The 64,942-nt window shown below is 42.0% G+C and overlaps 2 protein-coding genes across 2 annotated transcripts; both read right to left on the bottom strand.

Moving 5' to 3' along the window:
• Nucleotides 1–7,809: 7,809 nt before the first annotated feature.
• Nucleotides 7,810–45,634, bottom strand: LOC129630735 (cationic amino acid transporter 3-like). Its single transcript, XM_055551231.1, is given in 17 exon segments — nucleotides 7,810–7,931; nucleotides 8,099–8,207; nucleotides 8,466–8,632; nucleotides 8,882–9,078; nucleotides 9,279–9,381; nucleotides 9,491–9,630; nucleotides 9,798–9,909; nucleotides 9,912–10,019; nucleotides 10,185–10,297; nucleotides 10,500–10,698; nucleotides 12,075–12,233; nucleotides 12,750–13,146; nucleotides 29,361–29,527; nucleotides 33,476–33,511; nucleotides 34,298–34,595; nucleotides 38,354–38,469; nucleotides 45,553–45,634. Coding segments are annotated over 17 exon segments (2,625 nt in total).
• A 1,520-nt stretch (nucleotides 45,635–47,154) lies between these two features.
• Nucleotides 47,155–51,891, bottom strand: LOC129631669 (cationic amino acid transporter 3-like). The gene is given in 11 exon segments (XM_055552831.1): nucleotides 47,155–47,243; nucleotides 47,424–47,532; nucleotides 47,802–47,968; nucleotides 48,166–48,353; nucleotides 48,534–48,636; nucleotides 48,741–48,880; nucleotides 49,049–49,271; nucleotides 49,448–49,560; nucleotides 49,787–49,964; nucleotides 50,789–50,947; nucleotides 51,522–51,891. Coding segments are annotated over 11 exon segments (1,839 nt in total).
• Between the last annotated feature and the right edge of the window lie 13,051 nt (nucleotides 51,892–64,942).

Below are 64,942 nucleotides of genomic sequence, written 5' to 3'. Positions count from 1 at the left end.
TAGTATTAAAATCTAATTTTCCACTCCAAGTAGTTTAACAATATTATTTTTCCCAATCAAATACTGTTGTTTCCCTTTAATAATTTTTGGTAAATAAACCTCCCCATCTTGGGTCATGTAAATTATTACATGTATGTATGATTCTTTTGTTATGTAGCTCAGCAAATATAACTGAGCACTTATTGTATTCCAGACACTGTTTTAGGTAGTCAAAAGTGTGATGGTTTTAGATAGTCAAAAGTGTGATGGGAGTGAATGTATCTCCCCACTTTCAAATTCATATATTGAAGTACTAAACCCTAGGACCTTGGAATATGACTGTATTTGGTGGTGAGAAGGTAAGAGGCAGGAAGGCCAAGGATCTCCAAACGTAGGAAATAGGTTGAAAGTGTCAGACATTTTTTATCTCTCCCTTAAGTGGCAGGAGGAAACAAACTACAAGTGTCAGATATTTTTTCCCTTCCCTATACAAATTTAAAAGGAGGTTTCTTTTAAAACTCTGCGTTGCCATGACGACACCTGATTCTACCTAAACTTAACTTTTCTCAAACCTTGAGCTAACCAATGTGTCTTTCTTATGGAAATATTTTTCTTAAGCTATGTTAATGAACTATGTATTTACCTTAAACTCTTTCTTCAAGTTGGTTCCAGTAAGTCTCAGAATTGATAATGGCTCAGCAAACCAGTATGTTTTACTCATACAATTGTTCTCCTAACCAATGTTAATAAAACTATATATTTGCTTGCAAATCTGCCTTTCTTCAAGATTCATGTCAATCGTTTTATGGCCCAGGATGACTCATATTGTGCCAATGTTATCTCGGAATGCATGTTGTGGGTGAGGGGCCTGGTGCCACTCTCTGAGTTTTGAGACATTTTATTTCTCTAATTAGCAGTCTGCTAGTAGCTATATAACTTCCTGCTGAAGACTAGCAGTGGGGTACTCTTTCTGCCCCCTTCTGATATCTATGTCAGAAGCTTTGTCTGTCTCTTTTATACTTTAATAAAACTTGATTACACAAAAGCTGTGAGCTATTAAGCCTTGTCACTGGCCCCTGATGGAATTCCTCTCCTCTGGAGACCAAAAATCCCCTCGTCTTCCACGGTTCAGCAACAACCTTTCAGGGATAGGGCCTTAAAGAGATAATGAAGATTCTATGAGGTCATCAGGCTGGTCCCTAAGTCATATAGAACATGACTATACTCCTTGTGTGTGTTAGTTGCTCAGTTGTGTCCGACTCATTGTGACCCCATGGACTGTAGCTTGTCAGGCTCCTCTGTCCATGAGATTCTCCAGGCAAGAATATTGGAGTGGGTTTATAATTCTTTCTCCAGGGTATCTTCCCAATTCAGGGATCCAATTGGGTCTCCTGCATTGCTGGCAGATTCTTCACCATCTGAGCCATCTGGGAAGCCCATACTCTTTATACCAAGACGATCTTAGATTAAATTACAAGATAATTAGATAGTCTATATTTAGCTCAACAATGGACCTAAACACATATATTTTAATACATATATCATATGTACATATCTTATGCATATTAATTATACACATACATATTTAAATATACATACATACACACACATGTACAGGCATATGTCATTTTATTGTGCTTCACAGATGCTGCAATTTTGCAAGTTGAAAGTTTGTGACAACCATGGGTTACAAATGATAATTTGCATTTTTAGCAATAAAGTACTTTTAAAGTATGTACTTTTTTTTTAAAGACAGAATGCTACAGCACACTGAATACCCTGAAGTGTAGTGTGAACATATGTTTACATGCACTGGGAAGCCAAAAAGTTGTGTGACTGTCCTTATTTCCAATTGTCTTTACTGTGGTGGTCTGAAATCAAACCAGCGATATCTCTGAGGCCTGCCTATAGGGTCATATCATTTAATTATTACAGAAAGTGCACTTCTCCCCCCACTCCCCCTCCCTGGAGAATTACCCACATTTTGGGTTTGGCTGATTGCATTTTCAGTTGAAATTGGAATCTATCTCTCATGTCTGCTGTAAATTAGCATTTGATCTAGAGGCTTGGTTATGTTCTGATTCAACTTTTTATCAAAACTATGGGCAGTGCTCTGTGTTGTCTGTTACAGCACACTGGGAAGCATGTGATATCTGGTTGGCCCCCAGCAGTAAGGGAGGAATAATAACCAAGTGATGTCAATCTTTTCATCAAAGTTTCACCTGATAGTTTCAGTCTCCATTAATTGTTTCCTAAGCCAGTAATTTCAGTAGAACTTGGAAGTTAGTGATATTTCTAATTCTGTTAATCCTCCTCCGTCTACTTTTTAATTCACCTAACAATTTTGCTATCCAGTTCCTTGACTGCCATAGCTCCTTCAGTCTATTTCCATTGTTGTTCCTAAGAAAGAACCCTATAACTCATTATTACCAACATCTTCAATGTCCATAATCTCCATTTCAATCATTCTGTTCTGAAGCAATAACTTTTTAATCTTGTCTCTGCAACTTAACTTTGTTTTAGTTCCACTCAATTGTAACCATTTATCAATCAACCATTACTTTTCATCTTATTCCCCTTCGACAGCAATGCAGGTGTTCTGTTTGTTTGTTTCAATTAAGAACTTTTCCTCATCAACTCTATCATGTAATTCTAAGGGTCTTTAAATTGATACTTTCAAAATTGATGCTTTTGAATTGTGGTGTTGGAGAAGACTCTTGAGAGTCCCTTGGACAGCAAGGAAATTGAACCTGTCAATCCTAAAGGAAATCAGTCCTGAATATTCATTGGAAGGACTGATGCTGAAGCTGAAACTCCAATATTTTGGCCACCTGATGCCAAGAGGTGACTCAATGGAAAAGACTCTGATGCTGGGAAAGATCAAAGGCAGGAGGAGAAGGGGAAGACAGAGGATGAGATGGTCGGATGGCATCACTGACTCGATGGACATGGGTTTGAGTAAGCTCCTGGAGTTGGTGATGGACAGGGAGGCCTGGCGTGCTGCAGTCCATGTGTCCCAAAGAGTTGGACACAACTAGCAACTGAACTGAACTGAAGGGTCTTTGATGGAAAAGTAATCATTTATATCTTCTTAAATGATATCTCAATTCTTGGAGAAAAGAATTAAAATGATCATTTCTCTTTATCATTATGAACTGATCCACTTCATCTGTTATTATTCTCTTTTTCTCAAAATCTACTTTGATATTAATATACCTACCCTAGCCTTTTTTCACTGTGCTACTGTTTGCACAATGTGTCTGTTCCCTTTCTTTTATTTCCAACATGTTGTTGTTCAGTCGCTCAGTCATGTTTGATTTTTTGCAACCCCATGGACTTCCCAGTCCCTCACTATCTCCCAGAGTTTGCTCAAACTCATGTCCAGTGAGTCAGTGATGCCATCCAGCCATCTTATCCTCTGCTGCCAACTTTTCCTCTTGCCCTCAGTCTTTTCTAGCATCAGAGTCTTTTCCAGTGACTTGATTGTTCACATCAGGTGGCCAAAGTATTGGAGCTTCAGTTTCAGCATAAGTCCTTCCAATGAATATTCAGGGTTGACTTCCTTTAGGATTGACTGGTTTGATCTCCTTGCTGTCCAAGGGACTCTCAAGAGTCTTCTCCAACACCACAGTTCAAAAGCATCAATTCTTCAGTGCTCAGCCTTCTTTATGGTCCAACTCTCACATCCAAACATGACTACTGGAAAAACCATAGCTTCGACTCTATGGATCTTTGTCAGCAAAGTAACATCTCTGCTTTATAATATGCGGTCTAGGTTTGTCATAGCTTTTCTTACAAGGAGCAAGTGTCTTTAATTTCATGGCCGCAGTCACCACCTGCAGTGATTTTGGAGCCCAAGAAAATAAAGTCTATCACCGTTTCCATTGTTTCCTCATCTATTTGCCATAAAGTTATGGGCCCAGATGCCATAATCTTCATTTGTTGAATGTTGACTTTAAGCCAGCTTTTCCAGTCTCCTCTTTCGCCTTCATCAAGAGCTCTTTAGTTCTTCTTCACTTTCTGCCATAAGGGTGGTGTCATCTGCACATCTGAGGTTACTGATATTTCTCCGGGCAATCTTGTGCTTCATCCAGCCTGGCATTTTGCATGATGTACGCTGCATAAAAGTTAAATAAGTACGGTGACAGTATACAGCCTTGACCTACTCCTTTCCCAATTTGGAACCAGTCCAGTGTTTCATGTCCGGTTCTAACAGTTGCTTCTTGACCTGCATCCAGGTTTTTCAGTAGGCAGGTAAGGTGGTCTGATATTTCCATCTCTTTAAGAATTTTCCAGTTTGTTGTGATCCACAGTCAAAGGCTTTAGCATAATCAATGAAGCAGAAGTAGATGTTATTCTGGAATTCTCTTGCTTTTTCTATGATCCAACAGATGTTGGCAATTCGCTTTCTGGTTCCTCTGCCTTTTCTAAATCCAGGTGGAACATCTGAGACTTCTTGGTTCACGTACTGTTGAAGCCTGGCTTGGAGAATTTTGAACATTACTTTGCTAGCATGTGAAATGAGTGCAATTGTGCAGTAGTTTGAATATTCTTTGGCATTGCCTTTCTTTGGGATTGGAATGAAAACTGACCTTTTCCAGTCCTATGGCCACTGCTGAATTTTCCAAATTTTCTGGCATATTGAGTGTAGCACTTTCACAGCATCATCTTTTAAGATTTGAAATAGCTCAACTGGAATTCCATCATCTCCACTAGCTTTGTTTGTAGTGATGCTTCCTAAGGCCCACTTGATTTCACACTCCAGGATGTCTGGGCTCTAGGTGAGTGATCATACCATCGTGGTTATCTGGGGTCATTAAGAACTCTTTTTTGTATAGTTCTGTGTATTCTTGCCACCTCTTCTTACTATCTTCTGCTTCTGTTAGGTCCATACTGTTTCTGTCCTTTAATGTGCCCATCTTTGCATGAAATATTCCCTTGGTATCTCTATGTTTTTTGAAGAGATCTTTAGTCTTTCCCATTCTATTGTCTTCCTCTATTTTTCTTTCTTCTTCTTCTTCTTCTTCTTTTTTTTTTTTTTTTTTTGCATTGATCACTGGGGAAGGCTTTCTTATTTCTCTGTTATTCTTTGGAACTCTGAATTCAATGGGTATATATTTCCTTTTCTCCTTTGTCTTTCACTTCTTTTCTTTTCTCAACTATTTGTAAGCCTTCCTCAGATAACCATTTTGCCTTTGTCCATTTCTTTTCCTTGGGGATGGTCTTGATCATTGCCTCCTGTACAGTGTTATGAACCTCCATCCATAGTTCATCAGGCACTCTGTCTATCAGATCTAATCCCTTAAATCTTTTGTCACTTCCACTGTATAATTGTAAGGGATTTGATTTAGGTCATACCTGAATGGCCTAGTGGTTTTCCCTACTTTCTTCAATTTAAGTCTGAATTTTGCAATTAAGAGTTCATGATCTGAGCCATAGTCAGTTCCCAGTCTTGTTTTTGCTGACTGTATAGAGCTTCTCCATCTTTGACTCCAAGGAATATAATCAGTCTGATTTTGGTATTGACCATATGGATATGTCCATGTGTAGAGTCATTCTTGTGTTGTTGGAAGTGGGTGTTTTCTATGGACAGTGCATTCTCTTGGCAAACTCTGTTAACCTTTGCCCTGCTTCATTTTGTACTCCAAGACCAAACTTGCTTATTACTCCAGGTTATCTCTTGACTTCCTACTTTGTACCCAGTTCTCTATGATGAAGAGGACATCTTTTATTTGGTGTTAGTTCTAGAAGATCTTGCAGGTCTTCATAAAACCGTTCAACTTCAGCTTCTACAGCGTTAGTGATTAGGGCATAGACTTGGATTGCCATGATATTGAACAGTTTGCTTTGGAAACAGACAGAGATCATTCTGTTGTTTTTGAGATTGTACCCAAGTACTGCATTTCAGACTCTTTTGTTGACTATGTGGGCTACTCCATTTCTTCTAAGAGATTCTTGCCTACAGTAGTAGATATAATAGTCATCTGAATTAAATCCACCCATTCCAGTCCATTTTAGTTCACTGATTCCTAAAATGTTGATGTTGCCATCTCCTGTTTGACCACATCCAACTTACCTTGATTCATGGACCTAACATTCCAGATTACTATGTAATATTGTTCTTATTATAGCATCAGACTTTACTTTCACCACCAGTCACATCCACAACTGGATCTTGTTTTTGCTTTGGTTCAGCCTCTTCATTCTTTCTGGAATTATTTCTCTGTTCTTCTCCAGTAGCATATGGGCACCTACTGACCTGGGGATTTCATCTTTCAGTGTCATATCATTTTGCCTTTTCATACTGTTCATGGGGTTCTCAAGGCACGAATGCTACAGTGGTTCACCATTCCCTTCTCCAGTGGACCACATTTTTCAGAACTCTCCATGACAACCCATCTGTCTTGGTGGCCCTACATGGCAGGTCTCATAGTTTCACTGAGTTAGTCAAGGCTGTGGTCCATGTGATCAGCTTGGTTAGTTTCCTGTGATTGTGAATTTCATTCTGTCTGTCCTTTGATGGATGGATGAAGATAGCAGGCTTGTGGAAGCTTCCTGATGGGAGGCACTGGCTATGGGAAAACTGAGTCTTGCTCTGGTGGGGATGCCATGCTCAGGACATCTTTCATCCAATTTTCTGCTTATGGGTGGGGCTGTGTTCTTTCCCCGTAGTTTGGCCTGAGGGCAAACTATTGTAGGGGTAATGGTGGTAATGGCGACCTCTTTCAAAAGGACTTATGCCAGCATCCAGGAGCTTCCAGAATATTTGTGTCCTAATATTTAAAGTGCAACTCTCAACATAATATACAGTTGCCTGTATATTATGGAAAAGAAAAACAACAGAATGATCTCTGTCTGTTTCCAAAGCAAACTGTTCAATATCATGGCAATCCAAGTCTATGCCCTAATCACTAATGCTGTAGAAGCTGAAGTTGAATGGTTTCCATCCAAAAGTGGCAAACTCTGTGTTTTCATTGGAAATAGACATAGGAAGTTGTTTCTCATGTGCCAGGTTAATATTTTATTTCTTCCTCTGGTTACTAGTTACACCGTTGTAATTTCTTTGTGAAAATTCATCTTGCTGCACACTTATGTTGTTGTTATTCTGTTGCTCAGTCATGTCCAACTCCTTGTGACCCCATGGACTACAGCATGCCAGGCTTCCGTCTTTCACTATCTCCCTCAGTTTGCTAAACCTAATGACTACTGAGTCAGTGGTGCCATCCAAATACTTCATCCTCTGTCACCCCCTTCTCTTTCCCTCAATCTTCCCCAGCGTCAGGGTATTTTTCAATGAGTCAGTTCCTTGCATCAGGTGGCCAAAATATTGGAGCTTCAGCTTCAGCATCAGTCCTCACAATGAATATTCAGGGTTGGTTTTCTTTAGGATTGATTGGTTAGATCTCCTTGCTGTCCAAGGGACATTCAAGAGTCTTCTCCAGCATCACAGTTTGAAAGCATCAATTCTTTGGCTCTCAGTCTTCTTTATGGTCCAAATGTCACATCCGTACATGACTACTGGAAAAATCATAGCTTTGACTATATGGACCTTTGTTGGCAAAAGATGTCTCTATTTTTAAATACACTGTCTAAGTTTGTCATAGCTTTTCTTCCAAGGAGCAAGCTTATGAAGCATGTACTTTTCTGTATATATAGCATAATTTGAACAATAACAATTATACAGCATAAAAATAATTTTGTCTGCTGGCAATGAATACCAGGCTTTAAATGCCTCCCACCTTCAAATTCCATAGAGGCTCACAGTGCCTCTTGAACCAGAAGGTACCTCCAGTGCATGAAGGGATTCCACACAGCATCTATTTCCTGTGGTTAAGCTGACTCAGCACCTGGGATGTTTTCATCAAGAGTCTGAGAGATGGAGGCTGGTGGCTGTTGCTCATTGTTCTCCTCCATACTGTGTCGAATCCCGTATCCAAAGTATATGACAGATCCTAGTAGGGAGATGAGATGATGAGAAGGGAAAGTCGGTGTTCTCATCACTTACAAATTCTCAGTAGGCCTCCTATTATGGCATCTGACATAGCTTAGGGGAAGAAGCAGTAGGAAGAGGATTGGGTTTATCACTCAAATATTCTCTTTATCCCAGAAAGTCACTTACCAATAGCCATCCAGATGCCAAATATGGCCCAGGTCCTAGAGGTCATCTGCATCATCAGGTAAATGCTCACAAAGATGTTCACCAGTGGAAGGACAGGCAGAGCAGGGACCTGTGGGCAGAGTCAGTTCATCCCTGACATCTGAAAGGAGACCCTACTCTCCTGTGGGCAGGAAGATTCCAGTGTTCAGGCTGTGTGTTCAGCACCTACTGAGGTTGTATATGTAAAGCACTGAGTGTGGATCAGGGAAGGGTCCATTGCTTTTAGCAACTCCCCTTCTTCCCTGGTCCAGCAAAGGGTGTTTAGGCCATGAAGCATGCAGGCTTCATTCAGTAAAGGTGGACAGTTTGGGCACATAAGGTCACCTACCCTGAACATAAGAGGAGAGAGGTCCTGGGGCTGCCTCCAGATGATGACCGTGACCCCAATGATGAGCAGCAGCAGCAGCACAGCCACTGTCGTGAGCATGGGGTCTCCAGAGAACACCTGGCTGGGCCACTGGGCCAGGATCAGGCTCAGGATGGTTAGCAGGAGAACTGCAGGAGTCAAGGTGAAGGAGAACAGGCTGGACCCAGAAGTCAAAGACGTCAGGACCTTGGGTCACACCCCTCCCCAGGCTGCCCAAATCAAGAAGGGCATCATATCTTTATTACTTCTTAACAACAAAAAACAAAAAAGCAAAAAAACCACACACACACACACACACACACACACACACACACACACATTTACACCCCATTCTCTCAATTTCAGAATACCACCAAAAGAGAAATCCCAATGCTCACCAAGCAGGGAAGCACATCCATAGACAATCTGGCCAGATTTCTGGGTGGGGCTGGTGCTGGTAGGGAACCACAGACTCTTCAGAATGTTCAAGATTCCAGCTTTAGGTACAGATTCCAAAGTAATTTCATCAAGGTCATGCATATCCATTTTCTCCTCTGTTTTCTCATTCTTGCTTAAATTCTGGTCTGGCTGGTACCTGAATTAGAGATATTAAGGCAATACTTAGCAGTCACTGCTCACCCAACACCATGTAGATGTTGGATCCAACAATCCATCTTCTTTCCTGCCTTAAGCAGAGCAAGATTTTTAGAAGACAGAATGAAGGCAGAAGATGATTACCTCGACACTAATCCTCAAGAGTCCAAGGCCCCAAGTCAAGGGGTAGTGGGGTCTTACCTGAGGACAAGGACAGAAAAAGCCACCAGCGAGTAAGCAAGCAGCGTCCCAATTGACACAAGGAACACAAGGTCAGTCAAGTCGAAGAGTAATGCCAAGATCGCTAGAAGGAGGGCACAACAAGGGGGAAAGAGAGAGCGTGAGAAACCACCAGAAATATTTAAGTTAAGAAATTGATCAAAGGAATCGGTTTGGTATTTTTTATTTTTTACCTGTAAGATTTCCAGCAGACATGATGGCCATGATGGGGGTGCCTGTGCAGGCAAAGATCCGGGTAAGTCCCCGGAAAAGGAGCCTGTCCTCTGCCATTGTGTAGATCAAAGGAGATATTCTGAACACGGCAGTATGGAGTCTGGAAGAGAAGATGGAAGTATCTAAGGACGTTGAGAAGCAGGACAGACTGGGTTTCTGCCCTCTCGTCTACAAGGGATAAGATGTCTTTCCTTCTTCTGTCTTATTCCTAAGGGTTGAGACAGCCAAGCATCTGACAGTAGACAGGGAGAAAACCATGACACTGACCTGGATGTAAGAGCACAGAGGGTGCCAACGGCCACGACATATTTGGCGGGGACCCACCAACCATTGAGATGAGCCTGTGGCAAAGGGTTTTCAGGCTGAATCTGGTAGTAGGCACCATGAGGGTGAGTGCCACTGAGACACCAAAATACACCAAAAAGCAGATCAAGAGTGAGATCATGATGCCCAAGGGGATGGCACGTCGAGGATTTACAGCTTCTTTCCCTGCAACAGTGGTGGAGTACTGGCTCAGAAAAACACACTGAGGTGAAAGCAAAACTCCCTCTCTTTCTTGCACCATCAAAAGCAGCTCAACCTCCCAACTTCTGTGCCCAAGGGCAGCCCAGTCTGTACCCATACCCTGGTTGGGACACATGATGACCATGTTACCTTTAATGACAATGCCATCAACACCAAAAAAAGTGTAGAAACATGTAGCTGCTCCCTGGAGAATTCCTTCAAAGCCAAAAGGTGCAAACCCTCCAGATCCCAGAAAGCCCAACCTATGGTGAGAGAAGGAATGAGGAAGAACATGGGGGAGGTGAGTGAGTTCAGCCATTTCTACTGGACTCCTTCCATCATACCACACACAGGTTCTGGGCTCCAGGGACCCTGCTACCTGGGTCCATCAGCCCAGGTTTCTTGTGTTACCACTACATTCCCAGCTCTGCACACCCTCTACTCATATGTTATGGCCTATATTACCCTCCTAAGCCATAGACATCTCTGGATCCAGATCTGGATCCAGTTGTGGCCAATGTGTAGTCCTGTTCCGTGAGCTTCCAATTGTGCAGGTCCCCTTTAATGAAGCCAATGATGATGATGAAGATGAAAACCAAAAGGCTGATTCCTACAGACACTTTGGTAACCAGGATTGACTCATGAGCTCCCAGAACCTGTAGACCTGTGGGAAGATGAAATAGGTGACATCCAAAATAATTAAATTAAAAGACACAGAAAGCAGACAGATCATTTCCCAGGGCTGTGGGTTGTTGGTGGTGAATACACAGACATTGACTGCTCAGCGGGTATAGGGAGCAGTTTTTCCTTTTGGGGTTATGAACATGTTTGGAAGTAGATGGAGGTGATAGTTGCACAACATTGTGAATGTACTAAATGCCATTGAGTGTACACTTTAAGATGGTTAATTATTGTGGCAACCGTCTCACAATATACACATCGAACACCTTAAACTTCTACAATTGTGTATGCTAATTATATCTCAATAAACTAGGAAAAATAAAATGCTTAATTATATGCTATCTGACTTTTCTCACTTAAAAAATCTTTGGTCTCAGTACAGAGGAAAACTTGTCAGTCTAAGTAAATGATTCTCAGCTGGGGGTAATTTGATTCACCAAGGGATATCAGCACTGTCTGGAGAAATTCCAATTATCACAGTTTGGACCTTGGACATCACAGGTATCTAGTGAGCAAAGGCCGGGGATGTAACTCAACACTCAAGAATGATTTTAACAAAAAACTAAAATGCTTGAGCTCCAAAATCATTGTGGATGATGACTGCAGCCACAAAATTAAAAGATGCTTGCTCCTTGGAAGAAAATCTATGACAAACCTAGACAGCATATTAAAAAGCAGAGACATCATTTTGCCAACAAAGGTCTGGATAGTCAAAGCTATGATTTTTCAAGTAGTCATCTATGATGTGAGAGTTGGACCATAAAGAAAGCTGAGCACCGAAAAACTGATGCTTTCAAACTATGATGCTGGAGAAGACTCTTGAGAGTCCCTTGGACAGCAAGGAGATCAATCCAGTCAATCTTAATGGAAATCAGTCCTGAATATTCACTTGAAGGACTGATACTGAAGCTGAAGCTCCAATACTTTGGCTGGAGAGCTTACTCATTGGAAAAGACCCTGATGCTGAAAACAATTGAAGACAAGAAGAGAAGGGGATGACAGAAGATGAATGGTTGGATGGCATCAGTAACTCAATGGGTGTGAGTTTGAGCAAACTGAGGTAGATAGTGAAGGACAGGGAAGCCTGGTGTGCTGTAGTCCATGGGGTTGCAAAGAGTCAGACACAACTTTGAGACTGAACAACAAAAATGCACAGGATAACCCCCACACCAAAGAAATCAGCATATCAGTAGTGCCATGGGTGGGAAATTATGGTCTATGTCTTGCCTTCCTGTCTCTCATATGGCAGACCCTTGTTTCCAGCTCTAATCCTCCAGCATTATTTCACCCCCAAGCTTACCCCCCCAACTCCTCCTCCACACCCCATGTTTTCCATGTTATCACTGACCCCTGTCTCACCTGTGAGCAGCAGAACCAGGCCCAGAGCAAAAAAGTCTACATATGTGGCCAGGAAGTGGGGCACATGCAGAGAAAGCATTCCCTGTAATGTCTGAGAGATGTAGTTCCCAATCAGGCTGTCAAAGACGTAGCTCAAGGCCCTGGCCAAACAGGCAGTTCCTATGGTGGTGGAAGAAGGAATGTTCATGGATAAATATAAATTGCTGTGCTGTGGGACGTAAAAACACAAATCAAATACCCGATCTCAAAGAGTTTCTTTTCATGACTTGGGGAGAACAGACCCAAATGATTCACCAAAATATCAACTGTTTTAATATGTTAGGAGGAGATCAATGTTATTTATGCAAGAAAGAAAAGCAGTAAGTGAGATTGGGAGGGCTAGGATGGGGAGAATATTTTAAGTCAAGTGGTAAAGGAAAGTCCCAGTAAGGTAAAAACTGAGCAAAGACTTCAATATGATGAGAGAATGTTGTCTTTCCTTCTGGGTTCATGGTCCATCATTTAAGGAAACAGGATAAAACTGAGTAGAATGAAGTTGTGGGGTTTTCCTGACACTATTACAAACTTCTCTCCACAAGCTTAATAATAAAGTGCTCATGAATGACTGAGAACCCAATCCTCCAGCATAGTTTCCCAATCTTAAACCCCACACCATTAGCTGGCCCATCATCTCACCAGTGACTAAGCGAAGTATAAGGTTCCAGCCAATGATGAAGGCATAGAGTTGACCCATGGTGACATAGCTGTAGAGATACACAGAACCAGAGAGCGGGCCCCGGGCCCCAAATTCAGCATAGCAGAAAGCAGACAACATAGAGAAGAGGGCAACCACCAAGAATGAAATGATGGTTCCTGGTCCAGCTATGTATTTGGCCACTGCACCAATCAGGATGTACACGCCAGCTTTCAACATCCTGCTCACACCCAAGATCACCAGGTTTAGGATGCTCAGATGAGACACAGGTCTCTCAGACTCCTCTACAGTTTTCAGTGGACGCTTGCGGACTAGCTTCTGACCAAATTGGCGAACTTTCTGACATAGTATCTGAGACATAATTGAGGACACTATGATCTGCTGAGAAAACAAGACAAAAAGGCATTAAGAATGTCCATCTACCCTTGACCATGGGAGTCCAGTTCTATGGAGCATAGAAGTGATGAGGGGCAGGTGGTAAAGGACACTTTTGGGCAAGTTCTCCATCTCTGAGCTTTGGTTTCTCAAACATACATGAAAGTGTCAGTCAGTCAGTCATGTCCACCTCTTTGCAACCCCATGGACTGTAGCCTGCTAGGCTCCTCTGTCCATGGGATTCTCCAGGCAAGAATACTAGAGTGGGTGGCCATTCCCTCCTCCAGGGAATCTTCCTGACCTAGGTATTGAACCTGGGTCTCTTGCACTGTAGGTGGATTCTGTACCATTTGAGTCACCAGGAAAGCCCATAAAGAAGACTCTTAATATGATTCAAAATTACTGGAAAGTTTGCTTGAAGGGAAGTGACATGAAGTGGATTGAAAAGTGAAAGTGAAAGTGAAGTCGCTCAGTCGTGTCCGACTCTGCGACCCCATGGACTGTAACCTACCTGGCTCCTCCCTCCATGGGATTCTGCAGGCAGGAGTACTGGAGTGGCTTGCCATTTCCTTGCTACTGCTAAATCACTTCAGTCGTGTCCGACTCTGTGTGACCCCACTGACGTCAGCCCACCAGGGTCTCCCGCCACTGGGATTCTCCAGGCAAGAACACTGGAATGGGTTGCCATTTCCTTCTCCAATGCATGAAAGTGAAAAGTGAAAGTGAAATTGTCCAGTTGTGTCCGACTCTTAGCAACTCCATGGACTGCAGCTTACCAGGCTCCTCCATCCATGGGATTTTCCAGGCAAGAGTACTGGAGTGGGGTGCCATTGCCTTCTCCGTGCCATTTCCTTATGTCTCCCCAAATGTGTCCCTTTGACGGGTTGACTGTTTTGAGCTGAAGACAGTTAAGACCCAGTAGACTCAGGAGAATCTCCTTGCCTCTCCCTTAACTGCTCAAAATAATGTAGATTATGGAGATCTATGTCAGGAAGAAAGCCATTGCCAGAGAGAACTTTTTATCTCAGAAAGACTTACCTGCCTGGAGCAGCAAACATTTGTTTCTCAAGCACTTGCTCTTCTCATTCTCCTGTGGGTTCTCTTCTTCTCATTTGAAGCCCCAGATCCCCACTCCTTTCTCCTTAGCTCAGGGGGGCATATAAGCCTCAATTGCCTGACTGTCTTTGAGCCTTCACGTTTTTTATGGGGCTCCTGTACATACCAAACTAACTTTGTTCATCTGTTTTATGGCAAATGAATTATTAGAGCAGTCAATAAATCTAGAAAGCCAAGTCTTCTGCCCCTACAGAGCAAAAGCTTTCACACAGCTGGCACACTGTAGGTGCTTAATTGGTATGAGTTGAACAGATAAGAATACTGATTTTTTAATTGAGATCTATCAGCTCTCCTTTTCTGATTTTCACAAACTGCATTCCATCTTTGTTCTCTGACCTGGGGCAGAATGAGATGACATGTGATGGAAGGCACACACTCTAGCCCAGCTCAGTCAAAGCATCAAACTACAGTGGCGTCCTAACTGCCTGGAGCTGGGGGTGGGGTGGGGTGGGGGACTAGCCTTCATTCTGAATCAGAAATGACAGGATTGTTGCCTGCTGCTTTGGGACATGAAATGTCTCCTGCATACATGGCTCTGCAGGGCTAGGCTGACCCACTGAATACGAGTTACTGCCATGGCTCTTCCATCCCTGATACTCCAAAGTCCAAGTTTACACTATAGTTAAGAGTAAGCATTCAAAGAGCCAGGGAACTGTGAATAAGATCTTGGTTCTGCCAACACTCTAGCACTCTTGAACAAGTCATATACTTCTCTGGACTGTGTTTTGTTCTTGCTCAAATGCTGCTGCTGAGCCCTTCTGCACTGTGAGTAGGAATGTAAAACAGGGCAGCAGCTATGGATGCAGTATGTGGTTCCTCAAAAATTAAAAATATACTTACCATATGATCCAGTAATGCCATTTCGGGTATATGCTCCAAAGAATTGAAAATATTTGTACACCTGTGTTCCTTAGCAGCATTATTCACAATAGCTGAAAGTTGGAAGCAACCCAGATGTCCATCCATGAAGGAATAGATAAATACAATGTGGTCTATACATGCAGTGGAATATTATTCAGCCTTGATTAGACAGGGAATTCTTTTTTTTTTTAATTTATTTTTAATTGGAGGATAATTGCTTTGCATTGTTGTGTTGGTTTCTGCCAAACACCAACATGAATCAGCCATAGGTATACATATGTCCCCTCCCTCTTGAACCTCTCTCCCGTCCCCCTACTCCATCCCACCCCTCTAGGTTGTCACAGAGCACCGGGTTGAGCTCTCTGCATCACACAGCAAATTCCAACCAGCTATCTGTTTTACATGTGGTAATGTATATATTTCAATGCTGCTCTTTGAATTCATCCCACGTTCTCCCTTCCCCTCTGTGTCCACAAGTCTGTTCTCTAAAAGAGACAGGAAATTCTGATGCATGCTATAGTGTGGAGGAACACTGAGGACATTATGCCAAGTGACAATCGCTCAGTCATGTCTAACTCTTTGCGATCAATTGGACTGTAGCCCACCAGGCTCCTCTGTCCATGGGATTCTCCAGGCAAGAATACTGGAGTGGGTTGCCATGTCCTTCTCCAAAGTGACATAAGCCAGTCACAAAAAAAGATGCTATGATTCCATGTCTATGAAGCATTGAGAAGAGTCAACTTCATAGAGACAATGCAGAATGGTGGTTTGCCAGGGGCTGGGATGAAGGATAAAGCTGGGAGTTATTGTTAAATGGAGACAGTTTCAGTTTTCTAAGATGAAAAGAGTTCTGGAGATTGATTGCACAACAATATAAATATACCTAACAGCCCTGAACTGTATACTTAAAAATGGTTAAGATGGCAAATTTTAAGCTATATTTACTTTACCACCAAATTTTAAAATTGCTGTCCATATCAAATAATAGAGCCAATTTCACGGAGTTGCCGGCTTAGCAAACCAATGGTGACTTAACACAAATCATCACACAGCCCTCCTCTGAGGACAGCAAAATCCATGGATGCTTATAGTTGCTTGGCTATCCACAGAGCAGAAACCTGCAGATACAGGGGTCAACACTACACAGGAGACTGACATCAGTGGTCCTCACAGCATAAACCCTGTTCAAGGGGAATCTTTGATATTGTTTGAGCACCAGTCAAGAAAATGAGCCTTGGAATCTCCAGGTAGTTATCCAAACCCTCTACCTCTTCTATGTAAACAAATCAGCTCCCAGATCCTGTCTTCATCTGGCAAGTGAGTCTTTCCACCCTCAGGCTGGAGCCGGGCTGACCCCATGCACTCTGGGATTGCAGAGGTCTCTTTGGGAGGATGTGGACTCAGTGCCCAGTCTCCTACAGAAGAGGGTGACCCGAGACTTACTGGATCCTTGGAGCAGAGCCTGGAGCACTGGGTCAGTCAGGGAGGCTGAGGTTAAGTCATGTGGGGCTGGAGCTGAGACATCTGCAAGAACTGAAGTGGGGAGTCCTGAGCACAGAAGACAGTTCTCACCCCTGGGTTTTTGGGGTGGAGATGGGGCTGGGCGGGTGGGGACCTTCTGCAGTGTAGCTATCAGCCTTGACTCTTCTGTTTACCCTCAGGGAGTGGTTCTGAGAGATTTTTTTTTTTAAATTTTATGTTATTACTCATAAAATTGAGCATTTTAACGATCTTTAAGTGTCCATTTCATTAGTATTAAGTACATTTGCATTTTTGGAACCAAACTCCAAAACTTTTTTCCCTTTGCAAAATATCAACTTTGTACCCATTCAACAACAATTCCTCCTTTCTCCTTTCTGAGTTCCTAGCGATTGCTCTTCTACTTTCTCTCTCTAAATCTGAACACTGCAGGTACCTCATTTCGGTGGAATCAAACATTTTTATCCCTTCCTGTCAGGCTTATTTTGCTTAGTAGAGTGTGTACTAGGTTCCTTCATGTTGTAGCATGGGTTATATTCCTCTCATTTTTAATGCTGAATAATACTCTAGTATATGCACATAGCACTTGGATTTAGCCATTCTTTGATCAGTGGGTACTTGGGTTGCTTGCATGTTTTAGCTATTGTGAATAATGCTCCTGTGAACAAGGATGTAGAAATATCTCTTCCCGTGTGTGCTTTCTATTCTTCTGCGTACATTCTTAGAGGCAGAATTGCTGGATCACATGGTTCTAATATTTTTATATCCTGTGATGGAGATGTTCACATATTGAGGAATGGGGATGTCATTTTGGCTTACCCATGGCTCAGCCTGAACTGTGTGTGAACTAAGACAGCCTGTCCAACTCTCAGAGCTCATCTGCTTTAACCACAGAGGTAAAGAACGTCTTTTTTGAAGATAAGAATGAATAACTCCCTTCTCATGGTGAATATGTTAACACTCCCTGGAAGATAAGGTTCTCTTTCCAGACACCAGGGAGCTGGTGTCTCGCTGTCCAGGCACTAAGTCTGTCTCTTTTGAAACCTTGAAGGAATGCACCCTGTTGCGTTGTGTGAGCTTTGTTTGGATGAGGTGTAAGACTGCTGGAAAACATGCTTCAGTGGAGCAGTTCCCCAGAGCTATCTGAGAAGTTTCCCCCAAGCTATAGCCCTCAGTTTGGGTCAAATGAAACTATTTCATTGCTATTGTGTTTCTTGATTATTTCCCTGGACAGTTGAATTCATTGATCAGCAAGGACACCGAAGTAGAAGGAGCGTAAAACTAGGGGATCCAGCTCACAACCCTCCTCCTTCCCAGTCTTCTTCTTCTTTTTTTAATCAGTTGATTTATTTTTGGTCACAGTAGGTCTTTATTGCTCTGTGCTGGCTTTCTCCAATCGCAGTCAGTGAGGGCTACTCTCTAGTTGCAGGCACGGGTTTCTCATTGTGGCAGCTTCTCTTGTGGACCACAGGATCTAGGGAGCACGAACTTCAGTAACTGCCACCTGAGGGCTTCAGTAACAAGCCACTTGTGGCTTGTGCTTAGTTGCCCCACATCATGTGGGATCATCCCAGACAGTTGTGTCCCCTGCCTGGGCAGGTGGATTCTTAACCACTGAACCACCAGGAAGGCCTTGTGGGAGAATTCTTAAGCTTTTCTGTCTCTCTGCTCTGACAACTCACCAGGCTGCCTCCTGGAAACCTGTCTCTGGATTTCCAGAAGGTGGCGCTTCCAGTCTGCGGGGGCCCTCACCCAGAGCGGGGCGGGGGCGGGGACGGTTGCTGAGGTTGCTCCTTGTCTACCCGAGCTCCCCTGGGTATGGCAGGGGAAGGGTTCCACAAGGAGCCCCCGGAGGGCGGGAGGAGGTGTGAGTCCAGCACTTGGGGCATTGAGGGTGTTTATGGACGCAGGAGTGAGATTCCTGGCTGTGAAACTCCCAGAGGCATGCAATTGGACTCTCTAAGAAAAGCAATCCTTTTCATGCCCTTTGAAATGTTTATCTGCGTCTTTCCAAATATTTTCCCTCTCCCTCCTCATGGGGTTCAGCTTCAGGTCTGCGGTGCTGCTGTCGAGAAACAGGTATCCTGCAGAACTAGGGTAGCTGAGCACTCACTCATCATTTCCCTTTTCTGTGGGGGGATGTTTCCTTGCAGGGGGAAGGGGAGAAATTCTGTTAACCTCTGAATCTCCCTGCAGGAAAGTGGACCTTCTGCAAATTCTCTCAGGCATGAGAATCTTCCCAGGTCACTACTCTTCAGGTTACACCACCACCATCACGACCACCCCAAGAGGGGTCTGGGCAGGTTCTGCAGCCCATAGTGAGGTCTGTCGCCCTGTGATCCATATGCACAAAAGGACAAGACTCCTCCAGGGCTCCTTGGGCACATGGAGCTTTGCCCCCCACCCCCACAAAGGTGCTTTTACTCCTGAATAGATGTCTAATTTATTGATTGCTGATTAAAGTATAGTTGATTTATAATATATTAATTTTAGGTGTACAGCATGGTAATTCAGTATTTTTACATGTATTGCTTATATATGAAATCTAAAAAATAATACAAACGAATGTATACAGCAAAAGAGAAACAAACTCAAAGATTCTGAAAACAAACAGATGGGTATCAGTAATGAGAGGGAAGTGGGAAGGATAAAATTAGGGATATAGGCTTCAGAGATATAAACTATTATACTGTGTACATAGTAGAAAAGCAAGAAGGATAGACTGTAGAGCACAGGAATTATAGCCCTTGTCTTGTAATAACTTTTGATGGAGTCTAATCTGTGAAAATACTAAAGCACTATGCTGTAAATCTGAAACTAACATAATATTGAAAAGCAACTATATTTCAGTTTTAAGAAATACTGATATAACAAATAGTTCACTCTTGTTTACTTCTTAGATCTCACTACAAATTAAGATTGAAGGGAGTGGTCGTAAGATGGTGGAGGAATAGAATGGGGAGACCACTCTCTTCCCCACAAATTCATCGAAAGATCATTTGAACGCTGAGCAAATTCTACTAAACAACTTCTGAACGCTGGCGGAGGACACCAGGCACCCAGAAAGACAGCTCATTCTCTTTGAAAGGAGGCCGCCTCTATCTCCTTCCTCCCCCTTCTGTTCTCTACCCTTCTGTTCTCTACCCAATCTGTGAAACTCTTTGGTTGTACTGGGCTGTGGAGAACACTTAGGAAATTGATTACTGGCTAGATATGTCTCTATCCTTTTGACTCCCCCTCTTCTCCTCCTGGTCACCTCTATCATCTTCCTCCCTCTTGTCTTCTCTAGGTAACTCCGTGAACCTCTCTGGGTGTTCCAGACTGTGGAGAGCACATAGGGAAGTGATTACTGGCTGGATTGCTCTCCCCACCTTTGATTCCCCCTCTTCTCCTCCTGGTCACCTCTATCTCCCTCCTCCCTCTTCCCTTCTCCATGTAACTCTGTGAACCTCTCTGGGTGTCCCTCACTGTGGAGAATCTTTTCACCATTAACCTAAATGGTTTATCATCAATGATATATGGATGGAGAAGTCTTGAGGCTACTGTAAGAATAAGACTAAAAGCCAGAGGCAGGAGGCTTAAATCCAAAACTTGAGAACACCAGAAAACTCCTGACTCCAGGGAACATTAATTGACAAGAGCTCATCCAAAAGCCTCCACACCTACACTGAAACCAAGCTCCACCCAAGAGCCAAAAAGTTTCAGAGCGAGACATATCAAGCTAATTCTCCAACAACACAGGAACATAACATTAAGCATTAAAATACAAGTGGCCAAAAATCACACCAAACCAATAGACACCTCAAAACTCACTACTGGACACTTCATTGCACTCCAGAGAGAAGAGACCCAGCTCCACCCACCAAAACACTGACTCAAGCTTCCCTAACCAGGAAACCTTGTCAAGCAACTCGTCCAACCCCACCCACAGGGAGGAACCTCCACAACAAAAAGGAACCACAAACTTCCAGCATACAGAAAGGCCACCCCAAACGCAGCAATCTAAGCAAGATGAAAAGGCAGAGAAATTCTCAGCAGGTAAAGGAACATGATAAATGCCCACCAAACTAAACAAAAGAGGAGGAGATAGGGAGTCTACTTGAAAAAGAATTCAGAATAATGATAGTAAAAATGATCCAAAAATTTGAAAACAAAATGGAGATACAGATAAATAGTCTGGAGACAAGGATTGAGAAGATGCAAGAAATGTTTAACAAGGACCTAGAAGAAATAAAAAAGAGTCAATCAATAATGAGTAATGTAACAACTGAGATCAAAAGTACTCTGGAGGGAACCAACAGTAGAATAACTGAGGAAGAAGATAGGATAAGTGAAGTGGAAGACAGAATGGTAGAAATAAATGAAGCTGAGAGGAAAAAAGAAAAAAGAATGAAAAGAAATGAGGACAATCTCAGAGACCTCTGGGACAATGTTAAACACCCCATCATTTACATCATAGGAGTCCCAGAAGAAGAAGACAAAAAGAAAGGCCATGAGAAAATATTTGAGGAGATAATAGTTGAAAACTTCCCTAAAATGGGGAAGGGAATAGCCACCCGAGTCCAAGAAACTGAGAGAGTCCCAAACAGGATAAACCCAAGGGAAAACACCCCAAGACACATATTAATCAAATTAACAAAGATCAAACACAAAGAACAAATATTAAAAGCATCAAGGGAAAAACAACAAATAACACACAAAGGGATTCCCATAATGATAACAGCTGGTCTTTCAATAGAAACTCTTCAGGCCAGAATGGAATGGCAAGACATAATTAAAGTGATAAAAGAGAAAAACCTACAACCCGGATGACTGTACCCAGCAAGGATCTCATTCAAATATGAAGGAGAAATCAAAAGCTTTACAGACAAGCAAAAGCTGAGAGAATTCAGCACCACCAAAGCAGCTCTCCAACAAATGCTAAAGGATCTTCTCAGGACAGGAAACACAGAAAGGATGTATAAATTTGAACCCAAAACAACAAAGAAAATGGCAATGGGCTCATACTTATCAATATTTACCCTAAATTTAAATGGGTCAAATGCCCCAACCAAAAGACAAAGTCTGGCTGAATGGATACAAAAAGAAGGCCCCTATATATGCTGTCTACAAGAGACCCACTTCAAACAAAGGGACACATACAGACTGAAAGTGAAGGGCTGCAAAAAGATATTTCATGCAAATGGAGACCAAAAAAAAAAAAAAAAAAAAAGCAAGAGTAGCAATACTCATATCAGATAAAATAGACTTTGAAATAAAGGCTGTGAAAAGAGACAAAGAAGGACACTACATAATGATCAAAGGATAAATCCAAGAAGATATAACAATTATAAATATATATGCAGCCAAAATAGGAGCACCGCAATATGTAAGACAAATGCTAACAAGTATGAAAGGGGAAATTAATAGTACACAATAATAGTTGGAGACTTTAATACCCCACTCACAGCTATGGATAGATCAATTAAACAGAAAATTAGCAAGGAAACACAAACTTTAAATGATACAATGGACCAGTTAGACCTAATTGGTATCTGTAGGACATTTCACCCTAAAATAATGAATTTCACCTTTTTCTCAAGTGCATATAGAACTTTCTCCAGGATAGATCACATTCTGGGCCATAAATCTAGCCTTGGTAAATTCAAAAAAATTGAAATCATTCCAAGCACCTTTTCTGATCACAATGTGGTAAGATTAGATGTTAACTACAGGAAAAAAAAAAAAAAACTATTAAAAATACAGACATATGGAGGCTAAACAACATGCTTCTGAATAACCAACAAATCATAGAAGAAATAAAAAAAGAAATAAAATATGCATAGAAATGAACAAAAATGAAAACACAACAAATCAAAACCTATGGGATTCAGTAAAAGCAGTGCTAAGGGGAAGGTTCATGGCAATACAAGCTTACCTCAAGAAACAAGAGAAAAATCAAATAAATAATCTAACTCTACACCTAAAGCAACTAGAAAAGGAAGAAATGAAGAACCCCAGGGTTAGTAGAAGGAAAGAAATCTTAAAAATTAGGGCAGAAATAAATGAAGAAAGAAACAAAGGAGACCATAGCAAAAATCAACAAAGCTAAAAGCTTGTTCTTTGAGAAGATAAATAAAATAGACAAACCATTAGCCAGACTCATCAAGAAACAAAGGGAGAAGAATCAAATCAACAAAATTAGAAATGAAAATGGAGAAATCACGACAACACAGAAATACAAAAGATCATAAGAGACTACTATCAGCAACTATATGCCAATAAAATGGACAACTTACAAGAAATTGACAAATTCTTAGAAAAGTATAACTTTCCAAAACTGAACCAAGAAGAAATAGAAAATCTTAACAGACCCATCACAAGCATGGAAATTGAAACTGTAATCAGAAATCTACCAGTAAACAAAAGCCCAGGACCAGACGGCTTCACAGCTGAATTCTACCAAAAGTTTAGTAAAGAGCTAACACCTATCCTACTCAAACTCTTCTGGAAAATTGCAGAGGAAGGTAAACTTCCAAACTCATTCTATGAGGCCACCATCACCCTAATACCAAAGCCAGACAAAGATGCAATAAAAAAAAGAAAGAAAGAAAGAGAGAAAAGAAAGAAAGAAAAGAAAACTACAGGCCAATATTACTGATAAACATAGATGCAAAGTTAACAAAATTCTAGCAAACAGAATCCAACAACATATTAAAAAGATCATACATCATGACCAAGTGGGCTTTATCCCAGGGATGCAAGGATTCTTCAATAACTGCAAATCAATCAATGCGATACACCACATTAACAAATCGAAAGATAAAAATCACAGAATTATCTCAATAGAGGCAGAGAAAACCTTTGACAAAATTCAACATCCATTTATGATAAAAATCCTCCAGAAAGCAGGCATAGAAGGAACATACCTCAACATAATAAAAACCATATATGATAAACTCACAGCAAACATTATCCTCAATGGTGAAAAATTGAAAGCATTTCCCCTAAAGTCAGGAACAAGGCAAGGGTGCCCTTGCCTTGTTTTGGAAGTTTTAGCCACAGCAATCAGAGAAGAAAAAGAAAGAAAAGGAATCCAGATTGGAAAAGAAGTAAAACTCTCACTGTTTGCAGATGACATGATCCTCTACATAGAAAAAAACCCTTAAGACTCCACCAGAAAATTAGTAGAGCTAATCAATGAATATAGTAAAGTTGCAGGATATAGAAATCCTTTGTATTCCTATGCACTAACAATGAGAAAACAGAAAGTGAAATTAAGGAAACAATTCCATTCACCATTGCAATAAAAAGAATAAAATACTTAGGAATAAATCTACCTAAAGAAACAAAAGACCTATAAATAGAAAACTATAAAAAACTGATGAAAGAAATCAAGGAGGACACAAATAGATGGAGAAATATACCGTGTTCATGGATTGGAAGAATTAATGTAGTGAAAATGAGTATACTACCCAAAGCAATCTATAGATTCAATTCAATCCCTATCAAGCTACCAACAGTATTTTTCAGAGAACTGAAACAAATAATTTCACAATTTGTGTGGAAATACAAAAAACCTCAAATAGCCAAAGCAATCTTGAGAAAGAAGAATGGAACTGGAGGAATCAACCTGCCTGACTTCAGGCTATACTACAAAGCAACAGTTATCAAGACAGTATGGTACTGGCACAAAGTCAGAAATATAGATCAATGGAACAAAATAGAAAGCCCAGATATAAATCCTCGCACCTATGGACACCTGATCTTTGACACAGGAGGCAAGAATATACAGTGGAGAAAAGATAATCTCTTTAACAAGTGGTGCTGGGGAAACTGCTCAACCAGTTGTAAAAGAATGAAATTAGAACATTTTCTAACTCCATACACAAAAACAAACTCAAAATGGATTAAAGATCTAAATGTAAGACCAGAAACTATAAAACTCCTAGAGGAAAACAGGCAAAACACTCTCTGACATAAATCACAGCAAGATCCTCTATGACCCACATCTCAGAGTAATGGAAATAAAAGCAAAAATAAACAAATAGGACCTAGTTAAACTTAAAAGCTTTTGCACATTGAAGGAAACTATAAGCAAGGTGAAAAAACAGCCTTCAGAGTGGGAGAAAATAATAGCAAATGAAGCAACTGACAAAGAGTTCATCTCAAAAATATACAAGCAGCTCCTGTAGCTCAATTCCAGAAGAATAAAGGACCCAATCAAAAAATGGGCCAAAGAACTAAGCAGACATTTCTCCAAAGAAGACATACAGATGGCTAATGATCACATGAAAAGATGCTTAACATCACTCATTATCAGAGAAATGCAAATCAAAATCACAATGAGGTACCATCTCATGCTGGTCAGAATGGCTGCTATCAAAAAGTCTACAAACAATAAATGCTGGAGAGAATGTGGAAAAAAGAGAACCCTCTTACACTGTTGGTGGGAATGCAAACTAGTATAGCCACTCTGGAGAACAGTGTGGAGATTCCTTAACAACCTGGAAATACAACTGCCATTTGACCCAGCAATCCCACTACTGGGCAAACACACCGAGGAAACCAGAATTGAAAGACACATGTGTACCCCAGTGTTCATCACAGTACTGTTTACAATAGCCAGGACATGGAAGCAACCTCAGATGCTAGATATCCATTGGCAGACAAATGGATAAGAAAGCTGTGGCACACATACACAGTGGAATATTACTCAGCTGTTAAAAAGAATGCATATGAGTCAGTTCTAATGAGGTGGATGAAACTGTATTTTATTATACAGAGTGAAGTAAGTCAGAAAGAAAAACACCAATACAGTATATTAATACATATATATGGAATTTAGAAAGATGGTAACAATGACCCTATATGTGAGACAACAAAAGAGACACAGATATAAAGAACAGACTTTTGGACTCTGTGGGAGAAGATGAGGGTGGAATGATTTGAGAGGATAGCATTGAAATATGTGTATTATCATAGGTGAAATAGATCATCAGTCCAGGTTCGATGCATGTGACAGGGTGTTCAGGACTGGTGCACTGGGATGACCCTGAGGGAGGGGATGGAGAGGGAGGTGGGACGGGGGTTCAGGATGGGGAACATATGTACATCCATGGCTGATTCATGTCAATGTATGGCAAAAAAGACTACAATATTGTAAAGTAATTAGCCTCCAATTAAAATTAATTAATTTTAAAAAGATTGAAGTATTAAGAATTCTGATTAATATGTGTAATTAGGCCTTTCAAAATTAATAAGGGAAATGTCATTTTGTTGAAGAAAAATTTGTGTGTGTGTGTTATGGAATTGTGTTTATTATAAATTTATTTATTTTAATTGGAGGCTAATTACTTTACAATATTGTATTGGTTTTGCCAAACATCAACATGAATCTGCCACAGGTATACACGTGTTCCCCATCCTGAACCCCCCTCCCACCACCCTCCCTGTACCATCCCTCTAGGTCATCCCAGTGCACCAGCCCCAAGCATCCTGTATCCTGCATGGAACCTGGACTGACGATTCGTTTCATATATTATATTATACATGTTTCAATGCCATTCTCCCAAATCATCCCACCCTCTCCCTCTCCCACAGAGTCCAAAAGACTGTTCTATCCATATGTGTCTCTTTTGCTGTCTTGCATACAGGGTTATTGTTACCATCTTTCTAAATTCCATATATATGAATTAGTATACTGTATTGGTGTTTTTCTTTCTGGCTTAAAAAGTTGTAAGGAATGAACATGCATTTTATTAAGAGGAAAGAATATAATTTTGTCCCAAAGTGATCTTAGAGTGACAGGGCAGGAAAGCACAAGACAAAAATCAGAATGTAGTAGAGGAAGTTATAGAAAGTTTGTGGAAAAGGAACTTAAAAAAGATTTCTGTTTGTGGTCAGGACTGGCTAAGATGAGGATGCATTTGAGTGAACACAGTTTACTATTAAAAGTAACCTGGTGGGGGTCGTGAACACCAGGTGTGCCCATGCGTGAAGGAGGCCGGTTGGGCAGGGCTGAGAAGGGAGGGGATGCCAGAGGCTGAGGAGGTGTGTCCATGGTCTGGGCAGTGCGTGGCGGTGCCGGTGGCCACAGCAGAAGTAGGTGGGGACCGTGGAGTGGAGCCATTGAGACTTCCTTCCTCCCCTGCCTTAGAACCACAGCAACCCCCACCCCCTGCCACCCCCCAGCCCGTGCGCGTGGCAGACCCTGGGGAGCCAGGTCACCCTGTGTGTGGTCCTGGCCCTCCTGCAGCGCTTCAGGCGTAATGGTTATGAAAGCTTCTGTAGAAGATAATAGTTCAGGATGGGAGCTGGGTTTACCAGAAAAGATAGAAAAAGCAACACAAACTGGGTGGACATAACCCAAGATTTTGAGGAAACTTGTCGAGATTACATCATGCAAAATACCAGACTGGATGAAGCACAAGCTGGAATCAAGATTGCAAGGAGAAATATCAGTAGCCTCAGATATGCAGATGATACCACTCTTACAGCAGAAAGTGAAGAGGAACTAAAGAGCCTCTTGAAAGTGAAACAGGAGAGTGAAAAAGCTGGCTTAAAAGTCAACATTCAGGAAACTAAGGTCATAGCATCTGGTCCATCACTTCATGGCAAATAGATGGGGGAAAACAATGGAAACAGTGATAGACTTTATTTTTGTGGTCTCCAAAATCTTGGCAGATGGTGACTGTAGCCATGAAATTAAAAGATGCTTGCTCCTTGGAAGAAAAGTTATGACCAACCTAGGTAGCATATTAAAAAGCAGAGATGTTACTTTATCCACAAAGTTCTGTCTAGTCAAAGCTACGGTTTTTCCAGTAGTCATGTATTGATGTGAGACTTGGACCATAAAGAAAGCTGAGTGCCGAAGAATTGATACTTTTGAACTGTGGTGTTGAAGAAGACTCTTCAGAGTTCCTTGTACAGCAAGGAGATCCAACCAGTCCATTCTAAAGGAAATCAGTACTGAATATTAATTGGAAGGACTGATGCTGAAGCTGAAACTTCAATACTTTGGCCACCTGATGCAAAGAGCTGACTCATTTGAAAAGACCCTGATGCTGGGAAAGATTGAGGGCAGGAGGAGAAGGGGACGACAGAGGATGAGATGGTTGGATGGCATCACTGACTCAATGGACATGAGTTTTAGTAAACTCCCGGAGTTGGTGATGGACAGGGAGGCTTGGTGTGCTGCAGTCCATAGGGTTGCAGAGAGTCGGACACAACTGAGCGACTGAACTGAACTGAGTTGTTTTCCAATGTGCAGGTTAATATCTTTACTTCTTTCTCTGGTTGCTGATTACATTGTGGTACTTTCTTGGTGAAAACTTATCTTACTGCACACTTATGAAGCATGCACTTTTCTGTATAAATACTATATTTTTGAAAGTTTACATAAAAATTGGACAACATTAGGAGTTCCCTAGAGGTCCAGTAGTTAGGACTTGGAGATTTCACTGTTGTGGCCTTGGGGTTTATTCTCTGGCTGGTGAACTAAGTTCCCAAAAGTCATTCGCTGTGGCCAAAAAAAAAAAAAAAAAAAAAAAAGCACAACATTAAAGTCAGTCCACGGAATTATCCAGGCCAGAATACTGGAATGGGTAGCCTTTCTCTTCTTCAGGGTATCTTGCAACCCAGGGATTGAATCCAGTCTGCATTGCAGGCATATTCTTTTCCAGCTGAGCCACAAGGGAAGCCCTATGGGGATTGAGATTGGGCTCAAAATCGGAGTCATAGCCAACAGCAGAGTAAAGGTGAGTGAGTGGATGGAAAATTACCAAGATGAGGCTTCATGGTCAATCCACCTGCAATGCAGGAGACCTCCATTTGATTCCTCGGTTTGGAAGATCTCCTGGAGAAGAGAAAGGCTACCCACTCCAGTATTCTGGCCTTGAGAATTCCATGAACTATATAGTCCATGCCATGGGGTTGCAAAGAGTTGGACATGACTCAGCGACTTTCTCTTTCAAAGTCACTTTGTCCACTGGCAAAAAATTCATGGCTGTAAATGCATCCCACATTCACACTCCATAGAGGCTCAGAGTGTCCTTGAATCAGCAGACCCTCCAGTGCTTGGAGGAATGCCACAGAGCATCTCTGTCCTGTGGTTAAGATGATTCAGCACCAGATGTTTTTGTCAAGTCTGGGAGGTGGAGGCTGGTGGTTGTTGCAAATTGGTCTCCTCCAAGCTGTGTCGGATCCCATATCCAAAGTATATGACAGATCCTAGTAGGGAAATGAGATGATGAGAAGGGAAAGTAGGTGCTCTCCCCACTTATAAATGGCCAATAGAGCTCCTATTATGGTGTCTCACACAGTTTAGGGGAGAGGTAGTAGGATGAGGGTTTTTTTTTTCAATCATTCAAGTGGTCTTATTTTCCAAGGAAGCCTCTTACCAATGGCTGTCCCGATACCAAATAGGGTCCAGGTCCTAGGAGTCATCAGCATCATCAAGTAAGTATTCACAAAGATGCTCACCAGTGGGAGGACAGGCAAAGCAGGGACCTGTGGGCAAAGTCATTTCATCCCTGAACACACTACAGATGTCTGAGAGGGAGACCTTACTCCATGTGGGTGGGAAGACTTTCATTCTATTTAGGCTCTGCCTTCAGTGTCTACTGAGGTTGGATATATAAAGCACCGAGTGTAGATCAGGGATGCATCCATTGGTTTTAGTAACTCCTCTTCTTCCCTGGTCCAGCAAAGAATGTTTAAACCTAAAGCACACAGACCTTCTTAACTCAAGGTGGACATTTTGGGCACATAAGGTCACTTACCTTAAAATAAAGAGGAGAGGGGTCCTGGGGCTGCCTCCAGATGATGACTGTGACCCCAATGATGAGCAGCAGCAGCAGCAGCACAGCCACTGTTGTGAGCATGGTGTCTCCAGAGAACACCTGTCTGGGCCACTGGGCCAGGATCAGGCTCAGGATGATTAGAAGAACTGCAAGGGTCAAGGTGGAAGAGAACAGTCTGGACCCAGAAGACAAAGATGTCAGGATCTTGGGTCACATTCCTCCCCAGGCTGCCCACATCAGGAAAGGCCATCATAGCTACAAGTCTCCTCTACTGAAAAGAGACACACACTCCCACATGAGGTAAGGTGTCCTTCTTTCTTATCTCTCAATCTCAAGGGCTGGGATACCTCAGCATCTGACAGTTGATGGAGAGAAAACCATGACACTGACTTGGATGTAAGAGCACAGAGGGTACCAACAGCTACAAAATATCTGGCAAGGCCCCAGCCAACATGGAGAAAAGCCTGAGGAAAGGGACTCTCAGGATGAATCTGGTAGTAGGGCACCATGAGGGTGAGTGCCGCCCAGACACCAAAATAAGCCAAAAAGCAGATGAAGATCATTATCATAATGCTGAAGGGGATAGAATGCTGAGGATTCAGGGCTTCCCCCACTGTGAGGTGGGAGGAAGTATTGGGTCAGGATAACACACTGAGGTGAAATCACAAAGTCAAATTTCCTCTTCTATGTCCAAAAGCTAGCTAACCTTCTCCCAACCCCTAAGCCCAAGGGCAGCCAAAACTGTGCCCAAATCCCTGATAAGACACACCGTGACCATGTTACCTCTAGTGGCAATGGAATCAAAACCAAGGAATGCATATAAAGACATTGCTGCTCCTTGAAGAATCCCATCAAAACCAAAGGGCACAAACACTTCAGAACCAAGATCATCCAACCTATAGTGAGAGAAGGAATGAAGAAGAATGTGGGTGGATGCTGGGAGCCGGCATATTGCATATTGAGTGCATATCGCATATTGAGTGCAGCACTTTCCACAGCATCATCTTTCAGGATCTGGAATAGCTCAACTAGAATTCTATCACTGCCGGGAGCTAGCGTGAGGCACTCCACCAGTGGCAAAGGTCATGAGGAAGCAGGCTCGGCATACGCAAAGGCGGGATCGAGCCTCAGGAGTCCCCCTGGAAATTCTCGAGCATCTACCCCCAAAACTAGAGTCTGCCTACTTTCTGCTTTGTGCTTTCACCTACACCTCTGACTTTATGGAGGGCTGTCCCCCACTACCTCTTTCTGAAAAAGGAGTTAGCTTACAGCTCCAGTTAATAATTCCTGGGTGTGACAGTGTTTCAACCTACAAACTCCTTTGGAAATCCTCTAGCCTGCCTGAATAGGTTTTTCCGGCCACATGTGATTGTTCAGAGCCTCCCAACTGTGAGAGGCAGGAGACGTTCTAAACTGTCTAAACACAGATTCCTTTGAGTAGTTAAAAGATTGATAAGAAATTGTATTGGTGAAGGGTTTTTCACTTATTGGGCCAATGTTTGCTGCTAAGTCTCCATACTCCTTACCTACTGTGTCCTTGGCAGTGTATTGATTGATATAATGGGTGTATAGAAATGTAAGTAGTGGCCTCAATGTTTGTAACCTTGGACCCTTGAGTTAATTCTTTTCTTGATTGAGCCCACCTCACCTTTGCCCTATAGGAATGCAACTCTATCCAATGCTTTTTGGAGGCTGGCGCCTGACTTTAGAATAATCACCTTTACATAAAAATAAGTTTCTTAAAATGTTAACAGGACTCCGGGCCAGAAGATGATGTAAATCACCTAAACTTTTGCATATGATAAGTTTGCAGGAAGAAAGCCTGGCTTACTGCATGACTCTACCCCTTCCCCCATTATCCTCTATGCATAACTTAAGGTATAAAACTACTTTGGAAAATAAAGTGCTGGCCTTGTTCACTGAAACTTGGTCTCCCCATGTCATTCTCTCTCTCGAATTCTGGCTTAGTCTCCATCTGGAGAGTGGAACCCGCCATGCTTACTAATTATGCCTGGGCTTCTAAGATCCGACTGGGGAGACCTCAGTGTCTCCTCTCCTTTGGGAGAACTGAAGGACGCCTGCGGCCTATGTAAGTGGTGCAAACTTCTTGTCTTGAAGTTTTATTGGTCTTCCGTGTAAACCAAGCTACTCAGCCTCTTTTCTCCACTGATTTTCCTACTGAGCTATCCTCATTCTATTACTTTTTATATCCTTAATTAACATTTAATTAAGCAGTTGTTTCCTGATCCTCGCCGATGCCGTCTCTCCTTCGAATACCCTGGATCAGCTGGGGCTGGACCCCGTCAGGTGAGGTGAGTTCAGCCATCTCTCCTGGACTCCTCTCTTAATACCACAAGTCCTGGGCTCCAAGACCCCTGACACCAGGATCCATCAGCCCAGGTGTCTTTAGTCCCCACCACGTTCCCAGCTCTGCACCATACTGCACAGACATTACAATGACCAAGAGAACCCTCCTAACCTAAAGGTGTCAGTGGATTCAGATGTGTTCAGTTTGTAGTCCTATCCTGTGGGCTTCTAGTTGTGTAGGTCTCCCTTAATGAAGCCAGAGAGGATAAGGAAACTGAGAAGCAAAATGTTGATGTCTGTGAACACTTTGTAAAGCAGGGTCGACTCATAAGCTCTCAGAACCAGTAGTCCTGTGGGAAAGATGGAATATGAGACATCCAAAATAACTAAATCCATAGACACAGAAGGCAGACCAGTGGTTGCCAGGGGCTGAGGGTTGTGGGGGTACGGCCAATGGACAGACAGTGTCTGCTCAGTGGGTGCGGGGTTTCCTTTTGGGGTGATGACCATGTTTGAAACTAGACAGAGGTAATGGTTACACACCATTGTGAATGTATTAAGTCCCACTGAGTCACACACTGTAAGATGGTTGATGTCTTACTGTGACAATAATCTCACAACATATATATCAACTAAATCATCATGGGTACTCCTTAAATTTGGACAGTGTTGTTTTTGTATCTCAGTAAAGCTGGGAAAAATGTTTAATTTTATGTGATGTTCAGTTCAGTTCAGTTGCTCAGTCATGTCCGACTCTTTGTGACCCCATGAACTGCAGCACACCAGGCCTCCTTGTCTATCACCAACTCCTGGAGCCTACCCAAACTCATGTTCATTGAGTCGGTGATGCCATCCAACCAATTCCTCTCATTTGAAAACACATCTTTGGTCTTAGTACTGAGAAGAAACCAATAGATCTAAGTAAGTGAATCTCAGCTAGGAATGATTTCATTCCCCCAAGAGACATTTGGCAATGTCTTGAGGCATCCTGATTTTCACAGTGTGGGTGGATGTCACTGATATCTAGTGAGTAAATGTCAGAGATGCTACCCAACATCCAACAATGATTTTTTTTTTTAAACCTGAAATGCACACCTCTACAACTATGAACGATCCAGCCCAAATTGTCAGTAATGCCAAGAAAGGGAAATAACGGCCTCTCTCTTGCCTTCCTGTCTCTAATATCACAGATCTTTTTTTCCGGTCTTTTTTTTTTTAAATTTAAATTTATTTATTTTACTTGGAGGTTAATTACTTTACAATATTGTATTGGCTTTGCCATACATCAACATGAACCCGCCACGGGTGTACACATGCTCCACATCCTGAACCCTGCTTCCACCTCCCTCCCCGTACCATCCCTCTGGGTCATCCCAGTGCACCAGACCCAAGCATCCTGTATCCTGCATCAAACCTGGACTGGTGATTCGTTTCTTATATATTATACATGTTTCAATGCCATTCTTCCAAATCATCCCACCCTCTCCCTCTCCCACAGAGTCCAAAAGACTGTTCTATACATCAGTGTCTCTTTTGCTGTCTTGCATACAGGGTTATCGTTACCATCTTTCTAAATTCCATATGTATGCGTTAGTATACTGTATTGGTGTTTTTCTTTCTGGCTTACTTCACTCTGTATAATAGGCTCCAGTTTCATCCACCTCATTAGAACTGATTCAAATGTATTCTTTTTAATGGCTTAATCATCTACTGTTCTGCCACCCCAAGCCTTTCCCATCCCATCTCCCCCTCCACACCCCACTCTTCCCATCCTATCACTGTCTCACCTGTGAAGAACAGCACCAGGCCCAGGGCAAAAAAGTCTGGGTACATGGCCAGAAAAGAGGGCATATGGAGAGAAAGTTCCCTGTAATGCCTGAGAGAGTTGTTTCCCAATCAGGCTGTCAAAGTTGTAGCTCCAGGCCCTGGCTATACAGGTGGTAAGTGCAGTGGCAGAAGAAGAACATTCATTGATAAACATAAATTGATTTCTAATGTGCAATATATTTTGGGGAGAGGGGAACCCAAACAAAATATTCTCAGAGTTTCTTTTCATGGGTTAGGGTGGAAAGACTCAGATGATTCACAAAATAGGTCAACTATTTAATATGCTAGGAGGAGATCAATGTTATGCAAGAAAATATAACAGGAAGTTGGGACCAGGAGGGCTGGAAGGTAAGGACTGAAATTTTAAGTCCAGATGTAAAGGAAAATTCCATGAAGGTAACAGCTGAACAAAGACTTCAGTATAGTGAGGGGATGAGCCTGTGGGTCATGCCTCCCTCTTTCCCACTCCCTACAGCTCTCTTTCTTCTGGGTTCTCTGTCCGTCATTTAAGGAAAGCAAGATAAACCCGAGAACAATAAACTTGTGGGGTTTTTCTGCCACTATTATCCACTTAACCCCACAAGGTCAATGAAAAAGTGCCCATGAATGAGTGAAGACCTAACCCCCACTTCCTAGAACCTGTTCTTAAGCCCTACACCTTTCCCCACCCCATCATCTCACTGATGACTAAGGACAGTATGCGGTTCCAGCCAGTGATGAAGGCACAGAGTTGTCCCATGGTTGAGGTAGCTGTAGAGATACTCATAACCAGAGCCTGGTACCTGACCCCAAACTCTGCATAGTAGAGATCCCAGACAATACACAGGACAGGCCGGCCACCAAGAAGGAGATGACAGTCGTTGGTCCAGCTCTCACTCTGGCCACTGCACCAACCAGGATGTACATGCCAGCTCCCAGGGTTCTGCCCACACCCAAGACCATCAGATCAAGGGTGTTCAGATCGGCTCTAGGTCTCTCAATCTCTGCCCTGGTGTCCTGCATCCACTTGCTGACCAGTTTTGGAACAAATTGATGAACATACTGATGCAGCATCCAGGACACAGTTGAGGAGGTTATGTTCTGCAGAAGAAACAAGACACAAAGCCATCAAGAGTGTCATCTCCCCTTGGCCCTGGGAATCGAATTTCACCCACCAATGGAGTGATGGGGAGGAGGCGGCAAAGTGACGCATTGGGCACATTTTCCATCTCTGAGCTTTGATTTATTATTATTATTATTATTTTTTGACCACGTGGCATGTGGGATCTTAGTTCCCTGACCAGGGATCAAACCTGCATCCCTTGCAATGAAAGTGCAGAGTCTTAACCAGTGAACCACCAGGGAAGTCCCTGAGCTTTGATTTCTTAAACACAAAGACTTTTAATATGTTTCAAAGTTAATGGAAGTTTAAGAGGATTGAGGAAAGCAAAACATGCTGCATAAAAATGTGCCACATTACCGAACTGGGCACACAAAACAATGTTCAGATGGCAAATTTTATGCTCTGGCATGTTATTAGTGAGTGTAAGTCACTCAGTTGTGTTTGATGTTTTGTGACCCCATGGACTGAAGCCCACCAGGCTCCTCATTTCATAGGATTTCCCAGGCCAGAATACTGGATTGGGTTGCCATTTCCTTCTCCAGAGGATCTTCCCAACCCAGGGATTGAATCCAGGTCTCCTGCATTGCAGACAGACTCTTTACTGCTGAGCCATCAGGGAAGCCCCAGTTGAAGTAGTAGACACCTCCTCAAACCTTTGGTGGTTCCTTTCAGCTGGGGCACTCTGTTCCATGGTGGTGGTATAATCTGGGGTTTTCTCTCTTTGTGTCAGTACACACTTTCCACTCTTCCTGCTCCCTCTTGTGGGAGAATTCTTCTTAAATGTTTAATTAATTAACTAATTGTTGGCTCTACTGGGTCTTCCTTGCTGCATGAAGTCTTTCTCTAGGAGCGGGGGCTACTCTCTAGTTGCAGTTCACGAGCTTCTCACTGAAAATAGATGTCTAGTTTGTTGTTTGATGATTGAAATGTAGTTGGTTTATAATATCATAATAGTTTCAGGTGGACAGCATGGTGATTTAGTATTTTTATAGATACTGTGCGGTATCATGAAATGTTCCTTTGGTATCTCTAATTTTCTTGAAGAGATCTCTATCTTTCCCATTCTATTGTTTTCCTCTATGTCTTTGCATTGATAGCTGAGGAAGGCTTTCTTATCTCTCCATGCTATTCTTTGGAACTCTGCATTCAAATGGATATATCTCCCCTTTTCTCCTTTGCTTTTCGCTTCTCTTCTTTTCATAGCTATTTGTAAGGCCTCCTCAGACAGCCATTTTGCCTTTTTGCATTTCTTTTTCTTGGGGATGGTCTTGATCCCTGTCTCCTGTATAATGTCATGAACCTTCATCCATAGTTCATCAGGCACTCTATCTATCAGTTCTAATACCTTGAATCTATTTCTCACTTCCACTGTATAATTGTAAGGGATTAATTTGGTCATACCTGAATGGTCTAGTGGTTTTTCTCTACTTTCTTCAATTTCAGTCTGAATTTGGCAATAAGGAGTTCATGATCTGAGCCACAGTCAGTTCCCAGTCTTGCTTTTGCTGACTGTATAGAGCTTCTCCATCTTTGGCTGCAAAGAATATAATCAATCTGATTTTGGTGTTGGCTATCTGGTGATGTCCATGTGGAGTCTTCACTTGTGTTGTTGGAAAATGGTGTTTGCTATGACCAGCAGTGCGTTCTCTTGGCAAAACTCTATTAGACTTTGCCCTGCTTCATTCTGTACTCCAAGGCCAAATTTACCTGTTACTCCAGGTGTTTCTTGACTTCCTACTTTTGCATTCCAGTCCCCTATAATGAAAAGGACATCTTTTTTGGGTGTTATTTCTAAAAGGCCTGTAGGTCTTCATAGAACCTTTCGACTTCAGCTTTTTCAGCATTACTGGTCGGGGCATAGAGTTGGATTACTGTGATATGGAATGGTTTGCCTTGGAAATGAGCAGAGATCATTCTGTCGTTTTTGAGATTTCACCCAAGTACTGCATTTTGGACTCTTGTTAACTATGATGGCTACTTCATTTCTTCTAAGGGATTCTTGCCCACAGTAGTAGATATAATGGTTACCTGAGTTAAATTCACCCATTCCAGTCCATTTTAGTTCGCTGGTTCCTAAAATGTCAACATTCACTCTTGCCATCTCCTGTTTGTCGACTTCCAATTTGCCTTGATTCATGGACCTAACATTCCAGGTTCCTATGCAATATTGCTGTTTACAGCATCAGATCTTGCTTCTATCACCAGCTGGGTGTTGTTTTTGCTTTGGCTCTGTCCCTTCATTCTTTCTGGATTTATTTATCCACTGATCTCCTGACCCGGGGAGTTCATCTTTCAGTGTCCTATCTTTTTGCCTTTTCATACTGTTTATGGATTAAAAAAAATTATTTATTTTAGTTGGAGGCTAATCACTTTATAATATTGCAGTGGTTTTTGCCATACACTGATATGAATCAACCATGGGTTTACATGTGTTCCCTATCCTGAACTCCCCTCCTCACTCCCTGCCCATCCCATCCCTCTGGGTCATCCCAGTGCACCAGCCCGGAGCACCCTGTCTCATGCATCAAACTTGGACTGGTGATCTGTTTCACATATGATAATATATATGTTTCAATGCTATTCTCTCAGATCATCCCACCCTTGCCTTCTCCCACAGAGTCCAAAAGACTGTTCTATACATCTGTGTCTCTTTTGCTGTCTCACATATAGGGTTATCATTATCATCTTTCTAAATTCCATATATATGTGTTAGTATACTGTATTGGTGTTTTTCTTTTCTTTTTTTCTCATTTCTTTTTTTTAAAAATTTTATTTTATTTTTAAATTTTACAATATTGTATTAGTTTTGCCAAATATCGAAATGAATCCGCCACAGGTATACCTGTGTTCCCCATCCTGAACCCTCCTCCCTCCTCCCTCCCCATACCCTCCCTCTGGGTCGTCTCAGTGCACCAGCCCCAAGCATCCAGTATCATGCATCCTGGACTGGCGACTCATTTCATACATGATATTATACATGTTTCAATGCCATTCTCTCAAATCTCCTCACCCTCTCCCTCTCCCACAGAGTCCATAAGACTGATCTATACATCAGTGTCTCTTTTGCTGTCTCGTATACAGGGTTATTGTTACCATCTTTCTAAATTTCATATATATGTGTTAGTGTACTTTATTGGTGTTTTTCTTTCTGGCTTACTTCACTCTGTATAATAGGCTCCAGTTTCATTCACCTCATTAGAACTGATTCAAATGTATTCTTTTTAATGGCTGAGTAATACTCCATTGTGTATATGTACCACAGCTTTCTTATCAATTCATCTGCTGATGGACATCTAGGTTGCTTCCATGTCCTGGCTATTATAACCAGTGCTGCAATGAACATTGGGGTACACATGTCTCTTTCAATTCTGTTTTCCTCAGTGTGTATGCCAATCAGTGGGATTGCTGGGTCATATGGCAGTTCTATTTCCAGGTTTTAAGGAATCTTCACACTGTTCTCCATAATGGCTATACTAGTTTGCATCCCCACCATGTTCATGGGGTTCTTAAGGCAAGAATACTGAAGTGGTTTGCCATTCCCTTCTCCAGTGGGCCACACTTTGTCAGAACTCTCCACCATGACCCGTATGTCTTGGGTGGCCCTATATGGCATGGTTTAGTTTCATTGAGCTAGACAAGGCTGTGGTCCACATGATTAGATTGGTTAGTTTTCTGTGATTGTGGTTTCAGTCTGTGTGCCCTCTCTGTGTCTACCATCTTATGGGGTTTGTCTTACCTTGGACATGGGATATCTCTTCACAGCTGCTCCAGCAGAGCACAGCAGCTGCTCCTTAACTTGGATGTGGGGTATTTCCTCTTGGCCATTCACCACTCTAGAGAAATGGTATGGACCTAACAGAAGCAGAAGATATTAAGAAGAGGTAGCAAGAATACACAAAAGAACTACAAAAAAGATCTTCACGACCCAGATAATCACAATGGTATGATCACTCACCTGGAGCCAGATATCCTGGAATGTGAAATCAAGTGGGCCTTAGGAAGCATCACTATGAACAAAGCTAGTGGAGGTGATGGAATTCCAGCTGAGCTATTTCAAATCCTGAAAGATGATGCTGTTAAAGTGCAACACTCAATATGCCAGCAAATTAGGAGAATTCAGCAGTGGCCATGGGACTGGAAAAGGTCAGTTTTCATTCCAATCCCAAAGAAAGGCAATGCCAAAGAATGTCCAGACTACCACACAATTGCACTCATCTCACATGTTAGTAAAGTAATGCTCAAAATTCTCCAAGCCAGGCTTCAGCAATACATGAACCGTGAACTTCCAGATGTTCAAGCTGGTTTTAGAAAAGGAGAGGAACCAGAGATCAAATTGCCAACATCTGATGGATCATTGAAAAAGCAAGAGAGTTCCAGAAAAACATCTATTTCTGCTTTATTGACTATGTCAAAGCCTTTGACTGTGTGGATCACAATAAACTGTGGAAAATTCTGAAAGAGAGGGGAATACCAGACCACCTGACCTGCCTCCTGAGAAGTCTGTGTGCAGGTAAGGAAGCAATAGTTAGAACTGGACACGGAACAACAGACTGGCTCCAAATACAAAAAAGAGTTCGTCAAGGCTGTATATTGTCACCCTGCTTATTTAACTTACATGCAGAGTACATCAGGGGAAATGCTGGACTGGATGAAGCACAGGCTGGAATCAAGATTGTCGGGAAATATATAAATAATCTCAGATATGCAGATAACACCACCCTTATGGCAGAAAGTGAAGAAGAACTAAAGAGCCTCTTGATGAAAGTGAAAGAGTGTGAAAAAGTTGGCTTAAAGTTCAACTTCAGAAAACTAAGATCATGGTATCCGGTCCCATCACTTCATGGCAAATAGATGGGGAAACAGTGGAAATAGTAGCTGACTGTATTTTTTTGAGCTCCAGAATCACTGCAGATGGTGACTGCAGCCATGAAATTAAAAGATGCTTACTCCTTGGAAGGAAAGTTATGACCAACCTAGATAGCATATTTAAAAGAAGAGACATTACTTTGCCAACAAAGGTTCGTCTAGTCAAGGCTATGGTTTTTCCAGTGGTCATGTATGGATGTGAGAGTTGGACTGTGAAGAAGGCTGAGCACCGAAGAATTGATGCTTTTGAACTGTGGTGTTGGAGAAGACTCTTGAGAGTCCCTTGGACTGCAAGGAGATCCAATCAGTCCATTCTGAAGATCAGTCCTGGGATTTCTTTGGATGGAATGATGCTGAAGCTGAAACTCCAGTACTTTGGCCACCTCATGTGAAGAGCTGACTCATTGGAAAAGACTCTGATGCTGGGAGGGATTGGGGGCAGGAGGAGAAGGGGACGACAGAGGATGAGATGGCTGGATGGCATCACTGACTCTATGGACGTGAGTCTGAGTCAATTCCAGGAGTTGGCAATGGACAGGGAAGCCTGGTGTGCTGTGATTCATGAGGCCGCAAAGAGTTGGACATGACTGAGTGACTGAACTGAACTGAACTGCTCCTTGGAAGGAAAATTATGACCAACTTAGACAGCATATTAAAAAGCAGAGACATTACTTTGCCAACAAACGTACATCTAGTTAAGGCTATGGTTTTTCCAGTAGTCATGTATGGATGTGAGAGTTGGACTATAAAGAAAGCTGAGAGTCAAAGAATTGATGCTTTTGAACTGTAGTGTTGGAGAAGACTCTTGAGAGTACCTTGAATTGCAAGGAGATCCAACAAGTCCATCCTAAAGGAGATCAGTCCTGGGTGTTCATTGGAAGGACTGATGTTGAAGCTGAAACTCCAATACTTTGGCCTCCTGATGTGAAGAACTGACTCATTGAAAAAGACCCTGATGCTGGGAAAGACTGGGGGCAGGAGGAGAAGGGGACGACAGTGGTTGAGATGGCTGGATGGGATAATTGACCCAATGGACATGAGTTTGAGTAAACTCCAGGAGCTGGTGATGGACCGGGTGGGCTGGCATGCTGTGGTTCAGGGGGTCACAAAGAGTTGGACATGACTGAGCATGCACACGTGTGTGTGTGTGTGTGTGTGTGTTTAGTCGCTCAGTCTTGTTTGGCTCTTTGAACCCCATGGACTGTAGCCGATTTGGTTTCTCTGTCCATGGGATTCTCCAGGCAAGAATACAGGAGAGGGTTGCCATGCCCTCCTCCAGGGAATCTTCCCAAACCAGGGATCGAACCCAGGTCTCCTGTTTCACAGGTGGATTCTTTACTGTCTAGAATCTAAAAAATATTGCAAGTGAATGTATGTAGCAAAAGAGAAACAGACTCACAGATCCAGAAAACAAAGTAGTGGTTACCAATGGAGAGAGAGAAGGGGGCAGTGGGAAATTAGGTATAAGGGATTCAGAAATGCAAACTGTTATACTATGTATAAAATAGGTAGACTATCAGAATAGATTGTAGAACTACAACCCTTATCTTGTAATGTCTTTTGAGGGAGTCTAATCAGTGAAAATACTGAATCACTAGGCTGTACACCTGAAATGAATATAATAATTAAATAAATTATACTTCAATTATTATTTTTTATTTATTTACTTTTGGCTGCACCTCGAGGCATGTGGGATCTTAGTTCCCAGATGGATCGAACCCACATTCCCTTCATTGGAAGGACAGAGTTTTAACCACTGTATCACCACGGAAGTCCTATACTTCAATTTTAAGAAATACTGATACAACAAGCAGTTAACAGGTGCTTACTTCTTAGATTTCACTACAAATTAAGATTGCTAAGGGTTAAGAATTCTGATTAATACGTGTAATTAGCATATTGAAAAGCAGAGACATTACTTTGCCAACAAAGGTCCGTCTAGTCAAGGCTATGGTTTTTGTGGCCCCATGAATTGCAGCATGCCAGGCCTCCCTGTCCATCACCAACTCCCGGAGTTCACTCAGACTCACGTCCATCAAGTCAGTGATGCCATCCAGCCATCTCATCCTCTGTGGTCCCCTTCTCCTCTTGCCCCCAATCCCTCCCAGTATCAGAGTCTTTCCCAATGAGTCAACTCTTTGCATGCAGTGGCCAAAGTACTGGAGTTTCAGCTTTAGCATCATTCCTTCCAAAGAAATCCCAGGGTTGATCTCCTTCAGAATGGACTGGTTGGATCTCCTTGCAGTCCAAGGGACTCTCAAGAGTCTTCTCCAACACCACAGTGCAAAAGCATCAATTCCTCAGTGCTCAGCCTTCTTCACAGTCCAACTCTCACATCCATACATGACCACTGGAAAAACCATAGCCTTGACTAGACGGACCTTTGTTGGCAAAGTAATGTCTCTTCTTTTGAATATGCTATCTAGGTTGGTCATAACTTTTCTTCCAAGGAGTAAGTGTCTTAATTTCATGGCTGCAGTCACCATCTGCAGTGATTTTGGACCCCAGAAAAATAAAGTCTGACACTGTTTCCACTGTTTCCCCATCTATTTCCCATGAAGTGATGGGACCAGATGCCATGATCTTCGTTTTTTGAATGTTGAGTTTTAAGCCAACTTTTTCACTCTCCTCTTTCATTTTCATCAAGAGGTTTTTTAGTTCCTCTTCACTTTCTGCCATAAGGGTGGTGTCATCTGCATATCTGAGGTTATTGCTATTTCTCCCAGCAATCTTGATTCCAGCTTGTGCTTCTTCCTGCCCAGCGTTTCTCATGATGTACTCTGTATAGAAGTTAAATAAGCAGGGTGACAATATACAGCCTTGACGTATTCCTTTTCCTGTTTGGAACCAGTCTGTTGTTCCATGTCCAGTTCTAACTGTTGCTTCCTGACCTGCATACAAATTTCTCAGAGTAACTATTTTTAATTAATCCTAAACCCTAAACTCAGCAAACTTCTTTTGCCATAAACATTCCCCTCACAAACAGGTCTCAGGTAATAATCCTTCCCATGGCCTCAAGCTGCGGCCTATGTGCTCATCCTGGGACATTCTTTGTAAAGATCCTTGAACAAATGTCAAAGGTTATTTTATAGATTATTTCCTGGGCACAACTGTAGAAGGCTTTGTGCTTTCTCATGCTTCTCTCAAGCACCTTAACATTCTTTCCAGCCAACTCAACTGAAGAAAGGAAAGAACAAGTCAGAATCACAAAGCCTAACTCCTTCATCCCAGGACCGTGCCTGTGAGATGAGGAGAGGGCGTTGGGGCCGTGCCTCCATTTTGTCAATAATGCCTAATGTGGCTCCAGACAGGTCCTATCATTTCATGGCAAATAGATGGGGAAACAGTGGAAACAGTGGCTGATTTTATTTTTTTGGGCTCCAAAATCACTGCAGATGGTGATTGCAGCCATGAAATTAAAAGACGCTTACTCCTTGGAAGGAAAATTATGACCAACCTAGATAGCATATTGAAAAGCAGAGATATTACTTTGCCAACAAAGGTCCATCTAGTCAAGGCTACGGTTTTTCCAGTGGTCATGTATGGATGTGAAAGTTGGACTGTGAAGAAAGCTGAGCACCGAAGAATTGATGCTTTTGAACTGTGGTGTTGGAGAAGACTCTTGAGAGTCCCTTGGACTGCAAGGAGATCCAACCAGTCCATCCTAAAGGAGATCAGTCCTGAGTGTTCGTTGGAAGGACTAACGCTAAAGCTGAAACGCTAGTACTTTGGCCACCTCATGCGAAGAGTTGACTCATTGGGAAAGACTCTGATGCTGGGAGGGATTGGGGGCAGGAGGAGAAGGGGACGACAGAGGATGAGATGGCTGGATGGCATCATTGGCTCGATGGACATGAGTTGAGTAAACTCCGGGAGTTGGCAACGGACAGGGAGGCCTGGCATGCTGCGATTCATGGGATAGCAAAGGGTTGGACACGACTGAGCAACTGAACTGAACTGAACTGAAAGGAAATTATAGAAAGTTTGTGGAAAAGGAGCCTTAAAAAAGACTTCTTTTCTGGCTTCAGGACTGGATAAGATGGGAATAAATTTTAACTGAGTGAATTTTAATATTAAAAGTAAGTTTGTGCAGATATAGAGTTTTGTTTCCTAATTTTGATAACAGTAATACTCTGTTGTAAGTGTCTGTATTTGTTTTTGAAATATTTTATTGTCACTTTGGTAGATGGATAATTATTGTTTCACAGAGACCTATGATCCTCTTCGATGAAATATTTACGGGCTCTAATCAAGTTTTAAATGAAGTATTTTTTTGACCTCTAGCTAATTTGAGGATTTTTTTTTTTTTTTTTTTTTTTAGAGAGCCCCTGAAGCATCTCAAATAAAGATATTAAACTCATTATAATTAGGCATATTGGTACATATAATTACATGAGTGTCATTGTGAAACAAGTGACGGTAAACCTTCTAAGGTTATAGTGGAAGGATAAATGTTATTAATGTATGTTCTAAAAATCATATGAAATTCCTAAAAATCTGATATGTCCTGGTAAATTGTCATTAGTCATAATTCTAGTTATTATATTAAAAAACCGGATGTTACAGAAATAGCTTTTTTCTATTTTTTTTGCCAGTCCAGGTTCGATGCACGATACTGGATGCTTGGGGCTGGTGCACTGGGATGACCCAGAGGGACGGTATGGGGAGGGAGGAGGGAGGAGGGTTCAGGATGGGGAACACATGTATACCTGTGGCGGATTCATTTTGATATTTGGCAAAACTAATACAATTATGTAAAATTAAAAAAAAAAAAAGAAATAGCTTTTTTCTTTAACATTAAAAAAAATAAAAAAAATTTTATTTTTTTTTTTGGCGGCACCACATAGCTGATGGGCTTTTAGTTTTCTGCGGTTCAAAGTGCAGAATCCTAACCACTGGACTGCCAGGGAAGTCCCTCTTTTCTTTTTAATTACCTTGATTGTTATTTAAATTCATCAACACCTCACATCTGAAATTTTACATAGGTTATGTAAGGACTCATCCTGTGTCTTATTTCTCCACTTCTTTGCCAAGCCTTTAGAGGGTTAGAGGGAATGTTAGGTGACTTTTCCAAGCTCACGTAGCCAGTAAGGTGGGGAGGCATGGGGTGGGGGGAGAGGAATGTGTGAAGCCTGGAGGGTGTCCACGTTGTACCCCTGTCCCTAGGAAAGACAGCAGACCCTCAGTCATCTCCCAACCCCCTTCCTCATCTTGCTGCCCTGCTCACAACCACTCACTGACTCCCTGTGGGACCCTCCCATTTTATGAATATTAGGGGAATAACCTGTTAATGATTTGCTCTGTTTCCTGCCCTGCTTCAGCCAACTGTTTTATCCTCCTAGCCGATCTACACCAAGAATAATCATTTTAAAAATCCTTCACAGCTTCTCACTGAAAATAGATGTCTACTTTGTTGTTTGATGATTGAAATGTAGTTGGTTTATAATATTATAATAGTTTCAGGTGGATAGCATGGTGATTTAGTATTTTTATAGATACTGTGCGGTATCATGAAATGTTCCTTTGATATCTCTAATTTTCTTGAAGCGATCTCTATCTTTCCCATTCTATTGTTTTCCTCTATTTCTTTGCATTGATAGCTGAGGAAGGCTTTCTTATCTCTCCTTGCTATTCTTTGGAACTCTGCATTCAAATGGGTATATCTCTCCTTTACTCCTTTACCTTTCGCTTCTCTTTTTTCATAGCTATTTGTAAGGCCTCCTCAGACAGCCATTTTACCTTTTTGTACCCCTATCCCTGGAAAGACAGCAGACCCTCAGTCATCTCCCAAACCCCTTCCTCACCTTCTTGCCCTGCTCACAACCATGCAGTGACTCCCTGCCCTGTGGGAACCACCCATTTTTAAATGAATTTCTGTGGAGTAAAACTTCCATGATTCGCTCTGTCTCCTGCTTCTGCCAATTGTTTTATCCCCCTAATCAATCTACACCAAGAATAATCATTTCAAAAAGCCTTCACAGGTTTCCATGAGATGCCCACCTACATCCATCACTTCATGATTTTCATATGAAAGTGAGGCCAGATCAAGGGAAGACGTTCTCATCTCACAGAACGCCTCATCGTCTCCCCTCCCATTCTCTTCGCTCTCCTCTTCCCAATTTCTCTCTGCATTTCTTTTCTCCTGCAACATGGTCTAGGATGTAGCATTGATAGATGAGACATGGCTTTAAAGGCTCATTTTCTATTCTAAGTAGTTTAACAAAATATTTCCCCTCCAAAGCAAATACTGTGGTCTCCCTTTGATAATTCCTGGTAAATAAAAGATTTATCATGTAAAATATTACAGATATGTCTGAATTTTTCATTATATGGCTCATCAAATATAGTTGAGCACTTACTGTGTTCCAGACATTGTTTCAGGTACCGGGAAGCATAAAGGGGTCAAGTGTCATGGTCTGAAGGTAACTCTGTGCTTTCAAATTCATAGGTTGATGTCTTAATCTCTAGGATCTTGGAATGTGACTATATGTGGTAGAAGGGTGGTTTGGTGGTTAAGATCTACCTTCAACTTTTGGGGACAGGGGTTTGATCCTTTGTCTGGACTAAGCCCACCTGGCAACTACTGAGCCTGAGCACTACAAATAAGACCTGATGCAGCCAAAAGTAAATAAATGTGAGACTTCAATGAAGAAGGGACTTCCCTGGTGGCTCAGAGAGTAAACAACCTGCCTGCAACGTGAAAGACATGAATTCCATCCCTGAATCAGGAAGATCTTCTGAAGGAGGGAGTGGCAACCCACTCCAGTATTCTTGCCTGGAGAATCCCATGGACAGAGGAGCCTGGAGGGCTACAATACATGGGGTCGCAAAGAGTTGGAAATGACTGAAGCGACTAACACTTCACATTTCAAATGAAGAAAATTATTTTAAAATGAGGTAATTAAGGTTAAAAAGGTCACAAGGGTGGGCCCTAAGGAAATGTAACTAATGCCCTTGTACCATAGGATTTTAGAGTACAGAGAACATACATAGAGACCAAGGGCTGAGAGATTTAGCAAATAATGTTGCAAAACAACCAGATAAACTGAATTTAGATAAACAATGAACACATATATTTTAATCAGTATATTATATATACATATCTTATGCATATTAATTATGCTGCTGCTCCTTAGTTGCTCAGGCATGTCTGACTCTTTGAGACCCTATGAACTGTAGCCCACCAGGCTCCATTGTCCATGGGATTCTCCAGGCAGGAATACTGGAGTTGGTGGCTATTTCCTCTTGCATAAAGTGCAACTCATGACACAATACAGGGACCTGAGTTTCCTTCCTATGTGGCAATCTCTATCTTTTTGCTGGAAATAAGCACAAGGAGGAGCTTTTTCTGGGATGATTAGTATTTTATTTCTTCCTCCAGTTGCTGCTTACATTCTTATATGTGGTCTTGTACCTTATATTCTTTTACAGAAAGTTTCATCTTGCTGAAACACAGACTTTCCATGTATGTGTATTACATGTTTAAATTATACAAGATTAAAGTCATTTTGTCTTCTGTTAGTGAATACACAGCTATCAATGCACACCATGTTCACACTCCATAGAGGTTCACAGTGCCCCTTGAACCAGCAGATCCTCCAGTGCATGGAGGGATTCCACACAGCATCTACTTCCTGTGGTTAAGATGACTCAGCACTAGGGATGTTTTTGTCAAGTCTGGGGGGTGGACGCTGGTGGCTGTTGATAATTGTTCCCTGCCAGGCTGTGTCGGATCCCATATCCAAAGTATATGATAGATCCTAGTAGAGAAAGGAGGCAATGAGTAGGTGAAGTAGGCACTCTTTCCACTTACATGTGTCCGGTTGTTGTTTAGTCACTAAGTCATAAAAGGCCTCCTATTATGGCATCTGACACAGTTTGGGGATAGAGTAAGAGGTTCAGTCACCCAAGAGGCCTCTTTAGCCCAGAAAGTAACTTACCAATGTCATTCCAGACTCCAAATAGGGCCCAGGCCCCAGAGGTTATCTGCATCATCAAGTAAACATTCACGAAGGTGCTCACCAGTGTGAGGACAGGCACAGCAGGGGCCTGTGGGCAGAGTCAGTTCATCCCTGAACACAGCCAAGAAGTCTGAAAGGGAGACTGTACTACTCCAAATGGGCAAGAAGACCAGTCCTCAGCCTCTGTGTTCAGTTCCTACTGAGATTGGATTTTTAAACACTGCATGTGGATCAGGGACAGGTCCACTGGTTTTAGCAACTCCCCTCATTTCCTTGTCCAGCGAAGGATGTTTAGACCCTTAAGCATGTAGACTTCATTCACTCAAGGTGGACACTGTGAGCACATAAGGCCACTACCTTGAAGTGAAGAGAAGAGGGGTTCTGGGGCTGCCTCCAGATGATGACTGTGACCCCAGTGATGAGCAGCAGCAGCAGCACAGCCACTGTTGTGAGCACGGGGTCTCCAGAGAACACCTGGCTGGGCCACTGGGCCAGGACCAGGCTCAGGATGGTCAGCAGGAGAACTGCAAGGGTCAAGGTGGAAGAGAACAGGCTGGACCCAGTAGACAAAGATGTCAGAGCTCAGGTCACACTCTTCCCCAGGCTGCCCACATCAGGTAAGGCCATCATAGATACAAGACTCCTCAACTCCCAAAGACACAGAATCCCACCCCATCCTGTTAATTTCAGAATGTAACAAAAGAGAAATCCCACTGCTCACCAAGCAGGAAGGCACATCCATAGACAATCTGGCCAGATTTCTGGGTGGGGATGGTGCTGGTAGGGAACCACAGACTCTTTAGAACATTTGAGTTCCCTCCTTCAGGTACAGAGTCCAAAGGACTTTCTTCAGCTTTAGGCTCCATCTCAGTTTCCTCTCCTGTTTTCTCCTTCAGGTCTGGTTGGTACCTGAATAGAGGTACCAAGGCAATAATAACAGCAGTCTCTACTAACCCAACATCAGACAATCTATTCATTTCTTTCCTGCCTTAACCAGAAATAGAAGGCAGCATGAAACCAGAAAACGATTACCTCCCCATCAACCCCTAGGGGTCCAAGACTCCCAGTCAAGGTGTAGTGGAGTTTTACCTGAGGACAAGCACAGAAAAAGTCACGAAAGTGTAAGCAAGCATGATCCCAGTTAACATGAGTTCCACAATATGACGGAAGTCCAAGAGTAACACCATGATGACTAGAATGAGGGCAGGAATAAGGTGGAAAAGTGGGATGAGAAACCACTAGAAAAATCCAAGTTAAGGAAATTGATTGGAGAAGGAATGTGCTTCATTTATTCACCTGCCAGGTTTACAGAAGACATTATGGCCATGACAGGGGTACCTGTGAGGGCATGGATCTGAGCAAGGCCCCGGAAAAGGAGCCCATCCTTGGCCATTGCACAGATCAACTGAGACATGTAAAATATGATGCCCAGGAGGCTGGAAGAGAAAATGGAAACATATGTGGGGACTTCGAGGCAAGGGATAGCCTAGGGCATCTCCTCCCTTGTCTACATGGGGTAAGGTGTCTTGCTCTCTTATCTCTCATACCAACGGACAGATACCTAAGAATTTGACATCAAACAGGGAGAAAACCATGGCACTGACCTGTATAAAAGAGCACACAAGAAGACAACAGCCATGACATATCTGTCAGGGTCCCACCCAATGTGGAGAAAAGCCTGCAGTAAGGGGCTGAAAGGATGAATCTGGTAGTAGGGCACCATGAGGGTGATTGATGCCGAGACACCAGAGTATGCCAAAAAGCCAACACAGATGGAGATCACCATGCTCAAAGTGATGGAACGCTGAGGATTTCGGGCTTCTCTCCCTGCAGGTGGGTGGAAGTACTGGGTCAGGAAAACACTGGAGTGAAAGCAAAAAGGAGAAAAAAATCCCCTTTCCTCTTGCATCTTCCAAAGCAGGCTAACCATCTACAACCCCTGTCCCAACGGGCAGCTGAAACTGTGCCCAAACCCTTTATGGGACTCACAATAACCATGTTACCTTTCATGACAATGCCATCAAAACCAACAAATGAGTAGAAGCACAGAGCTGCTCCTCGGAGAATCCCATCAAAGCCAAAGGGTGCAAACCCTCCATAACCGAAAGGGCCCAAGCTATGGTGAGAGAAGGAATGAAGAAGAACATGGGTGGGGTGTGCTCAGCCATCTCTACTGGATTCCTCCCTTCATGCCACAAGTCCTGGGCTCCAGCGCCCCCATCATCTGATCATGTGGATTCACCAGCCCAGATCTCTCTAGTCCCTACTGTATTCCCAGCTCTGCACTGCCCCCTCCCCCACTTCACAAGCATTACTCTGGCCAAGGGTCATAACCTCCTAACCTATAGATATCGCTGGATCCAGATATGTTCAGTCTGTAGTCCTGTTCTGTGAGCTTCCAGTTGTGCAGGTCTCCCTTAATGAAGCCAGAGAAGATAGTGAAGATTGGAACAAAAATGTTGATGCCTGTGAACACTATGATAATCAGCGGTGATGCGTGAGGTCCCAGAAGCATTACTCCTATGGGATAGATGGAATATGAAACACTCAAAATAAATAAATCCATAGAGAGAGAAAGGAGACTAATGGTTGCCAGAGGCGGGGGTTGCAGACTGTGGTGAGGTGGTGGACTGATAGTGACTGCTCAACGGGTACTGGGAGCAGTCTTTCCTTTTGGGGAGATAAACGTGTTTGAAAGTAGATGGAGATGATGGTTGCACAACATGGTAATTGTACTAAGTGCCACTGAATTGTACACTTTCAGATGGTTGATTTCATATCTCACAATATATATCTATGAAATCATCAGGTTGTGTAACTTAAACTTATACAGTGCTGTATGTCAAATATATCTAAATAAAGCTGGGAGGGAACAATAAAATTATTAATTTTGTGCTATGAGGACTTCCTTTCAATTGAAAAACAAAGCAATCTTTGGCCTCAATACAGAGGAGAAAGCTTGTTGGTCTAAGTCAATGATTCTCAGCGGGGGTGATTTTGCCTGCCAACCAGTTGGCACTGTCTGGAGACTTTCTGGGTGTCAGAGTTTGGGGGCAGGGAGGGCATCACTGGTGTCTAGTGAGTAAAGGCTTGGAATGTTTGCTACTCTATACCCAACACTGATTTTTTAAAAACCTTACAATGCATAGGACAACCCCCCACATCAAAAATGATCCAACCCAATTTGTCAATGGTGCCAAGGATAAAAAACAACAGTGTGTGTCCTCCCCTCCTGTCACCTTTCCTTCTAGTGTTAACCCCCCTAATTCTGCACCTAAGCCTTTCCCTCCCCAGCTGTTGCTCCACACTCCATTCTTCTCTTCCTGTCTCTGTCCCCTTCTCACCAATCATTACCAGCAACAGGCCCAGAGTGACAAAGTCTGAGTATGTGGCCAGAAAAAAGGGCATGTACGGAGAGAAAGTCCCCTCTAATGCCTGAGAGATGTGGTTTCCAATCAAGCTGCCAAAGGTGATGCTCCAGGCTTTGGACAAACAGATAGTGGCTGCAGCAGCAGAAGGAATATTCATTAACAAAAATAAATTGATTTTTGTCTATGTGCCATGGGATATATTAAAAAAAAAGAAAAACTACCCAATCTGAAAGAGATTTTCTTCTTGGAATGGGAAAAGCAGACCCAGATAACTCACAAAATAGGTCATTATTTGGTATAATTAGGAAGAGATCAACGTTATGCAAGAAAAAGAACACAGGAAAGTGGGACCAGGGAGGCTGGGAGATGAAAGCTGAAAATTTTAAATCACAGGGTAAAGGAAAATCCCATGAAGGCAACAGCTGACCAAAGATTTCAATATGGTGAATGGATGAGCCTGTGGGGCATGCTTCCCTCTCACCCACTCCCTACAGTTCCCTTTCCTTCTGGTTTCCTGGATCATCATTTAAAGAAACAGGATAGACCTGAGTACAATGAAGTTGTGGGGTTTTCCTGCCCATGGTATCCTCCTCCTCAACAAGATAGATAACAAAATGTTTGTGAATGAGAGAAGACCCCAATCCTCCTCTCTCCTCACTTCCTGATCTTAAACCCCATGCCTCCCCGACCCCCAACAACCTCTCACCAACAACTCAGGACAGGATGAGGTTCCAGCCAGTGATGAAGGCACACAGTTGTCCCATGGTGGCATAGCTGTAGAGATACACAGAACCAGAACGTGGTACCCTGGCCCATGACTCTGCATAGCAGAGCCCACACATCACACAAGACAGGGCAGCCACCAAGAAGGAGATGATGGTCGCTGGTCCAGCTATGTATTTGGCCACTGCACCAGCCACGATGTATACGCCTGCTCCCAAGGTGCTGGCCACACCAAAGCCCACCAGGTCCAGCGTGTTTAGATGAGCTGCAGGACTCTCAGACTCCTCTACGGGATCCAGTGGCTGCTTGTGTACCAGCTTCTGACCAAGTTGGCGAACATACTGATGCAGCATCCTAGACGGAGTTGAGGAGGCTATGATCTGCTGAGAACGCAAGACACTAAGTTATTAAGAATGTCCATCTTAAACAACAAGGTCCTACTGTGTAGCCCAAGGAACTCTATTCAATATCCTGTGATAAACCATGATGGAAAAGAAAATGAAAAAGAGAATATATATATGTATCACTGAATCACTCGGCTGTCCAGCAGAAATTAATACAAGATGCAAACAACTTTACTTCCACTAAAAAAAAAAGTTGCATCTGCCCTTGACCCTGGGAGTCCAATTTTACAGAGCAATGGAGTGATGGGGAGCAGGTGGTAAATGGACACATTGGGCAGCTCTCCGTGTCTGAGCTTTGGTTCCTTAAACATAAATACATCTTTTAATATGATTCAAAATTATTGACAGCGTTGCTTGAAGGGAAGTGAGATGGAGTGGATTATCTCTCCCCAAATGTACCCCTTTGGTGGGTAGACTTTGAACTGAAGGTGGTTAAGATCCAGCAGACTCTGGAGAAGCTCCTTGCCTCTCCCTTAACTGCTCAAAATAATTGGATTAGGGGACCTATGCCAGGAAGAGAGCTATTAACAGAGAGAACTTTTTAATCTCAGAAAGTCTTCCCTGCTTGGAGTGGCAAACATTTGTTCACCAAACGTTTGCTCTTTCCATCTTCCTCTGGGCTGTCTTCCTCCCCTTTGAAGCTCCAGATTCTTCCCTTGTTCTGTTAAACTCATGATACCATATAAGCTTCCATTGCTTGACTCTCTTGAGCCTCAAGTTTTTATGGGGCTCTCATACACAGCAAATTAAATTTGTTAATTTGTTTCACATCAATTTAATTATTAGACCAGCCAAATATTCTGGATAAGCTTTTTGCTTCTTGAGAAGAAAAAGCCTCAAATGCAGTGTTGACACACAGAAGCTGCTTAACTGGTATAAGTTGAGTGGATAAGAGGGGCTTCCAGGTGGCTCAGTGGTAAAGACGCTGTCTACCAATGCAGGAGATGCAGGAGACAAAATGGGAACCCACTCCAGTATTCTTGCCTGGAAAAGTCCATGGACAGAGGAGGCTGATGGGCTGCAGTCCATGGGGTCACAAAAAGTCAGACATGACTGAGCATGCATGAATAAATAAATGAACAGTTTAATAAATGAATGGTTAAGAATATGACTTTTTAATTGAAATCAACCAGCTCTGGAGCATATTAATTTTTCTGAGTTTTCACAAACTATACCATCTTTGCCCTCCTTTCCTCTATAACACAGGGAAAATTGTTATCATCATTATTTCATCCCCTTTTTGATACATGTGAAGTGACTGTTTTAGGAGCTTGGTAATCAAAGAGCTCAGACTCTGCATAATTTTTCACCAAGGATCCTGAAACCTGAGCGCTTCCTGTTTTGTTGCTTGCAGAGTGACATGGAATAGGAACTCTGCTTTGGGGCAGAGTGAGATGGAATTTGTAAGTGGGACAGATTCTAGACTAGCTCAGTCATAGTGTCAAACCAGAGAGGTCTCCCAACTGCTTGGAGGGAGGTGGGATAAAACTTCATTCTGAATCAGAAATGACAGGACTCTGCTTCCTGCTCATTTGAGGCCTGAAATGTGTCCTGGCTACATGGCTCTGTAGGGCTAGGATAACCCAGTGGCCAGGAGTTACCTTCAGGGGGCTCTCTCTTCCAATACTCTTAAGTCCAAGCTCAGCATTTTGGTTAAGAGCAAGGATTAAGAACCCAGGAGAATATTATTAGAATGTTGGCTTCCTCAACACCTCTGGGCCTTTGAAGAAGTTCACTTCTCTGGACCTTCATTTTCTTCTTGATTACATTCTGCTGATGAATCCTTGTGCATGTTAAATGTGCATCTGCTGTGGTTGTTCCTCCAAAAGCTAGAAGTGGATTGATTTAGCATATGATCCATTCACCCTATGGGTGTGTACCCCATAGAATGGAAAAATCGGATCTCAAAGAGATATTTGTGTTCAAAAGAGTATTATCACAATAGCTGAAAGTTGGAAGCAACCCAAATGTCCTTTCATGAAAGAATGGATAAGCACCATGTGGTCTATATATGTAGTGGAATATTATGCAGCCTTAAAAAGACAGGCAATTCTGATGTGTGCTACAACATGGAGGAACCTTGAGGATACTATGCTAAGTAACCTCAGCCAATAACAAGAAGACAAATACCGCATGATTCCACTTCTGTGAACTTTCGAGAGTTATCAAATTATAGAGACAGAAAGCAGGATGGTGGTTTTCCAGGGGCTGGGGTGAAGGGAGAAGTGGAGAGTTATCATAAAATGGGGACAAAGTTTTAGTTTTACAGGATGAAAAATGATCTAGAGATTGGCTGCACAACAATGTAAATATACTTAACATTATTGAACTGTATACCTAAAATTTTTTAAAATTGGAAGATAATTGCTTCACAATGTTGTGTTGGTTTCTGCTGTACAACAATACAAATCGGCTATAACTATACATCTGTTCCTCTCCCTCTTGACCTTCCCTCCCATCCCTCCTATCCCACCCCTCTAGGTCATCACAGAGTGTCAGACTGGGCTCCCCATGTTATACAGCAGCTTCACACTAGCTATCTATTTCTCACATGACAGTGTATACATGTCAGTGTTACTTCCTCAACCTGTCTCCCCTTTTTCTTCCCCCACTGTACACTTAAAATAATTAAGATGGTTAATTTATGTCATGAGTATCTCACAACCATTTAAGAAATTGCTGCCAATGATAAATAATACAGCCAGCTTCACAGAGTTCTCAGGTGTAGAAAACCCAAAAGTGAGTTAATATAAATTACCATGCAGTTGTCCTCTGCACATACCAAAATCCATATCAGTATAGTTGCCCCAATATCCACAGAGGAGGAACCCATAAATTTGGAGCATACAGGAGCCTGAAATCAGTGATTCACATGATGGAAACCCTATATAAAAGTAATCTTTTTAAAACAACAATTTAAACTTTTTATTTTGTATTGTGATATAGCCAATTAATAATGTTGTGATAGTTCCAGATGGACAGCAAAGGGACTCAGTCATACATGTATCCATTCTCTCCCAAACTCCCCTCCCATCCAGGCTGCCCCATAACACTGAGCAGAGTTCCCTGTGCTATACAGTGGGTCCTTGTTGGTTTTCCATTTTAAATATGGCAGTGTGTGCTTGTCAACCCAAACTCCCTTCCCCCCATCCTAAAGGTATCCTTTCATATCATTTGAACATCAGTCTAAAAAGAGTCTCCCAACTTTCAGACTTGATCCAACCCTCCACCCAACCCCTTCTCTCACAAACACAACAACTCCCAGCTCTTGTTTTCATCTGGAAAACTGGTCTCTCTACCCTCAGAGCCGGGCTGACCTCCCTGCACTCTGGAGTTGCAGAGGTCTCTTTGGGAGGATGTGAACTCACCACACAGTCTTCCAAAGAAGAGGGTGACCCAAGACTTACTGGATCCTTGGAGCAGAGCCTGGAGTAGTGGGTCAGTCAATGAGGCTGAGGCTAAGCTGTGTGGGGCTGGAGCTGAGACATCTCTAAAAACCAAAGCAGGGAGTCCTGAGCACAGAAGACAGGCCTCACCCCCGGGTTGTTGGGGTGGGGATGGGGTTGGGCGGGCAGGGAGCACCTACTGTGTTGGTATCAGCCCTGAGTCTTCTGTGGTTACCCTCAGGGGAGGGTCTGAATTTCTTTTATCTTAAAATACATATTGCATTACATTTACCATTTCAGCCATCTTTAACTGTGCAGTTTGGTCATGTTAAGTACATTCACATTTTGTGTAACCAAACTCCAGGACTTTTTTCATCTGGTGAAATGAAACTGTACCCATTCAACAAATGGGTTCCTGTCAAAAACCACTCTACTTTTTGTCTCTATTCATGACCACTACAGGTACTTCATTTAAGTGGAGTCATGTCGTATTTGTCATTTCTTGTCACACTTCTTTTACTTACTACAATGTCCACTAGGTCATCTGCACTGTAGCTAATGTTATATTTCCTTAAAAAATTTTTTTAATTTATTTTAATTGGAGGCAAATTACTTTACAATATTGTGGTGGTTTTTCCCATACATTCACATGAATCAGCCATGGGTATACATGTGTTCCCCATCCTGAACCCCCTTCCCACCTCCCTTCCCATCCCCTCCCTCAAGGTCATCCCAGTGCACCAGCCCTGAGCACCCTGTCTCATGCATCGAACCTGGACTGGCGATCTATTTCACATATGATAATATACATGCTTCAATGTTATTCTCTCAAATCATCCTACTCTTGCCCTTGTCCACAGAGTCCAAAAGTCTGTCCTTTACATCTGTGTTTCCCTTGCTGTCTCGCATATAGGGTCATCATTACCATCTTTCTAAATTCCATATATATGCGTTAATATACTATATTGGTGTTTTTCTTTCTGACTTACTTCACTCTGTATAATAGGCTCCAGTTTCATCCACCTCATTAGAACAGATTCAAATACATTCTTTTTAACAGCTGAGTAATATTCCATTGTATATATGTACCACAGCTTTCTTATCCATTTGTCTGCCCATGGACATCTAGGTTGCTTCCATGTCCTGGCTATTGTAAACAGTGCTGCAATGAACACTGGGGTACACATGTCTCTTTCTTTTTTTTAATATTTGATTCTTTTTTTTTAATTTATTTTTTTAAAATTTTATTTTATTTAACTTTACAATATTGTATTGGTTTTGCCATATATCAAAATGAATCTGCCACAGGTATACATGTGTTCCCCATCCTGAACCCTCCTCCCTCCCCATACCATCCCTCTGGGTCGTCTCAGTGCACCAGCCTCAAGCATCCAGTATCGTGCATCGAACCTGGACTGGTGACTCGTTTCATATATGATATTATACATATTTCAATGCCATTCTCCCAAATCTTCCCACCCTCTCCCTCTCCCACAGAGTCCAAAAGACTGTTCTATACATCAGTGTCTCTTTTGCTGTCTCATATACAGGGTTTTGGTTACCATCTTTCTAAATTCCATATATATGCATTAGTATACTGTGTTGGTGTTTTTCTTTCTGGCTTACTTCACTCTGTATAATAGGCTCCAGTTTAATCCACCTCATTAGAACTGATTCAAATGTATTCTTTTAAATGGCTGAGTAATACTCCATTGTGTATATGTACCACAGCTTTCTTATCCATTCATCTGCTGATGGACATCTAGGTTGCTTCCATGTCCTGGCTATTATAAACAGTGCTGCGATGAACATTGGGGTACACGTGTCTCTTTCAATTCTGGTTTTCTTGGTGTGTGTGCCCAGCAGTGGGATTGCTGAATCATATGGCATTTCTATTTCCGGTCTTTAAAGGAATTTCCACACTGTTCTCCATAGTGGCTGTACTAGTTTGCATTCTCACCAACAGTGTAAGAAGGTTCCCTTTCTCTGCACCCTCTCCAGCATTCATTGTTTTAGACTTTTTGATAGCAGCCATTCTGATCTGCGTGAGATGGTACTTCATTGTGGTTTTGATTTGCATTTCTCTGATAATGAGTGATGCTGAGCATCTTTTCATGTGTTTGTTAGCCATCTGTATGTCTTCCTTAGAGAAATGTCTGTTTAGGTCTTTGGCCAATTTTTTGATTGGGTCGTTTATTTTTCTGGAATTGAGCTGCAGGAGCTGCTTGTATATTTTTGAGATTAATTCTTTGTCAGTTGCTTCACTTGCTATTACTTTCTACCATTCTGAAGGCTGTCTTTTCATCTTGCTTATAGTTTCCTTCATTGTGAAAAAACTTTTAAATTTAATTAGTTCCCCTTTGTTTATTTTTGCTTTTATTTCCATTACTCTGGGTGGTGGGTCATAGAGGATCTTGCTGTGACTTATGTCAGTGAGTGTTTTGCCTATGCTTTACTCTAGGAGTTTTATAGTTTCTGGTCTTACATTTAGATCTTTAATCCATTTTGAGTTTATTTTTGTGTATGGTGTTAGAAAGTGTTCTAGTTTCATTCTTTTACAAGTGGCTGAGCAGTTTCCCCAGCACCACTTGTTAAAGAGATTGTCTTTTCTCCATTGTATATTCTTGCCTCCTTTGTTAAAGATAAGGTGTCCATAGGTGCATGGATATATCTCTGGGCTTTTCTATTTTGTTCCATTGATCTATATTTCTGTCTTTGTGCCAGTACCATACTGTCTTGATGACTGTAGCTTTGTAGTATAGACTGAAGTCAAGCAGGTTGATTCCTCCAGTTCCATTCTTCTATCTCAAGATTGCTTTGGCTATTTGGGGTTTTTAAATTTCCATACAAATTGTGAAATTATTTGTTCTAGTTCTCTGAAAAATACTGTTGGTAGCTTGAGAGGGATTGCGTTGAATCTATAGATTGCTTTGGGTAGTATACTCATTTTCACTATATTGATTCTTCCAATCCATGAACATGATATATTTCTCCAACTATTTGTATCCTCTTTGATTTCTTGCATCAGTGTCTTATAGTTTTCTGTTTATAGGTCTTTTGTTTCTTTAGGTAGATTTATTCCTAAGTATTTTGTTCTTTTCGTTGCAATGGTGAACAGGATTGTTTCCTTAATTTCACTTTCTGTTTTCTCATTGTTAGTGTATAGGAATACAAGGGATTTCTGTGTTAATTTTATATCTGGCAGCTTTACTATATTGATTAGCTCTAGTAATTTTCTGGTGGAGTCTTTAGGGTTTTCTATGTAGAGGATCACATCATCTGCAAACAGGGAGAGTTTTCTTTTCCAATCTGGATTCCTTTTATTTCTTTTTCTTCTCTGACTGCTGTGGCTAAAACTTCCAAAACTATGTTGAATAGTAGTGGTGAGAGTGGGCACCCTTGCCTTGTTCCTGACTTTAGGGGAAATGCTTTCAATTTTTCACCATTGAGGATAATGTTTGCTGTGGGTTTATCCTATATGGCTTTTATTATGCTGAGGTATGTTCCTTCTATGCCTGCTTTCCGGAGGGTTTTTCTTTTAATCATAAGTGGATGTTGAATTATGTCAAAGGCTTTCTCTGCATCTATTGAGATAATCATATGGTTTTTATATTTCAATTTGTTAAAGTGGTGTATTACATTGATTGATTTGTGGATATTAGAGAATCCTTTCTTCCTGGGATAAAGCCCACTTGGTCATGATGTATGATCTTTTTAATATGTTGTTGGATTTTGTTTGCTAGAATTTTGTTAAGGATTTTTGCATCTATGTTCATCAGTGATATTGGCCTGTAGTTTTCTTTCTTTTGTGGCATCTTTGTCTGCTTTTGGTATTAGGGTGATGGTGGCCTCACAGAATGAGTTTGGAAGTTTACCTTTCTCTGCAATTTTCTGGAAGAGTTTGAGTACGGTAGGTGTTAGCTCTTCTTTAAATTTTTGGTAGAATTCAGCTGTGAAGCTGCCTGGTCTTGGGCTTTTGCTTGCTGGAACATTTCTGATTACAGTTTCAATTTCCATGCTTGTGATGGGTCTGTTAAGATTTTCTGTTTCTTCCTGGTTCAGTTTTGGAAAGTTATACTTTTCTAAGACTTTGTCCATTTCTTCCAAACTGTCCATTTTATTTGCATATAGTTGCTGATGGTAGTCTCTTATGATCCTTTGTATTTCTGTGTTGTTTGTTGTGATTTCTCCATTTTCATTTCTAGTTTTGTTGATTTGATTCTTCTCCCTTTGTTTCTTGATGAGTCTGGCTAATGGTTTGTCAATTTTATTTATCTTCTCAAAGAACCAGCTTTTAGCTTTGTTGATTTTTGCTATGGTCTCTTTTGTTTATTTTTTCATTTCTTTCTGCCCTAATTTTTAAGATTTCTTTCCTTCTACTAACCCTGGGATTTTTCATTTCTTCCTTTTCTAGTTGCTTTAGGTGTAGAGTTAGGTTATTTATTTGACTGTTTCCTTGTTTCCTGAAGTAAGCCTGTACTGCTATGAAGCTTCCCCTTAGCACTGCTTTTACAGTGTCCCATAGGTTTTGGATTGTTGTGTTTTCATTTTCATTAATTTCTATGCATATTTTGATTTCTTTATTATTTCATCTGTGATTTGTTGGTTATTCAGAAGCGTGTTGTTTAGCCTCCATATGTTGCAATTTTTAATAGTTTTTTTTCTTTTTTCCTGTAATTGACACATAATCTTACTGTGTTGTGGTCAGAAAAGATGATTGGAATGATTTCAATTTTTTAAAAATTTATCAAGGCTAGATTTATGGCCCAGGATGTGATCTATCCTGGAGAGGATTCCGTGTGCACTTGAGAAAAAGCTGAAATTCACTGTTTTGGGGTGAAATGTCCTATAGATATCAATTAGGGCTAACTGGTCCATTGTGTCATTTAAAGTTTGTGTTTCCTTGTTAATTTTCTGTGTAGTTGATCTGTCCATAGGTGCAAGTGGGGTATTAAAGTCTCCCACTGTTATTGTGTTATTGTTAATTTCCTCTTTCGTACTTGCTAGCATTTGCCTTACATGTTGTGGTGCTCTTATGTTGGGTGCATATATATTTATAATTGTTATATCTTCTTGGATTGATCCTTTAATCATTATGTAGTTTTTTTTTTGTTGTTGTTGTTTCTTTTCACAGCCTTTATTTTAAAGTCTATTTTATCTGATATGAGTATTGCTACTCCTGCCTTATTTTGGTCTCCATTTGTGTGAAATATCTTTTTGCAGCCCTTCACTTCCAGTCTGTATGTGTCCCTTGTTTTGAGGTAGGTCTACTGTAGACAGCATATTTAGGGGTCTTGCTTTTGTATCCATTCAGTCAGTATTTGTCTTTTGGTTGGGACATTCAACCCATTTACATTTAAGGTAATTATGCAGAGTTTCAAAGAATAGCAAGGAGAGATAAAAAAAAAAAACTCTTCCTCAGTGATCAATGCAAAGAAATACAGGAAAACAACAGAATGGGAAAGACTAGAGATCTCTTCAAGAAAATTAGAGATAGCAAGGGAACATTTCATGCAAAGATGGGCTCGATAAAGGACTGAAATGCTATGGACCTAAGAGAAGCAGAAGATATTAAGAAGAGGTGGCAATAATACATAGAAGAACTGTACAAAAGTGATCTTCATGACCCAGATAATCACAGTGGTGCAATCACTCACCTAGAGCCAGACATCTTGGAATGTGAAGTCAAGTGGGCCTTAGAAAGCACCACTATGAACAAAGCTAGTGGAGGTGATGGCATTCCAGTTGAGCTATTACAAATCCTGAAAGATGATGCTGTTAAAGTGCTGCACTCAATACGCCAGCAAATTTGGAAAACTCAGCAGTGGCGACAGGACTGGAAAATGTCAGTTTCATTCCAATTACAAAGAAAGGCAATGCCAAAGAATGTTCAAACTACCACAAAATCGTACTCATCTCACACGCTAGTAAAGTAATGCTCAAAATTCTCCAAGCCAGGCTTCAGCAATACGTGAACCGTGAACTTCCAGATGTTCAAGCTGGTTTTAGAAAAGGCAGATGAACCAGAGATCAAATTGCCAACATCCGCTAGATCATTGAAAAAGCAAGAGAGTTCCAAAAAAAAAAAAAACAACATCTATTTCTGCTTTACTGACTATGCCAAAGCCTTTGACTGTGTGGATCACAATAAACTGTGGAAATTTCTGAAAGAGATAGGAATACCAGACCACCTGACCTGCCTCATGAGAAACCTATATGCAGGTAAGGAAGCAATAGTTAGAACTGGACATGGAACAACAGACTGGTTCCAAACAGAAAAAGGAGTACGTCAAGGCTGTATATTGTCATCCTGCTTATTTAACTTATATTCAGAGTACCTCATGAGAAACGCTGAGCTGGAAGAAGCACAAGCTTGAATCAAGATTGCCAGGAGAAATATCAATAACCTCAGATATGCAGATGACACCACCCTTATGGCAGAAAGTGAAGAGGAACTAAAAAGCCTCTTGATGAAAGTGAAAGTGGAGAGTGAAAAAGTTGGCTTAAAGTTCAACATTCAGAAAACTAAGATCATGGCATCTGGTCCCATCACTTTATGGGAAATAGATGGGGAAACAGTGTCAGACTTTATTTTTTTGGGCTCCAAAATCACTGCAAATGGTGATTGCAGCCATGAAATTAAAAGACGCTTACTCCTTGGAAGAAAAGTTATGACCAACCTAGATAGCATATTCAAAAGCAGAGATATTGCTTTGCCAATAAAGGTCCATCTAGTCAAGGCTATGGTTTTTCCAGTGGTCATGTATGGATGAGAGTTGGACTCTGAGGAAAGCTGAGCGCTGAAGAATTGATGCTTTTAAACTGTGGTGTTGGAGAAGACTCTTGAGAGTCCCTTGGACTGCAAGGAGATCCGACCAGTCCATCCTAAAGGAGACTAGTCCTGGGTGTTCATTGGAAGGACTGATGCTGAGGTTGAAACTTGAATACTTTGGCCACCTCATGCGAAGAGTTGGCTCATTGGAAAAGACTCTGATGCTGGGAGGGATTGGAGGCAGGAGGAGAAGGGGACGACAGAGGATGACATGATTGGATGGCATCATCAACTCGATGCACATGAGTTTGGGTGAACTCCGGGAGTTGGTGATGGACAGGGAGGCCTGGCGTGCTGCGATTTATGGGGTTGCAAAGAGTCGGACATGACTGAGCAATTGAACTGAGCTGAACTGAAGTGATGGTCCCATTGCCATTTGCTTTTTTTTTTTTTTTTGGTTTGTGTTTATACACCTTTTCTGTGTTTCCTGTCTAGAGAAGATACTTTAAGATTTGTTGAAGAGCTGGTTTGATGGTGCTGAATTCTCTCAGCTTTTGCTTGTCTGTAAAGCTTTTGATTCTCCTTCATATTTGAATCGGAGAAGGCAATGGCACCCCACTCCAGTACTCTTGCCTGGAAAATCCCATGGACAGAGGAGCCTGGTGGGCTGCAGTCCATGGGGTCGCTAAGAGTCAGACACGACTGAGTGACTTCCCTTTCACTTTTCACTTTCATGCATTGGAGAAGGAAATGGCAACCCACTCCAGCGTTCTTGCCTAGAGAATCCCAGGGACCGGCGGGGCCTGGTGGGATGCCGTCTATGGGGTCGCACAGAGTCGGACACAACTGAAGCGACTTAGCAGCAGCATATTTGGATGAGATCCTTGCTGGGTACAGTCATCTGAATTGTAGGTTTTTCTCTTTCATCACTTTAAGTATGTCCTGCCATTCCCTTCTGGTCTGAAGAGTTTCTATTTAAAGATCAGTTGTTATCCTTATGGGAATCCCCTTTTGTGTTATTTATTGTTTTTCCCTTGCTGCTTTTAATATTTGTTCTTTGTGCTTGATCTTCGTTAATTTGATTAATATGTGTCTTGGGATGTTTTGCCTTGGGTTTATCCTGTTTGGGACTCTCTTGGTTTCTTGTACTTTGGTGACTATTTCCTGTCCCGTTTTAGCGAAGTTTTCAACTATTAGCTCCTCAAGTATTTTTTCATGGCCTTTCTTTTTGTCTTCTTCTTCTGGGTCTCCTATGATTCGAATGTTGGGGCATTTAACATTGTCCCAGAGGTCTCTGAGGTTTTCCTCATTTATTTTAATGCTTTTTTCCTCTCTGCATCATTTATTTTCACCATTCTATCTTCCACCTCACTTATCCTATCTTCTGCCTCAGTTATTCTACTGTTGGTTCCCTCCAGAGTGCTTTTGATCTCAGTTATTGCCTGGAGAATCCCAGGGACGGGGGAGCCTGGTGGGCTGCTGTCTATGGGGTCGCACAGAGTCAGACACGACTGAAGTGACTTAGCAGCAGCATTGCATTATACATTATTGATTCACTCTTTTTTATTTCTTTGGGGTCCTTGTTAAACATTTCTTGCATCTTCTCAATCCTTGTCTCCAGACTATTTATCTGTAACTCCATTTTGTTTTCAAGATTTTGGATCATTTTTACTCTCACTCTTCCGGACTACCTATCTCCTCCTCTTTTGTTTGGTTTGGTGGGCTTTTACCATATTCCTTTACTTGCTGAATATTTCTCTGCCTTTTCAGCTTTCTTATAATTCTGTGTTTAGGGTGGCCTTTCCTGGAAGTTTGTGGTTCCTTTTTATTGTGGAGGTTCCTCCCTGTGGGTGGGGTTGGATGAGTGGCTTGTCAAGGTTTCCTGGTTAGGGAAGCTTGAGTCAATGTTCTGGATCTCTTCTCTCTGGAGTGCAATGAAGTGTCCAGTAGTGAGTTTTGAGGTGTCTGTGGGTTTGGTGTGATTTTTGGCCACCTGTATTTTAGTGCTCAGGTTTATGTTCCTGTGATGTTGGAAAATTAGCTTGGTATGTCTTGCTCTGAAACTTTTTGGCTCTTGGGTGGAGCTTGGTTTCAGTTTAGTTATGGAGGCTTTTGCATGAGCTTTTATCAATTAATGTTCCCTGGAGTCAAGAGTTCTCTGGTGTTCTCAAGTTTTGGATTTAAGCCTCCTGCCTCTGGCTTTCAGTCTTATTCTTAAAGTAGCCTCAAGACTTCTCCATCCATATAGCACTGATGATAAACCATTTAGGTTAATGGTGAAAAGATTCTCCACAGTGAAGGACATCCAGAGAGGTTCATAGAGTTACATGGAGAAGAGAAGAGGGAGGAGGGAGATAGAGGTGACCAGGAGGAGAAGAGGGGGAATCAAAATGGGGGAGAGTAATCTAGCCAGTAATCAATTCCCTATGTGCTCTCTATAGTCTGGAACACTCAGAGAGGTTCATGGAGTTACATAGAGAATAGAAAAGGGAGGAAGGAGATAGAGGAGACCAGGAGGAGAGGAGGGGGGGTCAAAAGGAGAGAGACCAATATAGCCAGTAATCAGTTCCCTAAGTGTTATCCACTGCCTGGAGCACCCAAAGAGATTCACAGAGTTAAGTAGAGAAGAAAAGGGGGAGGGAGGAGATAGAGGTGACCTGGGGGAGGAAAGGGTGAGTCAAAAGGGGAGACAGCAATCAAGCCAGTAATCACACTCCTAAGTAAATATAGGTACTGAAGATTGGATTCTTAAAGGTACAAAATTGATAACAAATACCAAAACCCAAACCAAAACAAAACAAAACCCCACAAAGGTTAAAAATATAGAGTAGAGGTTAGACTC

This window comes from Bubalus kerabau, chromosome 17 (genome assembly GCF_029407905.1).
Source record: "Bubalus kerabau isolate K-KA32 ecotype Philippines breed swamp buffalo chromosome 17, PCC_UOA_SB_1v2, whole genome shotgun sequence".
NCBI classification, from domain to species: Eukaryota; Metazoa; Chordata; class Mammalia; order Artiodactyla; family Bovidae; genus Bubalus; species Bubalus kerabau.
The sequence above is the reverse complement of the archived record's forward strand: the minus strand, read 5'-3'. Positions and strand labels throughout refer to the sequence as shown.